The sequence below is a fragment of the Pelobates fuscus genome, chromosome 2 (assembly GCF_036172605.1).
Source record: "Pelobates fuscus isolate aPelFus1 chromosome 2, aPelFus1.pri, whole genome shotgun sequence".
NCBI classification, from domain to species: Eukaryota; Metazoa; Chordata; class Amphibia; order Anura; family Pelobatidae; genus Pelobates; species Pelobates fuscus.
In genome coordinates, this window is record NC_086318.1 from 317,886,072 (window position 1) to 317,958,160 (window position 72,089).

Sequence of the window (72,089 nt, forward strand, 5' to 3'; positions counted from 1 at the left end):
ATTCGACACCTGAGGGTCAATTTTCATTAAAATAGACCTGCAGCATTCGCTGGTCCAGAGCTACGTTAGCATTCCCCAAAAAGCATACAATGCGTTGGGTCCAACCTCTCAAAATATCAATGCTGGGAGGAATTCCAGAAGCTGCAGCTTGTTCTAAAGTCTCAAACATTTTTGACACAGGACCAGATATGTCCATTAATTTATCTCCACAAGATTTTAGCGATCTGTCAAGTCCTTTACTTGGGTTCTTCCCTGATTTTTGTAAAAAAATTGCACAATAGTGGGATCTAGATCAGGGGTCTGTGCAACTTTCTTAGATAGTCAGTCTATGGCATTCAGCTCTTGGTCAAGGGGTTTCCTCAACCAGCATTCAAGATTTTTGGCTTTATGAGCCATAGGGACCCATTCGGCTGACCTAGGGTGCTTAATATGGTCTGGGTCAAATAATGGTTTCCCATTAACATCCATTATAATATTCTCTTCATCAGACTTGGAGAGAAGCTCAGGTGTCTCTGAAACAGATGAATAATTTGAGGCAGAATCAGATTTAGGTTTTTCATCTTCTGAGTTTGAAGAGGAGTCATCATCAAGGAGGTTTTATAGGAGTCAGGTTTGCTCCTGTGAATGGCCTTCCTAGCTAGTCTGTCTACCTCACGAGCTAGACATTGATTGCACTCTTCAGTTTTGCGTGAGACACCCATTTTGTTCTGCTCTTGGTCCTTCCCCATCTTATTTGACTTAGAACATCCAGGGGATTCTAAAGGACCGTCAAAGCAGTGTTTGCGTTTCTGGGTGGCCTTCCCAGCCCTCCTGAATCCTTGAGTAAAATTCCACAGGTGACCAGAACTGGTCTGAAGGAGTATTAATTAAGTGAGTCTTATCGCTAGGTTTTGAATGGCCTGAGCCACAGACTTTGCAATAGTTTCTTGCATGGAAGACATTGCAGTATAAATTGCAGATGAAATTGATTTGTGAACGCATAAGTCTACAATATTTTGTGAAGAATCCTCAGTGAGGATTTCACATTCTTAAGTAGCACCAGGTTTTGGTGACTGAGAAGGAGTTTGTCTTATTTCTTTAGAATTCATTGTTCAATATTGCAACAAATTGTAATTTGTAATTATTATTAGAACATAGTAAAATAATGTTGCAAATGATTAGGTAATATCCTGACAGTAAAGTCAAGTAATTTCAAACTTATAATAATAAATTACCAACAAAGAGCAACAAAGTTGCGGAGAAACGCTGCGCTGAGGTAAAGTGGGCGCGAAAGTTAGCTGAGAACCAACTAACTGGAATTCCCGCCCATAATAATGTCATCAATCTATGAGGGACTAACTGAAATCGTGCATGCAGCAATTCGCATGAAAAACTGTTGAAATAAACTGAACCGTGAAATACATGTTCGTGCACAACACCCTTGATCGCGAGTATAATAAACTAATACAAAAAAACGATTCAAGAGAAAACTACCAAACGTGAGTTATTTGAAATAACTGAAAAGTAACAATTCGTATGAAAAATACCGAATGCGGATGAACCGCAAACTCACTTTGGATGAAAATGCTAGTGTGTATGTACCAAATATATATATTAAACAAAACATTATGAGAAAAATATATAAAATTACTTCAGAAAACTTACAACATAAAGGAATAAATATATATATACAAATATGTTTAACCAAACCAGAAGGTATTCATATAGAAAACAGTAGCATAAGTGAATATATGATACTTATCTCTACTGGAGCAGCAAAGAAAGAGGAAGAATATTGGGGATCATTCACTTTATAGACTATGCCGGATGCTGATTTGCTAACGAGTGTTCCATTTCAGTTACTCTGTTTTTTTGTCTTTTATTCAGTAAACTTTATTGAAAAAATGTCTTTGCTGCTGTAGTTAAGACCTCCTGTCTTGCTATAAAATTTATGATTTCTTTACGGTTAGAGTTCTAGCTAGTAAAAATTACACAATATACATTTGCATTAACATTTCCAGACCAATTACAATAAACTTGCTTTTTGGGCCAGTTTATTTTATTTATTTTTTTCTAACGCAATCGTGTAACACATTCCTAAGCAGTATTGTAACACCACATTGCTTACTGTTAAATGATTAAAACATACAGCTGTCAACCTAGTTATGTCTTAGCTGATGATGCTGTAAATCTGTCAAGTGGATCTTTTGCATTAGTATTACCAGCTTCTAGCTGTTTAAAGAGACTCTCCAATCACTTAAAGTGTTCTACAAAACCCTGGTTAATGCATTAATCAAAAAATTAAACCCCCTTTGTACCATATTGTCTTCCAATAGTTGATCTTAACAAAAGTCCAGAATTGAGTTGCCAATAACTATATGTACTCGGATTCACTGCACTAGAGCTTTCCTGTTTTTCTGTACATTTAAAAGAAAACGGATAATTTTCCTTTAAATGCCCATCCATGTTTTGCCTTACTGGGCATTAGGCTCTTAGATGATTCATTTCTTGCTAACTATCTCGAGACAGACAACATAAAAAGTAAATAACTAGAAACTGCTGGTAGCATGTCTCATTCTTTCTTTTTTTTTTTTTTTTAATCCCTAATTCCAATAAAAAATTATTCCAGTACTGCGAGATTATAGAGAGTTTTTTTTAATTGACCCAATAAAATAAATAAATAAATTATAACTTTAATAAATATAACCCAAGAAGGCAACTGAGGAGGCCTGGTCCATGGAAAAAAATGGCTCACCCAGGATCCCTTCAGGGCCGGCGCTAGCCTTAGGCGAATAAGGCATTCGCCTGGGGCGCCGGCCTCTGGGGGCACCCACCGGGAGGTTTCCTGGTGGGCTGCCTTGGGATGCTGTGCTGGGCGAGCGGCCCCTTAGCCACCTCCCAGCTAAGCCATTCAGCTGCTGGGCTCCCTCTGCTGTAAATTACCTGCTCGGGCTTGGGGAGCGGGGTTTACTGTAACCCCAGCACCCACGCAGAGCGCTGTTCTTCCTGCAGGCAGGGGGAAGCCGGGGTGTGACCTGGTATCCTGGCTGCCCCCTGGCTGTGAACACAGGAAGCACTCAGAGAGGACCAGGGAGCAGCCTGTGCTCACAGTGCACGGCTCTCCTGCTCCCCCAGCAGAGAGAAGAGCAACATCCTGCAGCCTGGACCTCTTCTCATCTTCAAGGCACCCAAGTGGGGGGGGGTATGTGTGTGTATTAGTGAGAGTGTGCACGTGTTAGGGAGAGTGTGCAAGTGACTCTAGGGGTGTGTGTGTGATAGGGAGAGTGCGCAAGTGACACTGTGTTAGTATGTGTAAGTGACACGGTGTGTGAGAGTGTGCAAGTGACACTGTGTGTGGTGTTAGTAAGAGTGTGTAACTGACAATGTGTATGTTGGTGAGGGTGTGTGTGTCACTGTGTATGTCAGTGAGAGAGTGTGTTTATTGTATGAGTGTGTAGGTGACACTGTGTATGTCAGTGAGAGTGTGCAAGTGACAATGTGTAGGTCAGTGAGAATGTGTATGTGTTAGAATGTGTACGTGTGTATGCCAGTGAGAGAGCGTGTGTATTAGTGAGATTGTGTAAGTGACACTGCAATGGTAATTATTGCAATTTTTAGGAAACTGCAATAATTACAGTTTAGGGTAAACTCCTTTAGTGGCTATGCATGGAGATATCCTAGCGTCATGGAAATACCACTACGAGCGCGGCCATTGAGGCGCGAAGGTAATACACTTAAAAAAACAAGAAATACAAGTGTGAGGTCCTTAAAGGGGGCACAATAGGCACACAGACTACTCATTGAAGTGGCCAGGGTGCAGAGCACCTCTCAATTTACCCCTGCAATGGTAACTCCACCTCTACCAGACATCCACTGACAGCTCAGCTCGCGTTCTTTGCCCGCCCCCTCTCCTCTGCTGACAGGCAGGAGAGAGAAGGCACGCACACAGTGCCTTCTCTCTCCTGCACACGTCAGACGTATTTTAATACGTCTGACGTGTACATGGCCTTTTTAGAAGAATATGATTTTTTCATTTAAGCTAGTCTCTTAATAAAGCTTTATTTCAGTATCTTATATCATATCCTCTTATTCACTTGGAAGTGACCTCTACCTGCTTCTACCTTGGATGCATAGTTGCATTAGTTACACTTGTATATACTTTATTTTTCACTTATTTCATGGTCTCAATTTTGTTTTGGGTTAGTCTAGCCAATTATTAATACTTATTTCCTACGTGGCTATGTTTATATCCAGGTGATGCACATGTTCTCATGTCTTTACCTTCAGTGAGACTATTGGCCTTTATCCTTTTTCGTTCATTACCTATACTGGGGTTAAGCCCCTGGAGTCTCCCTGCGGTACATAAGACCGCAAGTTTAGACCGGCACTATTATCTTAGGATCTAGTGCATGGGTCTGCTCTCGTTGTCTTGTATCTGTTTTTGTTATAAATCATTTTATGACTGGGGATACTAAAATATCTTCAAGTAAAAATTTTTGTAGTGACATCAGTTCAATTTATTTTAGAACATAATTATTTTTTCTTTAATGATAAATATTATTTACAGATCACGGGGACTACCATGGGCACCAGGTTCGCCCCCAGCTTTGCCAACACATACACATACTTTTCGTGTGGTCTGGTCATGGCTGGAGGGAGAACCGGGTGCTCTGGCAGAGATACATCAATGACATTATTATTATTTGGATGGGGTCTTCTTTTTGTTTTCAGGAATTTGTGGGATATCTCAATGATACCAATACCACTTAAAGTTTACACCAGTTTGGAACAAAACCACTATAAATTTTTTAGATGTGAGATTGATGTGTAAGGATGATCATATCAACTCAAAATGCTTTTTTAAACTCACTGCCAACAATGGGTATGTTCATAACAAAAGTTGCCATCGTAGGACATGGCTAGAAGGCATAGCCAAAAGCCAAGTTATGCGTGTGAAACGCAATTGTTCGCACCCCCAGGATTTTGATTCTCAATCAATACATATTAAGAATAAATTGATAAATAGGGGATATAACAAAAATAGTCTGGAAAAAAGATTAGGGTTATAAAGAAGATGAAAAGGAGTGAGTTGCTAATGGATAAACCAAAAACAAAGGATTCCAGTGAATCTTTCAAATATGCATTTACTACACAATATAATGTAAACCATCAACTTATTAAAAATAGTCTACAAAAATATTGGCCTGTGTTACTTGAAGATCCAATATTAGGAAGTTCCCTACCAAAACGTCCTACTCTAATATGTAGAAAAAAAATCGGAATTTAAAAAATCTACTAGCCCCCAGTTATGCTTTAAAATGTAAAGCTAGTAGGGAGATAAAGACATCAAAATGATTTAGGAAATGTAACAGTTGCAAGGCCTGCTCATCGGTTAATTTTGTTAGAACTAAAACTTTTTGTAGTTCTGTTACTGGAGAGTCTTTTTGTATCAAGATGGAGATTGGATGTGGCACTGACTTTGTGGTTTATTTACTGCAGTGTCCGTGTGGCAAACAATATGATTAAAAAAATTGTGTTTTAGAGCATATAAACAATATTTTAAAAAGTCTTTTGTCACATTCGGTCCCTGTACATTGCAATTCATGTCCCCTTTTCTCCTTTAAAAACTTTAAAATTATTGGAATTGAGAGGGTCTTACCCTATTGGAGAGGAGGGAATGGGGTCCAGAGATTGTCCCAAAGAGAGACCTTTTGTATCCATAAGTGGTGTACTTTAGAACCACGAGTACTGAATGTTGACATCGACTTAGTTTGCTTCTTATAAACGATAGGTATAAATGTTGGTTGATATAACCGTCTGTTATTTTATGTATTTTTTGTTTTTATTTAATGTGAATATTTTTTTTGGGTGTTCTGCCTTTTTATTTTTATTTCTATTTTTTTAATTTATCAAAAAAAAATTCACATTTTAATTTTATTATTTACCTATGTTATTTTGAAATTGCAATAAAAGAGAAAGATTCACTGATATAGGGAATATATATATATATATATATATATATATATATTTTGATGGGCATGAAATCTTATCAAGTTAATGATATAATTATACTGGTCCAAAGGGTCTTAGAAATAGATTCAAATTATGGAGAGATGGAAAAAAATGGATATGTGTGGCTATATATGTATTATACATATTTTACATCTAATTTTATGTTTGTATAAAAATTGAATTAGTTTGTAGCATAATCTAAACATTTATACTCAAACATATTGTTTGTAAGATAGGTTGGAAAGAAATAACAAGAATGCATTATAGAATCAATAATATAAAGTCAGATTGCCTATATGATAAGTTCAGTCATGCACCACAGAGATATCAATGTGCATATTATAACATAAGTAATGTAATCTTTATAGAAATTGTACATTCAATTGTGCTTTATTTATACGATCTAAAGTTGTCCTTTATTGAAACATTATATTCCAGCTAATTTATTGTTATTTCCTCGAGTGTTTTTAAAGCTAATTCCCCTAGAGTAAAGTAGGGGGAGAATGATTCATTTGAGATATCAAATGGAACGCAAGTTGGAACGCAATTGGAACGCACGGAAGTGGTTGCAATACGTCACTTCCGGTTTTGCCATACTCAAAATACCGATCAGCTGGAATTATAACCTCAATTATGTTCGAATGAACAACAAATGAATGGGATCCAGGAATCACCAATGAGGAGATGAACAAGGAAAACACCCACTGGAACTACCAATGAACTAAAGGGATTAGCCCTATTTAAGGGGACTGACGGGAGGGGGGAATTAGGCTGCTTTTTTGGGGAGCATTATTGATAATATCATTGTCTTTTATTGTATACTGGTCTCTGAGGAAGTCCCCTTGTGGACGAAACGTGTAAGACCATTCCTCTTTTATTATTTTTGTCAATCAATAAACCTTTTTTTCTACCTATCTACCTTTTGGAGTCCTGCATGGTTCCTGATACTGAGTGATACCTGATCCTAAGAGGGAGATACTAGCCCCCCAAAACATCGGGGGAGGCACCAATAGAGCGCATATAATTTCAACATCCTGTGAGTGCAACCTATAGCAGGGAATATTATATTTCTGAAAACTGTATTATGCTGTTTTATTTTATTTTAGATCCATCAGCTGAATCCCACGTATATTGTATTTCTTGGCTTGTTTAGACGTAACACTACTTGGGAGGTGTTCAGTGCGAAGCTGTTTTTTCTGTTTGATCTGATAAGTATTTAAATTATTTTTTCTGTTATATATATATATATATATATATATATATATATATATATATATATATACGTCCCAGCATTCAATGCTCCCGGTCTTTTTAATGCTCCGGTGCTTTCTCCAGCCAAATTGTATACAATACCAGTAGAGAGCACTCAGGAGTCTTTCAAGGTAAATTTCATCTGTTGCTTTATTGAGCAATTACAAATTCACACAACGTTCCAGTCGACGTTTCAGTCTGTAAAATACTTTTTTCAAGACAATTGTGTATGTGAGATGGATACCTTATATACAAAAAATGCAGTGATCCTATTTGGAGGTGAACAGGTAATATGTAACAACGGATCAGAGTGATGTCATTAATGACATAAACATGTTTGAATTACGTAATAAATTGAAGTTAACCCTATGTGTTACCGGTATGTGAAACATACTCTCGTGTAGATAAGTCAGAAAGTAATGAAAGATAAATAACTATAAAAATTAATTATATACAGATGTTTCAACCCTAACCAAGGGAACATAGATACATAGTACATATCGTCATTAGCTAAATATTAACTCCGTTATATAGCAAAATATTGTCAGTGTAATTTTGAAGCATTATACGATATGGACTACTAAAACATAGCTCAATCATATATTATCTTCTAGGTAAAAAACAATATAATGAGTTCTTCTCATTTAAACCAGATGGTGATAATGTTTCCAACGTGGATATCCAGAAAGCCTCACGTCTGAGTAACAGGTTATCACGATCTCCTCCTCTGGGTGAGATGGGTATGTGATCTATTCCCATAAAGCGAAGTGAGGACAGGCTATGTCCCATCTCAAGGAAATGCCGGGCAACTGGAGTGCTTGCAGTGCCGCTCATTAGTGCTGAACGTATAGTTGACCTGTGACCCCGCATGCGTTCCCTTAGGTCATTAGATGTCTTGCCCACATAAGTGAGACCACAGGGGCATATAATTATCTACACAACATGTGTGGTCCTGCACATAATCCGGTGTTTAATTGTGTACACCTTTCCAGATTTTGGGTGACAGAAGGTTTTACCCGGTATCATAGAATTGCACGCCAGACAGTTCAAACAGCGAAAACATCCTGCTGTTGTCACTTTCTGTAATGACTGTGTTGTGGACACTATATCTGTGTGCATCAAATAGTCTCTCAGATTTTTCCCTTTTCTGTAACTCATAATGGGATGTTTTTTAAATACAGGAGGCAGGGATGAGTCATTGTATAGAACGTGCCAATTTGTTTGAATGGTATCTCTGAGTTTCCCATGTTTTCCCTATTAAGGGTTAATAATATATAGGGGTGTATATAAAAAATACCCCTTTCTGTCCCATTAGAGATTTTTGCCAGAAGCTCAAGGAAGCAAGGTGAATGCTTAGAGTTAGGACCCACCTGGGTGGGGGGTCTGCCTTGACGTTGGCAGGTGGGCTTATCCTCTTATGGCCATTGGAGGTAACTAAAAAACCTCCATTTGCTTAAAAATACATAGTGATTAAGGAGAGAGCGCAGGTAAGTTGTTTTTTTTGTTTTTTGCTAGATATCAGTGTTACAATGTAACTTGCGTTAATTATGAAAAAAAAAATGGTTTGGAAATAGCAAAGTGTTGTACTTATAGCCCTATAACGTTAGAACATGTTAACATTTCTAAACTCAGGACAAAATTTAGAAACTATTTAGCACGGGTGTTTTTTTCGCGATTGTAGATGCGTAACAGATTTTGTGGGTCAAAGTTTGAAAAAGTTTTTTTTTTTTTTTTTCAATTTGAATTTTGGTTTTATTTGTGCATCACAATATTCAGTGTTTGGCTCCTGCGCCCCGGGGTACAGAATAGAAGATGGGGTTGTGCAGGACATTTGTTTACAACATTGGGGTCACATACAATTACAGTGTTTCATACCATGCTTCAATACATTCTCGTCTTATATTCTGTGTATTATCTCTCCTTTAGTTTTACTTTTGCTCGGACTCCCATGGTCCCCTTGTTGGCTAGGCATGTATGGCCGCCTAGGTCTTGAGTGTTTACCCGGTGTTTTGTAACCTCCGAATGTTTCCCTGTCTACCCGCCTTTCCCCCTTTCAGTTTTGTGTCTGTCTCTCCCCCTCCTGTCACCCTGTGAGTTCGTCGAGATATGCTCTCCATTTTTCTCCGGCCTGGTTAGTGTGCTTCCTGCGCCCTATATATTTGTCTGCCATTAATTCGTATTTCCAGTTGAGAGATGTCTGTGATATCAGTGCTTCTCTAGTGGGTGTCTGTGTTGTTTTCCATGCTCTTGCTATTATGGTCACTGCTGCTACAAGTAGGTGGACTACTAATTTCTCTTCTACTTTGCTCAGTGTCTTAGGTATCATGAATAGTATGCCTTGTTCTATGTTTATAGGCCATGGTTTACCTAACAGCTCCGTCGCCACCTTTTCCACATCATTCCAAAATGGGCTTATGCCGTCACAGGACCACCATATGTGGCTCATTGAGCCCTCCCTCCCTCTGCATCTCCAGCATTCAATGGTCATACCCTTGTACATCGTCGCTAGTTTTTCTGGCACCAAGTACCACCGGTATTGCAATTTTCGTATCATCTCTATGTGGGTCGTGCATAGCGTGTTTCCCTTGTGTATGGTGAATGCCCTTTGCCATGTCTCCGCCCTAATGTTGTGTCCCAATTCTGTGTGCCACGCTGTTTGGAAGTTCATGGCCTCCTCTGTGACTGGCGTTAGTAAGAGGCTATACATCATAGCCAATGCTTTCCTGGGCGGTCTGCCTGATAGGCATAGTTTTTCAATGCTGTTCGTGTGTATCGTTTCTTGTCGCTCTATTGTCATGTCTGCTAGTAGCGACTTCATTTGTAGGTATGTAAATAGTGCTCTGCTGGGTATGCCATATAGTGTTTGTAGTTCAGGGAAGGGCATCAGTTTGTTTTCCTTATATAGATCTTTAACCTTGGTGCACCCCCGTTCTTCCCACTGCTTCGTATCTAGATTTGGGATTCCTACTTTGAGGCATGCAAGTGGTGTTCCCTGCCTTAGTACTCTTTGGTCTGTCTCTCTGCCCCTGGTTTCGTCCCAGTGTTTAAGTGTCAGACTAGTGGTCGGTAAGGGGTTAAGGTGTTGTGGGCGCATGGCCTTTGGGAGCCAAAATAGGTTCCTCAGGTCCTGTCTATTTATCCAATGGGCCTCTATTTTGGTCCACTGTGGAGTTTCCCCCTCTGCTGTAGCGGCTTTGACTGTCGCTAGCTGTGCTGCTTTGTAGTAGTCTTTAATGCTCGGGAGACTTAGCCCCCCTCTTTGAATTGGTTGTTGTAGTATGCTGGTTGCCACTCTTGGTTGTTTGTTGGCCCACACGAATCGGGTTATTAATCTTTGTAGGGCTGCTAAGTATGTGTTTGGCAATGCTATAGGTAGGGTTCGTAAAAGGTACTGGAATTTTGGTAGCAGCATAATTTTCACCGCTGCCATTCTTCCCACCCACGATAGGTATTTCCCTTCCCATGACCTGAGTGTGTTGGCTATGCTCTTCGTGAGTGCGGTGTAGTTTTTGTCCAGTAAGTTGTTGAGGTTTGGTGGTATTTTGATGCCTAGGAACGTTAAATGGTCTGTCCTCCAGTCTAATGGAAAGGATGTTTTGAGCCTCTCTAGTGTGGCTGTTGGTATCCCTATGCCCATGGCCTGTGTCTTGGTGACATTCAGTTTATAATAGGATTGTTTCCCGTATTCTGCGATAGTTGCCATTAAATTTGGAAGCGATATGTGCGGCTGCGTCAGGGTTAGTAGTACATCATCCGCGAATAGGTTCGCTTTATATTCCCTGTCTCCTATCTTTACTCCATGGATTGATTTGTTTTGTCTTATGCCGCTGCCAGCGGTTCTAGAGCCAACACATACAGTAGCGGTGATAAGGGGCACCCCTGCCTCGATCCATTGGTAATCTTAAGCGGGTCTGAGGCGAATCCTGCGTTTAATACCCTCGCCGTGGGTGAGTTGTACAGTGCTTTGACCGCCGAGAGGAAGCCCTCTGGCACTCCAAATTTGAGGAGGACCTTTTCTAAGAATTCCCAGCTCAGGCGGTCAAAAGCTTTTTCTGCGTCCAACGATACCAGTAAGCCTCCCCTATTCTTACCTTGGGCACTTTGTATGATATCTAGTACTTTCCTGGTGTTGTCCCCTGCTTGCCTGTTCTTTATAAATCCTACCTGGTCGGTGTGTATTATGTGCGGTAATATCTTGCTGAGGCGTGTTGCGTATATTTTAGCGTATAGCTTGGCGTCCGTGTTCAACAGGGATATAGGGCGGAAATTCTGTGGGCAAGTAGGGGATTTCCCTGGTTTTGGGAGGGTGATTATGTGGGCTAGTAGGGTTTCAGTGGGTAGTTTTTGACCAAATATGGCGTTAAGTGCTTAAAATGCTTTGACCAAAGTGCATTAAATGCTTTGACCAAATATGGCGTTAAGGTTTCTTGGAACTTTTTGTAGTAACCGTTTGCGAAGCCGTCCGGCCCCGGGGATTTCCCTAGCGGTAGGTTAAGGATAGCTTCTTTTACCTCACTGTGTGTGATGGGGGCGGTGAGTTCCTGTTTTTGCATTTGCGTAAGAGTTGGTAAGTTAACTGTATCTAAGTAAGCCTGTATAGTTTGGGGGTTGGGTTGGTGCGTTTGTTTATCCTTGGCTAAATTGTATAGGGACTTGTAGTACGTTGCGAAGACGTTGCTGATATCTTTGGGTGCTGTGACTTTATGGCCTGCCTCCGTGTAGAGGTGCGCTATTTTTTGATTGGTTTGTCTGGCCTTGAGTTGTTGGGCCACCAGTTTACCTGCCCTATTGCCCTGTGAGTATTGAGTTGCTTTGAGTCTATGTAGTTGGTGACCCGTTTTTTCTAGTGCCTGTTTGTGTATATCTTGGGTAATTTTAATTATTTGTGTTTTGATCCCCTGTGTGGGCGTTCTTTGATTTTGGGTCGTTAGGCTCTGCAGTTCCGTTAGCCAGTCCCTCATTTGTGTTTGTGCTTGCCTCTTTAGTTGTGCTGCTCTCTGTATCATCATTCCCCTAACTACTGATTTGTGTGCTTGCCATATTGTATTGTACGGCATGTGTTCTGTGTCATTCTCAGCAAAGTAATGCTCAAGTTCCTGTTGTACTTTGTTTGTGAATGTAGGGTCTGTGAGCAGGGAGACGTTTAGCCTCCACGGGCTCCTATGTTTGGATTCATATATGTCGGCTAGGGTTGCCACGACTGGGGCATGATCTGACCAGGTGATTTGTTCTATGTTGCAGCTCTTAACCTGTTCTAGGTGTTGTCCTGTTATTAGTATGCCATCAATTCTAGAATATGAATTATGTGCGGTGGAGAAGAACGTTTATCCTCTCTCCCCGACATGTGTTGCTCTCCATATGTCATAGTAGTGGTGCTCATGCAACAGTTTGCCTATGGCCTTGCATTGTCTCTTTAGTGGTCTTAGTCGCGCTATCGCGTGTACTGAGGAGGTATCCATTGTTGCATCTAGCACATGATTGAAATCCCCGCATACTATTCCTATTCCTTTCTGTATTGTCTCTAATTTCTTAAATACACGGTGGAGGAAGTTTCTCTGGTTTGTATTGGGGGCATATACGTTCGTAATGGTATATTCAACGTCATTGAAGGTCCCTCCCACTATGACATATCTCCCTTCTTTATCTATGTCAAGATATGAGAGGGTAAACGCTATGTCTTTACTGATAAGAATGGATGCTCCCTTGGATTTGCTGGTATTAGTGGCATGATATTGATGTGGGTAGTCACGTGTCAGCAGGGGTGCGTGTGCATTGGTCTTAAAATGCGTTTCTTGGAGACATAAAACGTCAGGCTTGTGTTTAGTCAGGTCTCGGCGCAGTAGGCCCCGTTTGGATGGGTGATTGAGTCCCTTGGTGTTATGGGTATATATTTTCATGGGGGGTCGTCTCTCTTGGGTTTGGGTGGTAGTGTCGCTAGTGCTATTTTGATTTGGAGCGCCTCCCTTCCCAGCTGCATCGATCTAGGTGGCGTCTCCCTGTTATGAGCACGTTGTGTGTGTGTGTTTTCCCAAGCATGCAGTACGCTTCAATTACTCCGACTTGCGGAGATGGTATAACCTTATTGTGTGTACATTGTGATTCACATAAAAACAACATAAGAAAATAAACATTCCAACAATTAATTAAACAAAAAGCCAAACGTGTGGCTTGGCGCCAACGATAGGCGCTACAGGGTAGGAAGCTTCTCGCTTCCATGCCTGTACAGCTCGGTCTTGGCCGTGTCTTGCAATTACTTATTGTATCTCTCCCCATGTCTACTTCTTTCTAGGCTGATGTCCTCCCCCCCCCCCCTTTTTTTTTTTGTATATATATATATATATATATATATATATAATTTTTTTTTTTTTTGTGTATATTTATTTATTGATTTATTTATTTTTTCTCTCTTTCTTTTCCTTCTCCTTCTCTCCCCCTTTCCCGCTTCGTCTATCCTCCCTAATACTTTGGTAAGTATCTCTTTCGGTTATATTATCTGCCCCAGAGTCTTATATGTTAGTACTTGCGGATTATGTGTGCTTCTTTGATCCGTTTGCGGGGATCCTCTTCCACTCTGGGTTGGATCTGTCTCGGTTAACGGCAGCGGGTCGCGGCTTGGCCGTGGTAGGCCCCATTCTGCGAGGATCTTTGCTCCAGCCTCAGGTGTAGCGATGGGCACCGTCTTGCCTTCATGCATGATGAGCAGCTTTACCGGGAAGCCCCATCTGTAAGGCTTTTTGTGGATCCTGAGCTGTTCAGTAACACCTGAGAAGGTTTTTCTTTTTTGCAGCGTTGCGGCTGATATGTCAGCGTATATCGTTGTTCCCTGGTATGGAGGTGGCAGAGTGGAGCGCAGTCTGCTTGCCCTCATGATATCTTCTTTCACATGAAAGTAATGTAGTCTCACTAGTACATCTCTAGGAGTCTCCTGTGTAAGGAATATGGGTTTTGGTACTCTATGGTACCTGTCTAGCAGCAGCATGTCCTGGTGTATATCTGGGATCAGCATTTTAAATAGTCCTTGCAGGTGTGCATGCAGCTCTGCCACCCCGACCGATTCTGCTATTCCCCTCAACCGCAGGTTATTTCGGCGGGAGCGATCTTCCATATCTGCCATTTTTGTTTCAAACCTTGCTATGGTATCTTCCATGTCAGTTATGGCTCTCTTGATATCATTTGTGTCCTCAGCCTGGTCGTCCATTTTATCTTCCAGTGAGGAGGTTCTCATTTCTACATCCTGAATTTCTGACCTGATTTCTTTTATTGAGGCTTGGATGGTGTTTTGTATGTTTGCCTGCATGTCTTCTAGCATTCTCTGCAGAACGCTCTGTGTAACTGGGCCGTCGTCCGCGGCATCCCTGGACATGTGACGGGCGCCATCTTGGGCCTCCTCCGCCGTTTCCGCGGCTTTTACTTGGGCGTTGCGGGCATTGAAGAAGCTTGCCTTGTCATTCCTTTCCGTTTGGCATCTGCCCTTCTGTTGGGACATCTCTTGGGGTATGTGTGTCGCGTTTCGGGAGAACGTTGCGCTTAGAATTACGGCCCGTGCAGCGGAGCTACCCTCTCATGCGACCGTCTCGGTTGCGCTCCAGGCCACGCCCCCCTGAAAAAGTTTTTTTAAAACATTTATTCAGCATATTTTATAATTTGTTTTATAGTAAATTTATATGATATGAAAATAATGGTATCTTTAGAAAGACCATTTAATGGCGAGAAAAATGGTATATAATATGTGTGGGTACAGTAAATGAGTAAGAGGAAAATTACAGCTAAACACAAACACCACAGAAATGTAAAAAGAGCCCTGGTCCTAAACGGTAAGAACATTTAAAAACCGTCTGGTCACTAAGGGTAAAACATGAAAAAAAATTTTGACACATCTATTAATAGTAAAGAAAAAAAAAATGAAATTTCCAACAAATGAATTTATGTTTCTGAGCCATATGGACAGGAGAAGGTTAGTTCAGGTGAGCATGTGGCAATGTGATCAATGTTCTATTGTTTTCTCCCTCTAGATTGAAGTGCAGCACATTTATTGGCTGCTAATTATTCTGTACCATGGATTTCTTTGGGTGATAGTGGGTGAGTGTTTTGTGTAGACACTAATGTATGCCGGGTAAAATTAAATATTAAAACTTATGAAAGCATTAAATCCAGCCTCAGGACATTTTATTAACCGTTTATTCTGTCTGGAAATAATAAGAACCTTCAAGTTCAAGACCAAACTATAAAAGGCTTTTACATACAATGTAAAAAAACACACAAACACATTCAAACATATATTGTATTGCAGACAAAGACAATGATAGGAGAAATGCAAGTGGCCAGGCTATTTCTTTCATGATGACGCAGGAGGCTGTGTGATTATTTTTTTAAGTTGTGTATGGAAGATTTGTAGTGTTGTTTAAAAAATAAAGTACCAATCCCTCCCCCCCCCCCATTCTTTATTTAGGCTTAGACAGTAGGTGTTAAAGATGAATGGGCAATCGACAATGGTGCAATTACCATCAAATTACACATATCATAACACAAGAGATAACAATAATTTCCCACATTAATGCATATCTAGAGATGGCCTACTTATGATATTGAGATACACCGTAGAAATGTGCATGCCAGCCAGCCAGCCAGCCATCATCTGGTCCTGACATAATGTTACGTTTCTAGCTACATTCCGTAAAAGGGACAAAGCGCAGCATATTGGTTGTCATTTTGTTTAAAACGAGCACAACAGCAACTGTCATGTGATTACAAATGAGCAGTAACTTATCCCACTCTACACCATGTTCAAAATTATTATGCAAATTCTATTTGTCACAAAGATAAAAGATATTTAGTTTTTCAGTTTAACTCATGGATGGCATTGTGTCTCAGGGCTCTTTTGATCACTGAAAACAATCTCAGACAACTGTGATAATTAGATTGCCAGGTGAGCCCAATTTAAGGAAAAACTACTAAAGGAGGGTGTTCCACATTATTAAGCAGAGCACCATTTTAATGCAATATGGGGAAGAAAAAGGATCTCTGCTGCTGAAAAGAGTGAAATAGTTCAATGCCTTGGACGAGGTATGAAAAGAGATATTTCACGAAAACGTAAGCGTGATCATCACACTATTAAGAGATTTGTGGCTGATTCAGAGCACAGATGGGTTTGTGCAGATAAGGGCACATTGAGGAAGATTTCTGCCAGATCCATGCATCCGATCAAGAGAGCAGCTGCTAAAATACTATTACATAGCAGCAAACATATATTTGAAGCTGCTGGCGCCTCTGGAGTCCCACAGACATCAAGGTGTAGAGTCCCCCAGACTCTTGCAACTGTGCATAAACCTTCTTTTCGGCCACCACTAACCAATGCTCACAAGCAGAAACAGCTGCATTTGGCAGAAAAATACATGAAGAGTAATTTTCAAACAGTCCTGTTCACTGATGAGTGCCGTGCAACCCTGGATGGTCCAGATGGATGGTTGGTGGACGGCCACCCTGTTCCAACAAGGCTGCGACGTCAGCAAGGCGGTGGTGGAGTCATGTTTTGGTCCGGAATCATGGGAAGAGAGCTGGTTGGCCCCTTTAGGGTTCCCGAAGGTGTAAAGATGACCTCTGCAAAGTATGTGGAGTTTCTGACTGACCACTTTCTTCCCTGGTACAGAAGGAAGAACTATACAATCCGTAATAAAATAATCTTCATGCATGACAATGCACCATCTCATGCTGCAAAGAATACCCTTGCATCAATGGCTGCTATGGGGATAAAAGGAGAGAAAGTCATGTGTGGCCTCCATCCTCCCCTGACCTCAATCCTATTGAGAACCTTTGGAGCATCTTTAATCAAAAGATCTATGAGGGTGGGAGGCTGTTTACATCTAAACAGCAGCTCTGGGAGGCTATTCTGACATCTTGCAAACAAATTAAAGCAGAAACTGTCCAAAAACTCACAAGTTCAATTGATGCAAGACTTGTGAAGCTGCTATCAAATAAGGGGTCCTATGTTAAAATGTAACGTGACCTGTTAAAATGTTTAAAACGTTAAAATGTAGTTACAAGTTTCATTGAAATAGCTTTTGATTTCAGTAAATATGCTGCAAACACAACAAATGACAATTTTCAGTTCTTTACAACCTATAAAGTGTTTTGAAACTTACTGTGCGCAATAATTTGGAACAGTGCATTGTAAGTTTTTTATATATAAAAAAAATACTGTTATCATTAGGAGGTTTGTTCAATAAAATTTGAATTGTACTCTTAATAGTTGATATTATGCTGACTGTTATTTACATCAATTATTTAGGTAAATGAGAAAAATATCATTTGCATAATAATTTGGAACAGGGTGTATAAGAATTTGCACCAATTTTTAGGAAGATCTAACAAGAAAGAAGAGACGTATAGAAAGAAAGAGGAATAGGAAAAGGAAAGACAAGAGAATTTTGGGCGTCCCAAGGAAGAAGTATGGGTTGTCACAAGGAGGTACCAGGACCTTGCACATGATTAGTTGAGACCCCTACCAATTCAGAAAAGTAGGTTGGCAGTCTAGGGTGGGGACCTGGCCCATCCGCCTCCAATTTCTACTCCCATCTCAACCGTCTTCATGGACCCTTTACCTGGGCAGTTAGTTTGTCCATTAAATAGTTGTCTTTAAGTTTTAAAAGTACCGTTTCTATGGCTTGTGTGTTAGGCTGAAGCCAAGTCTGAGCCCGAGCCCTTCTGGCCACCAGTGTGATTTTGTGAAGGAGTGGCTGCTCTGCCCTTGCCCATTCTTCCAGAGGTTTAGATAATAAGACTCACAATATGTCTACTTGTTTCTGAAAGATATGGGATAAAAGATAATCTACTTTCTTCCAGAATATGGTCGCCTGTGGGGTGACCATATCACCAGATCTGTGGGGGTTTGTGCATATGGTACAGTTTGACAGTTTTGATCACCTAAACATTGTCTTATTTGAGTGCTCATGCATGGTCACACAGATGGATGTTTTACTATTTGCCTCCCAAATAGCTTTCCAGTCCGTACCCTCAAGTATTTCTTATAATGGCACATGATGAGCTAGGTGACCTACCGAAGGGCAGTCTATTTGAGCTATGGTCCATTCTCAGAGCACCACTTGCTCTTTCTGCTCTCCCTATGTATATAAGTGCATCATGCATTAACGGCAGTGACATTGCGAGGGCAAGATTATGGTCAACTCGTAGAGGTAAGTGAATGTGGGTTTAATAAAATTAACATCTGGCAACACCAGCTGATAATCTGATCCCGTTAGTACCAGGGTATTGGATTATACAGAGGTTCTGATATAGTGTTCATATAAATCAATGTGTGATAAACAATTGACAATTAATATTAAGAACAGAGGCCAAATTGTACTGCTAAGGCGCCAAGGTTTTGGCCTAACAAACTGCTAATATAGGTGATCGTATACTGGAAAGAACCTTAGCCCGGTGATGAACAGCCACTGTCCATTGAGACCACTTGTCTTTGCATTGCAGATGCCAGGAGCAAATGATCTGGTATCTTGTATCAGGACCCCTGTGTGCTCATCATCATAAAGAGTGTGGATTACTAAATCCCTGTGGGAAGGAAGTGTTTGGTGTAGGAAGGTGGCTCCCTGGAGGAGCAGACCTCATTGCTTATGTCCCCCTCACTGGACCTCCCCAGTACCTCTATGGCAGAAATGGTTTCAGTAGGAGGTGTGCCTATGGACAATTACCGTATTTATCGGCGTATAACACGCACCGGCGTATAACACGCACCTCATTTTTAGAAGGAAATTCCAGGAAATTTCCCCCCCTCCCATAGTATTCCCCCCCTCATCCCATAGTGTCGTTCCCCCCTTTCCATAGTATTCTCCCCCCCACCATAGTATTCTCCACCCCCTCCCATAGTGTTCCCCCCCCTCATCCCATAGTGTCCCCCCTTTCCACAGTATTCTCCCCCCCTTTCCATAGTATTCTCCCCCCCTCCCATAGTATTCTCCCCCCTTCCCTCCCATAGTATTCTCCCCCCTTCCCCTCCCATAGTATTGTCCCCCCTTCCCCTCCCATAGTATTGTCCCCCCTTCCCCTCCCATAGTATTGTCCCCCCTTCCCCTCCCATGCACTTTCCCTTGTCCCATCATTACTTACCTGTCTTGAAGCGTGGGCCGGCTTCACAGCGCGCACCGCGGTACAGGAACTTCAATTTCAGGTTCCGGTTTTCGGCGGGACTGAAAGGAAGTGTGCACACTTCCTTTCAGTCCCGCCGGAAACCGGAACCTGAAATTGAAGTTCCAGTTCCGCGGTGCGCGCTGTGAAGCCGGCCAGCGCTTCAAGACAGGTAAGTAATTATGGGATATCGGCGTATAACACGCACCCACGATTTTCCCCCTATTTTCAGTTGTTGTTTAGTGTCTGCTCTTCTCATGCGAAGTGCCCTGTGAGCTCTGTCTATGAGCCATTGTTCCTCTGGTATTTCTGGCAGCAGCGGTTTTAGGATGGAGAGCACAGTTACCATCTGCAGGCCCTCTCCCACCTTCTTCTCTGGGCTGCAAATGCTAAGGTTGTTTTGGCTGAAGCGGTTTGCCAAGTCTTCTAGGGCCACTTCCGCAGACTCCAGCCATGAGGCTAGGTGAGCGATATGTTCTGCAATTGTGTTGTGTGAAACCGAAGCAGACTCCACGCGTTGCTCTAAAATGGCAGTTCATGCTCGTGTATTTCCACTTCCTCCTGGGAGCTCCTGTCGATCTCACAGACCAAGTAGGTCTTGTCCTCTGAGAGTTTTGCCAGGATCTGGTAAACCTGTGTCTGCTGGCTTCCTGGTCGCTGTAAAGCCTCCAAACCTGCTGGGGAAGATGGAGCTCGTCCCGCTGTCTTTTTATGTTGCGTGGCGTGGGAGGCTGCAAACATGTCTAGCACCATAGACCTGGGTTCCTCGTGTTTCTTGGAGGGTTTACATGGGGTACGCTTGTGTATGGTGAGGGTCAGGCAAGAAATCCTTCGGTAATTTGTAGTAGTACTACTTTTATTATATTAGTTGTTGGCAGTAAAACCGGTGAGGAGTTCTAAACCCATGCGTCCAGCTTGCTCATCGGTCAAACCACGCCCAACTAAAAGTACATCTTTTAAGGGAGTGATGACCGTTACATGTTATAATTTATCAACAAAAATATTTTTGTAATAATTATGAGGCTTAGTGTTCTCAAACAGCTCTGGCATTCCTGGCACCATGACCACTTCATCACTCTATAGTGGTTATAGTGCTTGGAGTGTTCTTTTAACCTGTATTTTAAATGTTACTAAACCTTTAGAAAATGCCATTGCTATTAGTCCTTTCTAATTCCTTGAGATTTAGCCCCTCACCTTTGCTTTGAAAGAACCTGTCAGACGAGAATTATAATGTGACTAGTGTCATTGTGCAAGTGGGTGTATCATTGATGTGGTGAATTGGGAGTTATAACGAATAAGAATATGTTAAGCAGCATACCTTTAAGAGTTTTCTGAGTTCAAATAACTTGTTCTGTGTTTAACCTTTTGTATGCTAGACCTAAAGTCCCACAGAGAAGTGTTAAAGTGCATTGTATAATTGTATCAAATGTTTATGCTTACTGTTTTTAAAATCACTGTGGGCTTGGAAAATATTGTTAAGATATTTGAACCCATATAGACATCTGGTTTGTAAACTGATAAACCATGTTTAGTGAGCCCTAGGTATCCATTTGTGTTTCTCTGTTGTTTTAAAGAGGCACCATAACCACTACAGCTCATTGTAAAGAGTTTGTGGTAGTTGTTTATGGCAGACCTGTTTGTGTTGCAAAATGGTTATAGGAAATGCCAGCCTCCTAACTTACAACTCGCTCCTTCTTTGGCAGTGGTAAGCCCAGGATGAGAAAATAGGGGGCAGGTTATGCCAGCACCCTTAGCTACCATTGTCACCCAAGATTGGACATCCTGTTTTTTTCTCAACCAATCACTCAAAAACAGCTTAGCACATAGCAGGAGAATAGCGTCCCCATGCTCTTTGAACCATAGCCACTATAGCTCTTTGTAGTGGCTGTGGTTCCAGAGTAGTTTTTTTAAACATTTCTTATTGAGGCATAAAGTAAAATGACATCACAATGAGAGATGGTATACATTAGCTCAACAGTTCACAGGCAAAAATTAACAATATAATGCATAATGCACACTGCTTAATAGCTTCACTTTTCTTTTTGCAAAGAGTATAAACATGAAATTCAGACATCAGCAAATAGCCATAACAACTTATAAAACAGACTCATGGGTCTAGACTAAGCTTCCCAAAGCTGCGAGAAAACACTGACTGGTTATCATATAAGCTAGTATTCTCACAGGTGTAATAGAAAAATTATAACAGAGCAATATGATAACAAAAAATATAAGCAAAGGTCATCAACACCATAGTTTTTGATCAATGAGAGTGTTTCAAGGAACTATCCTACTCCTTGCTGATGTCATTTTATAGCAGAGCTTGAAAGAGCTGGTAAGAACCTCCTGACCCCCCATCAACCGGCACAATGCTTCCAATTGCTTCAAGAAAGTGCTCCAGACTTGTTCGCAGGCATTGGCACTTGTCTAATAGTCAGAGTGCACCTGGCATCAAGAACTGTTCAGGTCTTAAGCCACATGTAGGCTGTAATTTGCCCCCTGTCATTTGCCCCCTGAAATATCAGTTTGTTTCTCCTGGATTTTATGGGCCCTCTGAGAGTGGGAACTGTGTAGGGGAGATATTCCTTAAGTGCCTGCTTTCTGAACAAAATCAGCCTCTCTCAGCTAACGCCTCCATTCGCCAGCAATTGATGGGAGCCATGGGGTCCTCCTCCGTATCCGGCTAGGTAAGCTAGTTTGGATAGATGATGCGTGCTGCGTTAAAGGACCACTATAGGCACCCAGACCACTTCAGCTTAATGAAGTGGTCTGGGTGCCTGGTCCATCTAGGGTAAACCCTTTTTTTTTTATTAACATAGCAGTTTATAAATTGGTTAATCCAGCCTCTAGTGGCTGTCTCATTGACAGCCGCTAGAGGGCTTGCGTGTTTCTCACTGTGAAAATCACAGTGAGAAGACGCCAGCGTCCATAGGAAAGCATTGATAATGCTTTCCTATGAGACTGGCTGAATGCGCGCGCGGCTCTTGCCGCGCATGCGCATTCAGCCGAAGAGGCGGAGAGGAGAGCTCCCCGCCCGGCGCTGGAGAAAGAGGTAAGTTTAACCCCTTCCTCTGCATCCAGCCCGGCGGGTGGGGGCACCCTCAGGGTACTATAGTGCCAGGAAAACGAGTATGTTTTCCTGGCACTATAGTGGTCCTTTAAAGTAAACTTGAAAGCCGATAGGCTCGATCTTGTTGTCAATCTCTGCCAAAATGATGAGCAGACCTGATTGAACTCCTCGAGAAAATCTTATATAGCAGAAGCTGGAACGACAGCCATTTTGGACCTCTCGGGTAAGTATGGGTCAGATTAGAGGCAGTGGATGCAAATAAATCATAGCTCAATCCATGAGGTGCTGTATTAGGCAGTGTAGACTGGGATAACCCCCTCCGGTCCAGGGGGAGGTGGAGCCCAGGAAATGAAAAAAGAGGGGAATTGGCTGCCTCAGGTTGAGCAGCAGGCCGCAGATAGTGAACACACATCCATGATAAAAGTGATCAGTCCAAAAAAGTTGTAAGGTACCCTTCTGGTGAATAATGGTCATAAGCTGCGTAAAATAGCGGAATACCGTGCTAATCAGGCGTGAATTCTCATAGAATCAGAGGAACTCCTCCAGCATGCGACCTGCTCGGGCAGCAGTCTTCCTCTGCCCCGTAGAGTACCTTTTTAAACCTTTCTTATATATTCTAAATTTGTAATAAGATTTGTTGTCAATACAGAATTTATAGTTATAATAATGCTAATGATTTTTATTTATGTATTTTTTTTGTCAATTGTTTTTGTGTGGAATTTTAGTTGGGAGCTTTTATAAATCCATTGAACTATTAACAGCTGAATAAAACTCCGTAAAGAGAACAGAAAGTGAACATGGAGTAATACTGTAAAAATAAACTTTTATATTCAATAATACACTGAATACACTGAAATACACTTACACATTCTAATGCACTTATACGACGAATAACTGCAATTTAGCTACAGTTACAATAAAAAACAAGTGCTTCAGCAGTGTTTTGGTCATCACACAGGAATCCAAATATCTTTTCACTTTGACTGTTTGAAGCCACTACCGGTGCCAAACTTCTGAAACGCGTTTCACCAAAGTCTTACTTTCATACGGGGATAAGTGGTTATGAAGTCCCCCCCAAAAAATAACTATGCTAATATACCCCAAAAAACTATACTAATTTATCCTCTTATTACAATATTTTTAAGTAGCACCTAAAAACAAATCATTATGTATAATTTCACTCTAAACTATAAACAGTGAGGAATTGAAAATCAAACTTAAAAAAATGTAGGCCCTAATAGCTTGGGAAAATGTTTCAATTTATATTTATTCTTTAATTGTCAATTCTAGTCTAAATTTAACAAGTTTGTTTAATAAAAACAACTTTAGGATAGAAATGTCACAAAGTAAGCATTCATGCTTTAACTGGTTATGATCAAATAGCAATGTGGCTACCATAATTAGGAAACAATGAGCATTTTATATAAAAGGAAGCAATTTTTTGGCATTTAGCCTCCCTCTAATTATGCCTTTATCGAACAGAGTGTAAATGAAGACGATATGAGTGATGCAGTTACTAATTATAGGGTGTGACACATACTTGCCTTGGAATGTTGGAAGAGCCACATTCTTATCAAATAACAATCGTTACAAAATGTTAATTCACCTGGTAGTGTAAATGTAAGGGGGCTGCTCCCAGAATAATGTCCCTGACTCATTAGTTGCACGTGTAGGACACTGATTGCAAATAACCTCCTCATTAATGATATTGAGCCACATTAACCACTAGTGCAATTAAAGTCCAATGGGATAACAAAGCAGACTGAGGCCATGTCTACTGACTGATTTCACACCTCAGTTTGAACGGACCGTATTCCCATAATTTTGTAAGCTTGCCCAAGCCATGCCTCGTAATATTCGGTTTTCCCCATGAATTTATAGGTTTAACAAAAAATTGCTAAGAAAGGAATGTATATACAATGTAGGTAACTATAACACCATACCAAAGTGAAATGAACAAGTATCCTGTCTAAATTAAACTCTCACTAGCTAAAGTGTTACCACTTATATTAATGAAAAGAAAATGCCTACAGTGTTCCCTACCCAGGCTTTATTAGATCAGTGCTCACTGGGTAAAAAATAATAATAAAAAGATAAAAAAAAAAAAAAAAAAGATGGGAAAATCCTCATCAAAGACAGTCTCTTGAAAAACAATAAAGCCAGTGGGTTTCAAATTATATGGTCTGCTATTTTGGAAAACGGATGGTGATCAATGAACTATTAGAATTAAAGGAACATGAAGGGCACCATAACAACTTCATTGAATTAGGTTTTTATGGTTCCAGAAGGACCATGGCACTGCCTTACATTTAGGGGTTAAACTTCCACAAGCACTGGTGCCACTAATTGGCTTAGAGCAGTCAGGAAAATTTACGCGGTTTTATCATCATTCTGATATTATGGTGCCCGGAGTGTTCCTTTTAAGAATAGATTAGTTTAGTTACAAGTGTCATCCCCCATCCCACGGTAAAACAAAGGCACATCAAAGGTAAGAAACAGAGATGTATCAATAGTGAATAGTTAATAAATAACTCTAATAGCCTCAATGTCAGATGATGAGCATACAAAGATGTGATAGCCAAACTGAATAATGAGGCGATCTATTACCCTACATAACTATAGTAAACATATTCACTCTGACTCTTATCTATGCTTAGCAGCTAATGTCACCCTACCTATAATTCATGGTCAATGATAAACCATATTGATTAAATTGGGTTGAGGTGTCCCTGATAGAACCTCTTTAACTGTCAGGGTACCTGTGGTCTCTACCTCTGAAAGAGGTAGAGACTTAGCTGTTCCTCCATCCAGACGGCCTGATGGCTCCCTTCTCCACGGTCTATCCGGTCATGCAAGGCCGGCCGCGAGGGAGTGACTGCCTTTTACAGCATCTAGGCAGGAAGTTGTCATCAGGACACTCCTCCGGAACGACCTGTCACTCAATTGCTGCAGGACCAATCAGGACGCCTCGGAGGCGTGGTTACTGCTCTGAACAGGGTATTTAACAGAGCTTCTTTCATTAGCTCATTGCCCTGTCGTGGTTCTAGCTTGTTCTAGTCACTCAGTGCTTGTGTATTCTATTATCCCTTTTGGTTTTGACCCGGCTTGTTTACCTTACTCTGCTTATCTCTGTTACCCTTGATTCGGCTTGTCTCTCGCTTACCTGTCTTCTGTTACCCTCGACCTCGGCTTGTCTTTGACCATTCTATACTGTACTACTTACGTTAGTCCGGCCATTCTAAGGTCCGGTATACGTATCTGGCTACTGTTTGTACTCTGCGTGTTGGATCCCTGTCCCGATCCTGACATTACGACAGGGCCAATGGATCCTGCAAGTACAAACAGTCAGCTGGCTTCTCCTGATCCTAGGTTTGAAGCCATGGATCACAGAATGGATCAGATGGCGCTTGCGCTACAGGCTCTATTATCTCGTGCCAATAACCCACCAGAGGAGATACGTAATACCCCTGTTTCTCCTGTCGGTTCAGGTCTAGAGGTAGCCACAGTGGGTGCTTCTTCTCGCATTACCCCCCCAGTACGCTATGGTGGGGCTCCTGAGAAGTGTCGTGGTTTCTTAAACCAAATTAGTATCCACTTTGAATTGCAACCTCGCTCTTATCCTACAGATAGGGCAAATGTAGGATTTATTATCACCCTACTTATTGAGAAAGCTCTGAGATGGGCCAACCCATTATGGGAGAACGATAACCCATTAGTTTATAACTATAACGCCTTTGTAGCTGCTTTTAGAAGAACATTTGACCCTCCAGGGGTCATTTGACCCTCACTTCATTCCCTTACCTAAACTCCCATCTTCGCCCGAGTTAGCGGAGATATTCGCCAGGGAGATTTTCCGTTTGCATGGGATACCTTCCCAAATTGTCTCTGACAGAGGCTCCCAATTTGTTTCCCGTTTTTGGAGATCATTCTGCTTCCAACTAGGCATCAAATTGAATTTCTCCTCTGCCTATCATCCTCAGTCCAATGGAGCGGCTGAACGCACTAACCAAAAAGTTGAACAATATTTACGTTGTTTCGTTTCAGAACACCAGGACGATTGGGTAGGTTTGATTCCTTGGGCGGAGTTTGCACATAACAATCTCATTTGTGATTCTACGCATTCTAGCCCTTTTTTCTTGAATTATGGCTTTCATCCTTCCATCCTTCCTTCGGAGTCTTCTTCTCAAGGGATACCGTCGGTGGATGTTCATGTTGCCAATTTAAGAAAGTTGTGGGATCGAACTCGACAAATCCTTCTGCACAATTCTACGCTGGTTAAAAAACACGCTGACAAACGTAGAAGGGCAGCACCGGTGTTTGTTCCAGGCGATAGAGTATGGTTAAGTACTAGAAACATTCGGTTAAAAGTGCCGTCCATGAAATTTGCTCCTCGATATATTGGACCGTACAGGGTACTGTCTCAAATTAACCCAGTTGCGTATCGTTTAGCGTTGCCTAATGCCTTACGCATTCCTAATTCATTTCATGTTTCCTTGCTAAAACCATTAATATGTAACAGGTTCTCCTCCACGATCGCCCCTCCCCGCTCAGTTCAGGTGGAGGGTCAGGAGGAGTATGAGGTCAATTCCATCGTTGATTCTCGAATCTCCCGGGGGAAACTGCAATATCTGGTCGATTGGAAGGGTTATGGTCCTGAGGAGAGAAGTTGGGTACCTCAGGAGGAGGTGCATGCTCCCCGTCTCCGCAGGGCGTTTCACTCTCGATTCCCTTCTCGCCCTGGTGTATTCCGCCCGGTGGGCGTATCTGAGAGGGGGGGTACTGTCAGGGTACCTGTGGTCTCTACCTCTGAAAGAGGTAGAGACTTAGCTGTTCCTCCATCCAGACGGCCTGATGGCTCCCTTCTCCACGGTCTATCCGGTCATGCAAGGCCGGCCGCGAGGGAGTGACTGCCTTTTACAGCATCTAGGCAGGAAGTTGTCATCAGGACACTCCTCCGGAACGACCTGTCACTCAATTGCTGCAGGACCAATCAGGACGCCTCGGAGGCGTGGTTACTGCTCTGAACAGGGTATTTAACAGAGCTTCTTTCATTAGCTCATTGCCCTGTCGTGGTTCTAGCTTGTTCTAGTCACTCAGTGCTTGTGTATTCTATTATCCCTTTTGGTTTTGACCCGGCTTGTTTACCTTACTCTGCTTATCTCTGTTACCCTTGATTCGGCTTGTCTCTCGCTTACCTGTCTTCTGTTACCCTCGACCTCGGCTTGTCTTTGACCATTCTATACTGTACTACTTACGTTAGTCCGGCCATTCTAAGGTCCGGTATACGTATCTGGCTACTGTTTGTACTCTGCGTGTTGGATCCCTGTCCCGATCCTGACATTACGACAGGGCCAATGGATCCTGCAAGTACAAACAGTCAGCTGGCTTCTCCTGATCCTAGGTTTGAAGCCATGGATCACAGAATGGATCAGATGGCGCTTGCGCTACAGGCTCTATTATCTCGTGCCAATAACCCACCAGAGGAGATACGTAATACCCCTGTTTCTCCTGTCGGTTCAGGTCTAGAGGTAGCCACAGTGGGTGCTTCTTCTCGCATTACCCCCCCAGTACGCTATGGTGGGGCTCCTGAGAAGTGTCGTGGTTTCTTAAACCAAATTAGTATCCACTTTGAATTGCAACCTCGCTCTTATCCTACAGATAGGGCAAATGTAGGATTTATTATCACCCTACTTATTGAGAAAGCTCTGAGATGGGCCAACCCATTATGGGAGAACGATAACCCATTAGTTTATAACTATAACGCCTTTGTAGCTGCTTTTAGAAGAACATTTGACCCTCCAGGGGTCATTTGACCCTCACTTCATTCCCTTACCTAAACTCCCATCTTCGCCCGAGTTAGCGGAGATATTCGCCAGGGAGATTTTCCGTTTGCATGGGATACCTTCCCAAATTGTCTCTGACAGAGGCTCCCAATTTGTTTCCCGTTTTTGGAGATCATTCTGCTTCCAACTAGGCATCAAATTGAATTTCTCCTCTGCCTATCATCCTCAGTCCAATGGAGCGGCTGAACGCACTAACCAAAAAGTTGAACAATATTTACGTTGTTTCGTTTCAGAACACCAGGACGATTGGGTCGGTTTGATTCCTTGGGCGGAGTTTGCACATAACAATCTCATTTGTGATTCTACGCATTCTAGCCCTTTTTTCTTGAATTATGGCTTTCATCCTTCCATCCTTCCTTCGGAGTCTTCTTCTCAAGGGATACCGTCGGTGGATGTTCATGTTGCCAATTTAAGAAAGTTGTGGGATCGAACTCGACAAATCCTTCTGCACAATTCTACGCTGGTTAAAAAACACGCTGACAAACGTAGAAGGGCAGCACCGGTGTTTGTTCCAGGCGATAGAGTATGGTTAAGTACTAGAAACATTCGGTTAAAAGTGCCGTCCATGAAATTTGCTCCTCGATATATTGGACCGTACAGGGTACTGTCTCAAATTAACCCAGTTGCGTATCGTTTAGCGTTGCCTAATGCCTTACGCATTCCTAATTCATTTCATGTTTCCTTGCTAAAACCATTAATATGTAACAGGTTCTCCTCCACGATCGCCCCTCCCCGCTCAGTTCAGGTGGAGGGTCAGGAGGAGTATGAGGTCAATTCCATCGTTGATTCTCGAATCTCCCGGGGGAAACTGCAATATCTGGTCGATTGGAAGGGTTATGGTCCTGAGGAGAGAAGTTGGGTACCTCAGGAGGAGGTGCATGCTCCCCGTCTCCGCAGGGCGTTTCACTCTCGATTCCCTTCTCGCCCTGGTGTATTCCGCCCGGTGGGCGTATCTGAGAGGGGGGGTACTGTCAGGGTACCTGTGGTCTCTACCTCTGAAAGAGGTAGAGACTTAGCTGTTCCTCCATCCAGACGGCCTGATGGCTCCCTTCTCCACGGTCTATCCGGTCATGCAAGGCCGGCCGCGAGGGAGTGACTGCCTTTTACAGCATCTAGGCAGGAAGTTGTCATCAGGACACTCCTCCGGAACGACCTGTCACTCAATTGCTGCAGGACCAATCAGGACGCCTCGGAGGCGTGGTTACTGCTCTGAACAGGGTATTTAACAGAGCTTCTTTCATTAGCTCATTGCCCTGTCGTGGTTCTAGCTTGTTCTAGTCACTCAGTGCTTGTGTATTCTATTATCCCTTTTGGTTTTGACCCGGCTTGTTTACCTTACTCTGCTTATCTCTGTTACCCTTGATTCGGCTTGTCTCTCGCTTACCTGTCTTCTGTTACCCTCGACCTCGGCTTGTCTTTGACCATTCTATACTGTACTACTTACGTTAGTCCGGCCATTCTAAGGTCCGGTATACGTATCTGGCTACTGTTTGTACTCTGCGTGTTGGATCCCTGTCCCGATCCTGACATTAACAAAGGTATCAGTCTTAACTAGTAAGTATGTTCCAGGGAAAAGGAAGAGTATAGTATACCTCAGCTGTCAGAAACAAAATCTGACATCTTTACATCCCATCATGTAAAGATACATGTCCTTGCTTTATGACACTCACACGGTGCCCTTATCTCACCAAGTAGGCACCATGTTAGGTTTCCAACCTCAGACACCTCTCAATGTTTCTGATGCCAGATGCTGTAGCTCTGCCCATTTTATGTCACACCAATCTCATGATGAAAAATGGTCTCATTAGACATATCCACTCACATATTGGGGGTGTGGCTATCAATAACGCTCCAGGCCCATTAAACACTACAGTTTTGCATGTGTTCATTGCCCTGTTGGGGTTTCTTTATGATCCCAATAGCACATTCCTTATTTTGAGATTTCCTGATTTCCTGATTTGGCTTGTCTGACTGCTCTGTTTATGGTACTCCTTCATCTGGCTTGGCTTCTCATTATTGTTATCCTTTTCTCTTGGATACTATAGGTCTAAGCACTGCGTAGGGTTGTTATACTTACCTTGACACATCACAACTAAAGACAGGATACAGATAATGCTGATGGAGTTGGTTTATGTTATTATGTGAAGGGTTAAGACAGTACTGTCCTACTGTCAAAAGGCAATTGACTTCATTTTAAGTTAATTTTAAGTACCTTTTCATGTAGTGTCTTATGACGCAATATTATTGATCTACTTTTTTAGTAGGTTGGCGTGCAATGGGTATTGTTTTCACCAGGCTTGTCCTGTTGGGTTCAATGGACCCAGGCAGTAAATGGAGAGGGCAGTATAGTACCACTTTAGTGATATTCCTTACCACTGCCACATCACTTGCTGTATACAATAAACAAGGTACTGGCACTAAGCTTGGTTTTAGCACCAATCTATGCTTCCCCTATACATCACTATACACAATATTTAGCTTCACCAAAAGGTGAGGCCATTATCTTTGAATTTCACAGTGCATAGGTGGGCCTACAAACAAAATTAAATGGACAACACAATTGAACAAACACAGTTTAGCTTCCTACATTATTGTCAACAGTGACATAAACTGCTGGAAGCCAAACGTTTTAGAAGAGGAGGATATCCAGCGAGAAACATAGTAAGTATATCGCTACATGTCTGTCTAGTGTCTATTTAATGTTTTGTCTGTATGTCCATCTTTGTCTTTATTCCACTCCCTCACTCGGATGGAATTTAAGAAAGCTTATGTCTGCACAAACAAAAAGCAATCATCAACTGCATATTTTTAAGTAAAATTACTATATACATTAAAAATAAAAATGTGATCATTTTCCAGCTGTGGTGCCTTTTTAACACTGGGGAAAAAAAAGATAAACCTTATCGAGTCTCTCTTTAGCAAAGACTCATGGCTTTCAATAAAAATTCAATTTAAAAAGGAAAGCCAGGGATAGTCAGTATTTGCCATAAGTGGGTATATGAAGGAATATATAAAGTTTAATCCACTACCTCTTTTCCTCTTTGTTGTTATACAAAATGTGTCAATGCCAGCAAACTAGGCATACAGATATGGCTTTCTAGTCTGTCCTAGATGCAATAGTATGCATCACCTCTGCTTAGCACTCCCATTATCCGAGTCTCAATTTCTACATCTTTTATTTCATTGTGGCTGTTTAGCAACTCACAGAACATGCAGCAGGCAGCATTAGTCACATTAACATTAATGAACTCCGAGGCCTCATCAAATGAGACTTTTAATTTCATATAGCATTTCCTGTCACTGGATCTAGAAAGAGCATTATGATTTACATATCAGCTGTACTATGGTTCAGGTACAAATGTTATTCATTAAGGGAGCATGTTGATGAGTATATATTTGTTAATTTTCACAGAACCCTCAATGTATTCATTCTATAATGGATTCATTCATGTATTAAATAATTGGAACATATTGCGAAAGGAACTAATGGTCACGCAGAGAAAGTGACCACTATATATAGTAAAAGCAAAGTAATATTTATTATTGGCTATAATGCAAATTACTATATATTTCGTATTTTATAGTACTCAGCCATAATCACTGGTTGTGCACCATCTTCGAAGCATTGCTAACAATGAAAAGATGGCAGTGGCCAACATGTGTTGTCCTCCCAGCAAAGAGTCTGCAATCCTATTCTGGACACTGTAACCTACTTAGCCTCTAGTGGGCTAACTGTTTTATGGGCAAACTGTATATAAGTCATTACCTTTAAACTAGTTTGGTAGAACAACCTGGCTGAGTTAAATAAAAGTCATCTCAAATATCAATGGACATCAAAGCTTATTTTGCAAAAGTAAAGAGGTCTTCGGAAGTCTGGCATCTGTCCATAGGACACTTTATGGGCAGTATCCACTGCAGATTTGTACCTTTACAAAAACATTTTTTATTACTGAAAGTGAATACGTGTGGTGACAGTCTGGGCACTGGGAGCCCTATAGATGTGGTTGTGGTGGCAGTCCTAGCACTGGGAGCCCCCTGTCCAGAGTAATGGGCAGGGGGCTCCCAGTGCCCAGACTGCCACCACAACCACTTACACATCTATAGGGCTCCCAGTGCCTGGACTGCCACCACAACCACTTGCACATCTATAGGGCTCCCGGTGCCCGTTCTGCCACCACAACCACTTACATATCTATAGGGCTCCCGCCTCCCAGTGCCAGAACTGCCACCACAACCACTTACACATCCGTAGGGCTTTCAGTGCCAGGATTGCCACCACATCCACTTACACATCTATAGTGTTCCCAGTGCCCGGACTGCCACCACAACCACTGACTAGACGAATTGCAATTTGTTTCATGCAATTCGGATGCTAATGAAGTTCCGAATTGCCAAAGTTCGATAGTTCAGAAGTGAAGTGCCAAACCGAACCAAATGCCATTGGTCCGAATTTCCGAAGAAGACTAATTTTTTACTTACCAGAATTTCCAAACTGAACCAAATTTTTTGCCCATGCACATCCCTATTGCTTGTGCATTCTTAACACCGAAGTGCATAACTTTGCATTTTTCTACATTAAATGTCATCTGCCATTTAAGTGCCCAGTCCCCCAGTACATTAAAATCCCTCTGCAGCAACCTAAAATCTTGCTCACATTGTATTACTTTACAGAGTTTTGTGTAATCTGCAAACACTGAAACATGACTTTCAATGCTTTTTTCAAGATCATTTATACACATGTTAAATAGAAAAGGTCCCAGAACAGAACCCTGTCCAGTTTGAAAATTTACCATTAATGACAACTCTCTGTACTCTCTTTTTAACCCCATAAAACACTATAGGGTCAGGAACACAAACATGTTTCCCTGACCCTATAGTGTTTAACCGACCATTAAGATGGCTTTCCACCCCTTAAGAAGAATGAAAAACTCGCCTTATTTCCAGCGCTGTGTGGGTCTGCCGGCACTGGCCCTGCCCCCTTGGTGACATAATCAGAATTGCCAATTTTTAGCCAATCCAATGCTTTCCCACAGGGAAAGCATTGGATTGACTAAAATTGGCAAGGGGACGGGCCAAACGCTGTTTTGGCCAATCAGCACCTCCTCATAGAGATGCATTTAATCAATGAATCTCTATGAGGAAAATTCAGCATCCCCATGCAGAGTGTGGAGACGCTGAATGGCACTGAGCCAGGAAGCACCTCCAGTGGCCATCTGAGGAGTGGCCACTTGGAGCTGTCCCTAGGGGTGATTTAAACATTGCCTTTTCTCTGAAAATGCCTGCATATAATGATTATACTCACCAGAACTACATTAAGCATTAAGACTATAGTGTCCCTTTTAAGCCAATGTTCTACCCAAGAACAAGAATTTTTATCTAGATCGATTTCTTTGAATTTGAACACTAATCATTTGTGTGGAACTGTATCAAACACCTTGGTAAAAATCCAAATAGATCACATCCTCTGCAACACCCTGATCTATACTTCTATTAACTATGTCTGTTTAACCTAATGTGTTTTACACCCCACCTCCTGTAGAATGTAAGCTCGATTGAGCAGGGTCCTCTTCAACCTATTGTTCCTGTAAGTTTATTTCTAATTGTCCTATTTATAGTTAAATCCCCTCTCATAATATTGTAAAGCGCTATGGAATCTGTTGGCGCTATATAAATGGCAATAATAATAATAATAATAATAATAACCATCATTTACCATAATATTTATCTTTCATATTTAGTGTACCCATACTTATTATATATCATTTTGTTCAAGAGAAACAGGACTTTCATTTTCACAACAACAGTTATAAAGGTGGTCCTCATTTAGTGACCTACCTGTTTTACAACAGTCGTAAGTGCGAGCTGTGGTGGGGATTCCCTGCTCTGGTGCGCGCATGTCTATGTTCGGGGAAATTTCCCCAGGCATAGATTAGAGGGGTTGCCTGCTCTGGTGCTTTTGTGTATGTTCGGGGAAGTTTCCCTGAACATAGACGAACGCACCAGAGCAGGGAATCCCTTAACTCCTCACTGACCGACCAATTCGTTCTACGACCAGGTCGTAGAAATTAAACCCGGTCGGTAAATGAGGACTGTCTGTATGTGAAGCATAATTTTGTATGACTAAAATATAAAAAATAAAATAAAAATTAAGATTAAAAAAAAAATAATTCTTTGTTTTGCATGACATTTCAACTATGAATGTCATAATACTGTTAGCTTTTACTGCAATAAAACACATATATTTGTATTCTGCAATGTCTCACGAGTACAACAGTACCCCGGGTACTGGGGTCTTAGAAAGTTACAGGTTCAAATCTAGGCCTGTCCCCTTTTCAGTTTTTACACATTGAAGTTTGCCAGATTTGTTTGCAGGACATATGTTGCCTATGAGTCCGTATGGCACCCCAGGAATGAAAATGACCCCAATCATGGCACACCATTTGCAAAAATGGACAACTGAGGGTATTCAAAATTGGATATGTCCAGTCTTTTTTAGTAGCTACTTAATCACAAACTCTGGCCATAGTTAGTGTTAATATTTGTGAGTTTTATGCATTTTTCACACACAAATGACCCTTTTACTGATTATATCATTGTTGTGATATGTTTTAATGTTTTGAAACACTTATATTTGTGTTCAGCAAATTGTTTTGGAAAGTTGAAGGGTTAAATATAGGGCTTGCAAATTAAATGCACTGGACTTTCTGCCTGAGTTTATATATATATATATATATATATATATATATATATATATTCTCCATACGTCAGAGGCATGATCCTCCTATGGAGGTGGACCATACCTCTGATGTATGAAGAATCACCCAGGTGGTTCTGAGGTGCGCCCGAGCTCCGGAGCAGTGAGTTCAACCCACTTGACGAACAGCTGGGGGTGGTAAGTAAGTAATGTACCGGATTATTCAGTATAAAAGCCATTTCATCTGTATGATCATTCTTTGTGTCCTGATGAAAGTTCCAAGCTAGGAACTAAAACGTTGACTCATGACAATAAAAACAATTGTAATTAATCCAGGAGTGCCAGCAATGTTCTATTATATATTTAATATATATATAATATACATTTGTGTAGTGGATCAACTGCTGAGGCATACAAAAAAAAAAAAAAAAAGACTGAGTTATACCAGTAGTAGCAAGTCGGTTGTGGTAGCCTGAAAGAGAGAGCAAACATATTAAAACTACCTAATCTCGTAACTACATAATAATAAAGCCCTGTAATGTTTAAGCGTACTTGTACCTATATTAATACTGTAACTGAACATATCACCAAAACTTTCAGGTTGTTAGGAAAAAAACATTGAGGAATTGAACTTGTCAGTAATGATAAATTATTAAAATGATATTGTAACCCAGTGCTAAATGTAGCAGACATGAAGCTATGCTATATGGTACATGTTCCGAATTTGGACCTGAAACTGATTATCAGAAAGCTTGTAGACCTCTAAAATCCTTTTTCTTTGTCTCCTTCCCTTTGCCATTCCTAGTGTTGCAGCAGCATTTATAACCATACCTGAATGAGAAAAGAAAATCTTAGTGGGAGTAATTGTATAACATTCTAGGAACTGGCTGACCTAAATTGGTGACTTGGGAACCTAACTAGTTGGCAAGTGGCGATGAGAGGCTCTACCAATGATTTGGCCCATTGGGTAGGATTGCCACCAAGCGTTGTGGTGGGGTGTTAACCTCTCAGTGATGCTTAAAGAGATTCAAGAAAAGTTGGCTGTGACACGTGATGCCCTAACTACTTTGCCAAGAGGGCGGAGATTTGGCCCGAGGGGCAAGGTGCCGCCGTAGTTGAGGATGGGAGTTGGCATGGTGGGACAGCTATGTAACGGCACCAGAAGACGAAAATGTACCTTGACATAGACAGAATGTTAGGTGGGAGTAGATAAAGGCTGACAACAAATCCCTCCCACAATTCCAGGCCTTAAAATCCTGCCTTACAATATATATAATGTCATTCTAAATATATTTTAATATATATAAAAATTTGTGACGTAATCGTAATGACGTGATGACGCTGTAGTCTATGCTATGGCAGAGTGGCTTGTAATCACTATGGAAACTTATAAACGCAACCGTGAATGCCCAATCTCGGGCTAGAGAGCATAGAGGGGTCTTGTATTGATACTTGTACTGTGCAATTTTAGTTGTTTAGCACATCGTCCCCTGGCATCCGTATACTTGAGCTCTGACATTTGCATTCACATGAATTAGTAGTTTTGTTTCTCGTTTGGTTATTTCTATTTCATTATTTCTCCTTAACTTAAGAGTTTTTTGAGCTCTGGTCAAGGGGAGCTTGATACTGTTCATGTGTAGTTTGCCATTCAGTATTTTAATTTGTTAAAGTTCCTCCCGAACGCTCGAGCATTGCTCAGTTCGGGAGGAACTTCCAAGTTAATTTAGATAATGGTGGGTATGTTACTTTGGCACTTTGTGCTATATGTACTGAATTGGTACTTTATTGTTGAGTAAATTCCTTTTTAAGGTTATTGTGGTATTCATTTTGCATAGTTCACTATTCTTGTTTGATTGATTACGGGATTTAGGTTCCTATTCTCTGATTGTACAATTCACTCTCTTGAGGGGTTTATCTACTAAAATGAGTTTCCTGGTTGGTTAAAATTTGTACTTTAATCACTTTGCCTACATGACAGTTTTGTTACGGTAATTTTTTTTTTATTAAACACTGTATTATATTCGCTGGTGGGTAAACTATAGCTTGTCACTGATATGACATATCTCCACAGTATTCCTTTTTACAAACTGTTTCGCTGGGTTATATTTTTGTCCACATGTTAGTCCGGTTGGGACATACATTTATTCTTATTAAGTCCACTTATACATGCATGTCTGGTAGTTATATAATTATGCATTATATGTACAGTTGTATTTATTTGCAATACTTTCTCATAGACATCATAGGCCAGGCTCTTCGTGGCCTTCCCAACATTGGTCACAAGCTCTTCACCATTGCTATACTGTTTATCTTAAGGCTTTTATTTTTACGTTATTCAATATAAGCTTGTTTACATACTGGACGCATCACTACGCCTTATTTCTCATGTTAGGTCATCGTTTATCCTAGCATTTACACAATTTATACACCCATCATTCCTTGGGGCTTTCCTCTTTTAGCTTGACCCTCATTTGGTCCACGATAAGCATATGTTAACTGTCAGACATTACTAGTTACAACTTTGGATATATACACTCTTTTCGTGGTTTTTCAATGTGAGATTAAAATGTCTGTTCCCCTATGTCAGGATTACTAGTTGATCCAGCACGTAGAATTGTGTCACACAGATGACTAATAGGTAACGTATTACCGGGCCTTAGAGTGGCCGGACTTAACGTACCAAATAATAGTCAGGATACTTGTCGAGGTCAGGGGATACAGAAAGAGACACAACGATAAGAGAAAGCCAGAAGTCAGGGATACAGAATACAGGGAAGTCAAAATCAAACTCAAAAACCAGAAGAAACTTGAATCAGGAACGCGTTCTCGGACAACCACAAGGGAAACCAAGACAGGGCACTGAGCAGGATGAGAACTGGGCCTAAATACCCCTCCTCTAGATCTGATCGGCCAGAAGAGTCATGGGTGGCATTGTTCCTAGCAAACTTGGCCCAGGGTAGTAATTCAGACCAATTATCTTGAGTGCTATTTACAAAACAACGCAGATATAACTCTAATGACTGGTTAGCCCTCTCAGCTGTGCCATTAGTTTGGGGATGGTTAGCGGAAGAAAAAGACAATTCAATGCCCAACTGTTTACTGAACGCCCTCCAAAACCGAGACACAAACTGAGAGCCCCTATCAGACACAATATTGTGAGGAATGCCATGCATAATCTCACGTATAAAGATAAAAACCAAGTCTTGAGAGGATGTCAATTTTTTAAGTGGAATAAAATGAGCCATCTTGGAGAAACAGTCAACCACCATAAGAATGGTGGTATAGCCATTGGACCTTGGAAGTTCAACGATGAAGTCCATTGACAAGTGGGACCATTGAACACTAGGTACAGGAAGTGGTTGCAACAAACCACAAGGAAGCTTATGAGGGTCCTTAGAAACAGCACAAACTGAACAAGCCTGCACATAGTCCTTCACATCGTTTTTAAGGGAATCCCACCAAAATGATCTCGTGATGTCCAGTGGTTTATTGCATGGTGCCTGAGACTGAGCCTCCATTATAGCACCAAGCAAGGGAGAAGACCGTGAAAGAACAGTAGAAGCGATGATACATTCAGGAGGCACGATAGGGGATGTCTCGTGTTCCTGTAAAGACTCGGTATCAAACTGTCTAGACAAGGCACCAGCCTTCACATTTTTGGGACCAGGTCTGTAAGTTATAAGGAAGTTAAAGTGAGACAGAAACAAAGACCATCTAGCCTGTCGAGAAGATAGACGTTTAGCATCCCCTATATAAGTCAAATTTTTATGGTCTGTAATGATCAAAAGGGGATCCTTGGACCCTTCCAAAATATGTTGCCACTCTTTAAGCGCTAGGACAATGGCCAACAATTCTCTGTTGCCAATATCATAATCGCGCTCAGCGGGAGACAACTTTCTGGAAAAGTAACCACAAGGATGCAAAGGGGTGTCCTGACTCTCCCTTTGAGAAAGAACCGCCCCTACCCCAGTTTTGGAGGCATCGACTTCCAATATGAAGGGTTTGCTGGTGTCAGGGTGTCTCAGTATGTCGGTAGAAGCAAACCTTTGTTTAAGAAGTTCAAAAGCCTCTCTAGCTTTCTTAGACCATACCGTACTACTACTAGCCCCCTTACGTGTCATATTTGTGGGGATATTTATGGGATGATAATAGTAAACAGTTGAGAATTGCCCACTATTTCAATTCTCAGATCCCAAAGATCGTTATCGTGTAAGTGAAATGTATTCCATATAAATAAAATCACAATTTGTTATAAAAATAGATACAATTTATTGTGACAAATTAAATAATATGTAACATGCGTGATAATAATCAATGAATATTCAGTATAACATGAGTATGTAATACAAATGGCAATACACATTATCCAATGGTTAACATAGCAATTGCCAAGAAGATTTATGATAGTACTTCACAGAGAAACGAAAGTGAAACTTAGACACACAGAAAAGCTTTCTTGCAGCGTAAGGCCATAAAACTTAGCTAACAGTTAGAATAACCCTTTCAATGCTGGCTAGATCTCCTAGGTAATTAAGATCTATTCTCATGTAATTTTTTAAATAAAATAACATTTAAACCAGCTCATTAGTCATTTTCTGAAACAAAATAAGAGTAATCTACCATGTTCTATAAGCAGAATTTTAACTTGCCTAAACAGATATTTTATCTTATTTTAGAGCAAATCAATACACCTGGATAAATATCACGATATGCTAACATGTGATATGTCACATTAAATACATAATTAATCTTTTCCCATCTGCAGATTGGGATGTCATAACCATATATTCTTTAGTAACTAAGATTTCGAAATATCGAAATCTAATCGTGATTTATCCATTCATATATCATGCTATTAGAAAATTTTAATTAATTTAGATTAATTAAATGAAACCAGTATGGCTATATAATTATTCCCATATTCCAATACCCTCATCATGTGTGAACACTACAGTAATTCAGAAGGCTGTACACATAACACTAAATATATCTACACCTGATGTACGATTATGTAACCCACTACCTAATAGAGAGAAGAGGGAATGGTATGATACCCTATTAGGAGGTACGGGAACAGCTATGGGAATATTAAATGGTGTAGACATGGGAATACAAAAGAATAAGTTATCCACGGCAGGGAAAGAATTAGGGATAGGATTCCATGTAATGGCTAAATGGGCCCCTACCGTGGTACAAGCACAATTTAAGGAATTACAACTAGAACAGTCTATGTACACCTATCTAGGCAATCTAACATATGCTATTACTAACCTAACAAAAGGAAGCACTGACTGGACCTTATGTGCCACTAGAGTTTTATGGATGCATCAACAGAGGTTAAGACTAGAGAATACTCTTATGGAAATGGGGTATATATCTTACTAACGTTTAAATAAACTTTGAATTGGTTATAGAACACATCTCTTGTCTTCTTGGCTGATTCCCGGGATCCTGTCTGTCTATCCAAGAGGGTGCGGCTCCAGCAAAATATCCATCTCAGAGAGTTTCGTATATAGCTGATATATCCCCAACAAGTATAATTACCAGTTGAGTAGACATTCTCATCAGATGTTCTCAGGTAGCTAAGTGTCAAGGAATGTTTCTTTCTCGCTCTGGCTCTGCTTTTCTTTCTTAGCCTGCTTCCGACTATCTTGCTTACCCCTTTGCTTTCTCTGCCCTTTCTTCTCTCTTCCCTTTGTCTTGACTTTTTTTTTTTTTTTTTAATTCTTTATTTTTGTTGTGCGAGCTTTACATCTTGCTTGGTTAGCCACAACAGCTAGGTCAAGCGCATACGTAACATATACAACAACAGTATGGCAATTGTAATTACTGCACATTTTTTAGTGGTAATATTTAAACATAAAAGATAACTACCGCTTGCAAATATACGAAACCTCGACAGCTATGGCAACTGCAACAGGTATTAGTAGAGCGTCAGTATGGCAATTATAAATATTGCATTTTGTTAAGTGAAAATAGACAAATCTAGGGTAAGGCAGTAGCTTGTAAATTTGTAAAAAGAGATTAGTTTCTATGTGGTCGGTGGCATTAATGAGGGTAGTGGCACCGCTGGGGGTGCTGTAGGTGCCTAGGAGGAGGCCTGGCGCATGCCTCTACTACGCTATTCTTTACTGCGTTAACAAGGTCCACTCCATTGGAGTAGGGCAGGTGTGCGTATGTCGTTGGGGTCTTGGGGAAACAACTTGGATTGACCGTCAGAGGGGCCAGTAGGTAAATTATGTTGAGAGATACATAGTATTTTAAATGGCGTGCGATACAACTCCTGGTCGTTAAACTAAGAGGCTGGGAGCCAATTGGAGTTTGGGGGGGTTGGGTGGTATACAGGAGCCAGCGTCCCGGGTCTGACCCGGTGTCTATAATAGAAGCCCATGGGCCCTACGAACAAAAAATTGAAACATGTGAGAAAATAAAAACATATGTGACTTATTGTCCATGTTAGACTGGAGGTGGTGGTTCATGAGGTTGTCTTCTCCGAGGCGCCCCCTGATCCGGGATAAACGGAACGACATTGGCTGGGTCCCAAGCAGTTGTATTTGGAGAGGGGTTAGTGAGGCCCAGTTTTGCCAGTACAGTGTCCATCTCTGTGATATCAGTCACTCGGTGTTCAGTGTTCTGGTGTTGTATCATGAGCACGTGGGCCGGTCCCCAGCGGTATGTCACCCCTCTGGCCGCCAGTAGAGTCGTCAGTGGACGAAGGGATTTCCGCCATTGTAGGGTAGTGCGGGATAGGTCTGAATAAAATGATATGTCCATGTCCTCAAATCTGTAGGGGTTCTTCCCTTTGATGGCACTCATGAGTGCTGCTTTGTCTTGCCCATTTTGTAGCTTGACCAGGAGGTCCCCGGTAGTGGTGCCAGTGAGCTGCGGTGGTTTGGGTAGGCGAAACATGCCATCTAGCTGTACCCCTTTTGCTTGTCTAGGTGACAGCAAGGTTGCAAAAAGCCTGCGGAGGAGATGGGGCAACTCTGCAGGGGTCACCGTGTCAGGGATACCTCGGATCTTTATATGCTTCCATCTGCGCTTATCCTCCATGGCAGCCAGTTGGTGGGACAGTGCAGTGTGGGCTGTGGTGAGTTCCCTCACCTGTGTCTGGAGGTCTGTCACCTGGGTTGCCTGTGCTTGAGTAAGTTGCGCCACGGTGGTTAAGCGGGCGGTAAACTCCCTGACATCATCCCTCACTTGGGAGATCTCCGTCGAGAGTGACTGGCGCAGGCCCGTTAGGAGGGAGGTGAGTATCTCTGTGGTCACCGGGTGGCCCGCTGTCGGCTGTACTTGCCTTGCCGGTGCTTGAGAACCAAGAGTCTCCGGGCAGTGCAGGTGGAAGTCATCCGAGCTGTCCGAGTATTCCTCTGTGTCGGCCGCCATCTTGGGCCCTGTTGCGCCATGCGTTCTCCTCAATAGATCGCCGATATCGGCGGATTGCCGCGGCCGATCCGGGCGCAGTTTTTTGTTTTTTTTCCCCATTGGTGTTGGGGTGCCTTGGTGTTGTTCTGATGCTGTAGGTAGCCGGTTTCGATCGGTAGTCGCTGTAATAACGCTGCCGATCGTCGGAGCAATGCGGGCATGCGACCTCTCGGGTTGAGTGCTGGCTCCGCCCCCCCTGTCTTGACTTTTTAAAGGGAAGATTCACTGGGTGATAGACCAATAGAAAAACTGGAGGTGTGGTTACCTTCCAGATAACAATTTAAGTATTTGGTCTATAGAGGGCAGTCTCGTCCCACTAAACATACCTATCCAGGAAAGAGTTAACTTTTCCTGGTGGCTATTTTGACGTCATTTAGCTTATCTTTATGGTTGTCTATAATTTAAGTTTTCTGTCATTTCAAACAGTTTTTTGGGGCTTTCTTCAGACTATGTGTCTCCAATTCCTGCTGTAATTTCTAATATGACAGTTCGTAAACTTAGTCTCACCTTTCACTACAATGGGACGTTATACAATATCGAAAGTAAAATTTAATTATTTAATCTTCTCTGTCACAAATGTCTGGGTTTAGAATTGATTATATTCCATTAGCATTTAGACAGTCTGTCCATCCCCCGTTCTCATCTCTTATCAACAGGTTTGTATATACTAAGCATTCCTTAGCTTCTGGCAAAGTGGTTAGTTTTACAGAAGGGATAGAAATCTTGTGTCTTTTGTTAGCTTGAAGATAACAAAATGGAGTCTGCTCTGTTCAGAATGATTCAGGCAGTATACACTTTAATTTCTATCATAGCACAATATGTCTGCCGATATAAATACCCTGACATATTGGTGATGGGGGCTATTACAGAAGAAAACCCCTTGATAAATCTTCTGTAATAGTTCACAAACCCAATAAATCTTTGGATAGCTTTTAGTCCGCTAGGTACTGGCCACTGTATAACAGCCTCTAGTTTCTTAAGGTCCATCTGAAAACCAGAGGCAGAAATGTTATACCCCAAAAACTGTACTTCAGTCTGATCAAACAAGCATTTTTCAAATTTACAATAAATAAAGTCTGCAATACTTGTTTGACCTGTTTGTGGTGGGTTTGAAGGTCAGGGGAATAAATAAGGAGATCATCCAAATAAACCAGGACAAAAGAATAGATCTTAATCCCTGAGTACATCATTAATAAAATCCTGGAATGTGGCCGGTACATTGCATAGCCCAAAAGGCATAACAAGGTACTCATAGGGCCTGCATCTAGTGTTAAATGCCATTTTCCACTCATGATATACCCTTGATTCTTAACAAATTGTATGCACTCCTGAGATCCAGTTTGGTAAAGCTCTTAGCACCCTGGAGTCTATCAAACAATTCGGAAATGAGAGGAATAGGATAGGCATTCTTAACAGTAATCTTATTTAATGCTCCGTAGTCAATGCATGGACGTAATTCTACATCTTTCTTTTCTACAAAAAAGAAGCCTGCACCAGCAGGTGAAGATGATTTCCACACATGGCCCTTGTTTATTGAGTCTTTGATATATTCTTCCATTATTTTACTCTCCTGTGGCGATAAGGCATATACTGCCCCTTTAGGTGGCATAGCGCCAGGTAACAGATTTATGGAGCAGTCATATGACCTGTGAGGAGGTAAGATATTGGACTGACTCTTACTAAATACTTCCTTAACCTCCCCGTATTGTATGGGAACTTCGGGGTTTGAGGTATAGTAGTGGGTAATTTAATGGTACCCACTCTCTTGGTGAGGTGTAACATACACTTCCCATTACAATCCTTGCCCCATTCCAATATTTCCCCATTAGCCCAGTCAATATGAGGGTTGTGCTTACTAAGCCAAGGAAAGACTAATATGATAGGGCAAGAAGGAGATGCAATAACTTGGAATATTATATCTTCCTTATGTAAGGCACCAATAGACATGTTAATGGGCAAGGTTTCATGGGTAATTAAGGGTTGAGAGAGTGGTCTCCCATCAATAGCCTCAACGGCCAGAGGTGATATTCTCTCCTTGATAGGTATAGCATTCTTTTTAACAAAATTAACATCAATTAAAATTTTTTGCTGCACCTGAGTCCATCAGGGCCTTGCATGAAAAGTTATTTTTGTCAACTATGATCGCAATATCAAGGAGAAATCTATTATTGTTATTCCCAGAGGACGTATCCATTACACCTAAGACCTGTCCCCTTAAGGTTCTTAGGTGCGGTCGTTTTCCAGACTTATGGGACAAGTACTCCTCATATGTCCTTTTTCACCACAGTATATGCATAGACCCTTTCTTCTCCGATGTTGTCTTTCTGCCTCTGACAGTCTAGTGACCCCCAACTACAAGAGGTACATTAGGCGGAGGTGACACATATGGAGAAGCCGCAGGTTGCAGATGTGCTGTTCGAGTAAGGAGCGTACTGAAAGCCTGGGCAAAATGATCCATACGGTGATCGTTCTCCACTAGCTTTCTCTCGCAAGCAGCTATGTGCTGACACAATTCTATAGGATCTATGGCCATGTTGTAATGTCAGGATTACTAGTTGATCCAGCACGTAGAATTGTGTCACACAGATGACTAATAGGTAACGTATTACCGGGCCTTAGAATGGCCGGACTTAACGTACCAAAGAATAGTCAGGATACTTGCCGAGGTGATACAGAAAGAGACACAATGATAAGAGAAAGCCAGAAGTTAGGGATACGGGATACATAATACAGGGGAGTCAAAATCAAAGCCAAAGACAGGGCACTGAGCAGGATGAGAACTGGGCCTAAATACTCCTCCTCTAGATCTGATAAGCTGTAACCGGCCTTTTACCCCAAAGGCAGTTACCAGGTTTCCATTTGCATAATTGCTGCTCAGCATTAACCCTTCTGTGGATTTGGTTGCAGCTCGGCACAACTTTTCCTGTGTGGACAGTAAATGCCATTAACCACATTTTTATAAGAGGATGAATACGTGACACCCTATCTATTGCTTCTATTTAGAACCGATTCTATACTTTCCAGCTAGTTTGAGGACACGGTGAATATCATCTATTCCCTCAGTAGGTAAAGAACAGGTGTGCCTGTTGATTGATGCACATCTGTTCAATATGCTAAATCTATGTGCCTCTCCAAGCTTTTTCCCAAGAAATTACTTATGGAGGTTAATCTGGACAATCTCTCATATCACTTGCATTCACACCCCTCACCCCACCTGGTGGAATTCTTGGTGTCAGGTTTTTCGAGGGATTTCACACAGGTCTCGTTGCACTCCCCTTCGGCACACTGGAATGCCCCAAACCATTTGTCAGCCTACTCCGATCCCACAGCAGTGGATACTCTACTAGGCAAGGAAGTCCATTTTGGTTTTATGTCAGGCCCCTTCACCCATCCACCTTTTCAGTCATGGCACACAAACCCAATCGCTGTTGTTTCAAACAAGTTCTCAAATAAAAAATGGCTTATTATTGATCTTTCGGCTCCTCATTCTTCACATACACCAAGCATAAATTCACTCATCCCTGCTGAGGAGTTTTCACTCCATTATGCCACGGTGTATAACTCCGAACAGGTCATTTTGCACGCGGCACACTTGACTAAGCACGCTTGACTTAGCAAAACAGACATCTCTAATGCTTTAAAGCTGCTTCCAATCCACCTGTCCCTATGGCATATTCACGGTGTTAAGTGGAGGGATAATTATTACTTTTACACTACACTTACTTTTGGTTCCAGGAGCAGCCCGAAATTGTTTGATATTTTTGCAGAAACGCTCTGTTGGCTGTTCCTTAATGTCATTCGATTTTCCACTGTGATTCACTACCTTGACGATTTTCTATTGGTGGAAACAGGTACACAGACATCACAAAGTATTTTCAGCACCACAGCTTTTTTTTTCCACTTTAGGTATCCCTATTTCATCTGATAAGACTCTTGGCCCCTCTACCAGATTGGTGTTTCTGGGTATCACCTTGGACACAGTGGCATTTCAGGGAAGTCTCCTTGATGAGAAGCTGGTACGCATCAGGGAGGAAATGGACCAATTTCTGCGGGTTGGATCGTGTACTTTAGTCTTTACTGGGGTCACTTCATTTTGCTATGTGAATCAACCCGCAGTGTAGGGCGTTCATCTCTAGGCTTCTTTGTCGGCTTGTCTGATGGTGCAACCGTTCTCCTCGACCCCCCCTGCCAGAGCTATTTTACACATGTGGCGCCATTTTCTCATATCTTGGAATGGTATTTCTATGTTTATAACACCTCTTTCTCACTTATCACCCTTTATCATGACTGACACAACAGCCCATACAGGGTTTGTCAAAGTATTTGGGAATCTTTGGTTCAGAGACTCTTGGCCTGCTGAGATCCTCTTCTTGACGGTCTTCAAGGAGACCTCCGCCCTGTTTGAAATGTACCCCATAGTGGCAGCTGCTCACACATGGGGTCATCTTTGGACAGGGAAGGCCATTAGATGTCTCTGTGATAATGTGGCGACATTCAAAATCATCATCCTTGACCATTATGAGGTTGGTCCGAAGATTGACATGGCTTGCCGTCTCGTTACAATTTTACTTGTTTTGTGAACATATTCCAGGTGTTGTTAACAAATTGGCTGACGCCCTGTCACGATCTCAATTTCAGGTGTTCTTCCAGCTTCACCCAATAGCAGACAGGCTCCTGTCCAGAATGCTGCTATTCCAAGAGCTAGTGATGGACTAGCCAGTCTTCTGTTTCACGCCCGGTCACTATCCCGTTCTGCACTATATGACAACACCAAGACGGTTTATGATAGGGCTTTACCAGTTTATCAAAGGTTTGTCATGGAATTCCACATCCGGGAGCATTTCTCCATAGAACCCATGATAGTCTTTTCTTTGTTTTGCCACTTTCACCTTAAATTAGCACACAACACTATCAAACTTTATCTCACAAGAAATTAAAAATCACAAACTTACCACTTATCCCAATCACGCATTTTTCCTCACGTCCTATCCCATTAAAAGTATACTAAGGGGCATTAATAAAACAGACCCCCTACTTCATCCAGATTACTAATCAATGGTCCTATATTCCGAGCCCTCTCTGATTTACTGGTCACACAAACGTTTGACATTCATACAAATTAAGTCATTGAAACCGCCATTTATATAGCAGTCTACGGTTTTCTCAGACCCTTACAGTAGCAAGACAGACAGAATTTCAAGCTTGAAAATATCCAATATCAATAAACATCACGATCACTATATACTTTATCTACAAACCTCTAAGACTAACCATATTAATCATCCATCCGCTATCCCGCTTTATCCCATCGAGAACAAGTGGTGCCCGGTTAAAATACTCGACTCCTACCTATCCACACTCAATCATGTCACACACAATTCACCACTACTCTCACTTCAAGTAATTCCACTTACTATTGCTAAATTCAACTTCCACATTAGAACTCTAGTCCTGAGATTGGGTTTCAATCCGGCATCATTTTCAGGTCATTCATTTAGAATTGGGGCAGCTTCTGCCTCTTGCAGCACTGACACCCCAGTGCATATTATAAAGAAATTAGGGAGATGGAAATCCTCAGTCTACAATCGATATATACCTCATCCAGAGAAAGAAATGAGGAAAGCTTTTAAAAGGTTGGCTCTGTGAATTTGCTGCAATAAAGTGTGTTCTCCTTTGATTCATTTTTTTCCCTCTTTTTATTACAGGCCTACCCAAACGTTGGTTACGGCACACCCCAACCAACTTTGCATTAACACGAATCGTGCATATATATATATTATGTTTCCGACCACGAATATATATATATATATATATATATATATATATATATATATATATATATATATATACTTTAAAACCCACAAAATTAGAGCCTGGACTTTGGCTATATGTAAGATTTGTGAGTATCCTTCTTTGTACTGATACAATAAAGTGGTTAGTGCAATGCTACTCTATGCATATATCTTTTCAAGTCACTTCGTAGAATACGTTATGAAGAGTGGCTCCATCAAGAAGGGAAGGGCCGCATACATGGACCCTGCTGCTATTACCACTAGAGTTAGGTTTCTTAGCTCTAAATCATGTGGGTGTTCCTTTGTCATATATAAATCATATTGCTACTTGTATGATTTTACACTATTAGGGGTGTATTTTTAATTTTTAATGATATAATCATCTTAGTTGAAGAAAATGATGCTGCATTGTTAATAAGGTATTGTTTGTGATTCACTGATTATTTACACTTTGTTTACTTAAAAATCGCTCCACTGTGCTTTATTGGTTTAGCTGATCTTTTTTGTGTGTTAAGAAAGAAAACACACTACAGTGAAGTAGCAACTGATATTCTATTGAAAAACACATTCACGCATTTTGTTTGACGGATACATGATATTGTTTAATATAGCTCTGGTACTTTTCATTATTTTTGATGGCAAAAAAGATTTTTGCCTAGACTTGAAACAATCCTTGCACTGACCTTAAATGCAGCAATTTTAACCACGTATTATTGTTTTATTTGCTCTAACTGTCAGGGTACCTGAGGCCTCTACCTCTAAGGGAGGTAGAGACTTGGTGGTTTGCCCGTCCAGGCGAGTTGTTTCTTTCGTTCCTCGCGGTTCATCCAGTCACTTAAACACCGGCCGCGAGGAATCCACGTCCTTTTCTAGCAGGACGCTCAATACGTGACGTCATGACGCTATCACGAGCGACCTGTCACTCAAGTGTCCGATATCCAATCGGTACTTGTCAGAGGCGTGCTTACCATCCGGAGCCAGGGTATTTAAGCTTACTTCTCTCTTCAGCTCATTGCCCTGTCGTGGTTCTAGCTTGTCTAGTCACTCAGTGCTCTGGTATTCTAGTTTGCTCTATTTGGTTTTGACTCGGCTTGTTGTACTACCCTGCTTCTCTGTTATCCCTTGACCCGGCTTGTCTCTCGCTTATCTGTCTTCTCGTTCCCTCGACCTCGGCTTGTCTCTGACTATTCTCTATTACTCTCGGTACGTTAGTCCGGCCATTCTAAGGCCCGGTATACGTACCTTTCCACTCTTTGTACTCTGCGTGTTGGATCCCTGTCCCGATCCTGACACTAAATGACTAACATCCTATAATTTGCATTGCAAAATGTCTAATTTTATATTTCATTTTTATAGCATGTACGTGAGGTACTTATAGTATACATTACATTATATAATGTGTATACTTAGGGTTACCAGATCCACCATGTTTTCTTTACAAGTATATCATATCTCTGAAAATGCATGAAAAGGGTTGCCCTGCAGATTGTAAAATGCATATTCTGCAGGATTCTTCATTGCCTAATACTTAATCTTATACACTTCTTCTAAATTCTATATACTACATTGCCTAATACTTAATCTTATACACTTCTTCTAAATTCTATATACTACATTGCCTAATACCTAATCTTATACACTTCTTCTAAATTCTATATACTACATTGCCTAATACTTAATCTTATACACTTCTTCTAAATTCTATATACTACATTGCCTAATACTTAATCTTATACACTTCTTCTAAATTCTATATACTACATTGCCTAATACCTAATCTTATACACTTCTTCTAAATTCTATATACTACATTGCCTAATACCTAATCTTATACACTTCTTCTAAATTCTATATACTACATTGACTAATACTTAATCTTATACACTTCTTCTAAATTCTATATACTACATTGACTAATACTTAATCTTATACACTTCTTCTAAATTCCACGTACTACAGGGCTACCGTTTTCATGTGCTGTTCATCAATATGTATACATGACATGTGTCCCTGAAAACATGGTGGATATCCCTATAACGGTATAGCTATAATATACAGGCATTACTCGTTTTCCAAACTCCTGCTATACGTTATGCCACCTTTATGAACGCTTCCAGAGGCACCGCCATTTTATTTTTCCGCTTTTTTATGTCAGTGTTAGTGCTCCCTAGAATATGCTTTAGAGCACAGAAAAGAAGAATCTGTGGTGAAGACGAGAAGAGAGAAGAGGAGAGAAAGGTAAGTGTAAAACACAGGGTTGTGTGTGTGTGTGTGTCTTACATTGTGCCATGTTTTGGCAGGCAGCATAGTGAGGAGCAAGGGGGGAGCTGAAGAGCCTGAAGAATGGGGAGATGGAGCAGAGTTTAAAAGCTGTAAAAATAAAAGGAGGGGGAAAATGTGATGAAGGAAAGGTGCAAGCCTGAAAGTAAGAGAGGAGACGGAGGACAGCTTGAAAGGTGTAAAAATAAAAGGAGGGAAAAAAGTGATGAAGGAGAGGTGCAAGCCTGAAAGTAAGAGAGGAGACAGAGGACAGCTTGAAAGCTGTAAAAATAAAAGGAGGGAAAAAAGTGATGAAGGAGAGGTGCAAGCCTGAAAGTAAGAGAGGAGACGGAGGACAGCTGTAAGGTGTAAAAATAAAAGAAGGAAAAGGAAAGTGATCCAGGAGAGGGGAAGTTGAAAAAGAAGAAAGTAGGTGGAGGGCTTAAAAGGAAATTTACAATGAAAAGAAAAGATTGTGTTGGAAGCAAACCACTATCACAGCTTGTCTATGGAAAGGTGATGTGACTAGTTCTGTCTCAAACGAATCAGAAACAAGTGAGGCACAGCCTTTAACAAGTGCCAGACCATTGAGGCTGGACTGTGCAATGCCCCATTCAACAAGTGCAACATGCCTCTTCATTGAGGAGGGTGATGATTGATGAGGATTTGATCAAGATCTCAATATGGTATGTATTCCTTTAACTTTGTGTTTCATGGTCAGGAACGGAACCCGTGTTTATAACATTGTGTCTATGGGAAATTAGTTCTCACTTTATGAACTCTCACTTTCTGAAGTAGGCTTCTGGAACCAATTAGTTCGTAAAGTCAGGAACTACCTGTAATATAATGTGTGTGTGTGTTTTATACATTTGCGTTCTCATTGTTCATTACATTCTTCAAAATATTTGCTCTCATTCTAAAAAAGAAAATCCCTACTTTTGTTGTGCAACAAGGCCCCCTAGTGGCCAACAATACAAATGCAGTGTCCTTGGTCAAGAATTTGAAAATTTTGATATGTGTAGTAAAGCCATTTTTCAATTACGATAAATCACTTCAGAATATATATATATACATGTTGATTCAAATCAGGGCCACCCTTAATGTTTGCCTGGGCCTGCGGAAGAGAGGTCTGAGGGGTTCTGCATCTATCCCAACTGCTATTTACACAAACATATACACTAATCAGCCACAACATTAAAACTATTGACAGGTGAAGTGAATAACATTGATTATATCATTACAATGGCACATGTCAAGGGGTGGGATATATTATGCAGTAAGTGAACAGTCAGTTCTTCAAGTTTGTGTGTTGGAAGCAGATAAAATGGGTAAGCAAAAAGATCTGAGTGACTTTGACAAGGGTAGTTGGTGATGGCTAGATAACTGGGTCAGAGCAACTGCAAAACAGCAAGTTGTGTGGAGTGTTCCTGGTATGCAGTGGTTAGAACCTACCAAAAGTGGTTCAAGGAAGGACAGTGTCAGGGTCATGAGCGCCCAACGCTCATTGAGGCACATGGGGAGTGCATTTTAGCCCATCTAGTCTGATTACAAAGAGAGCAACTGTAGCTCAAACTGCTAAAAATCGTAATGCTGATCATAGAATGTGACGGCAGATAAGAACCATTCGGCCAATCTAGTCTGCCCAATTTTCTCATTAGTCCATGGCCTTATCTTATAGTTAGGATAGCCTTATGCCTACCCCATGCATGCTTAAATTCCTTCACAGGGTTAACCCCTACCAATTCAGCTGGAAGGCTATTCCATGCATCCATTACCCTCTCAGTAAAGTAATACTTCCTGATATTATTTTTAAACCTTAGCCCTTCTAATTTCAGACTTTGTCCTCTTGTTGTGGGTGTTTTTCTTCTTTTAAATATAGTCTCCTCCTTTACTGTGTTGATTTCCTTTTATGTATTTAAATGTTTCTATCATATCCCCCCTGTCTCGTCTTTCCTCCAAGCTATACATGTTAAGTTCCTTTAACCTTTCCTGGTAAGTTGTATCCTGTAATCCATGAACCAGTTTAGTAGCCCTTCTCTGAACTTTCTCTAAAGTATCAATATCCTTCTGAAGATACGGTCTCCAGTACTTCGTACAATACTCCAAGTGAGGTCTCACCAGTGTTCTGTACAATGGCATGAGCACTTCCCTCTTTCTACTGCTAATACCTCTCCCTATACAACCAAGCATTCAGCTAGCATTTCCTGCTGCTCTATTACATTGTCTGCCTACCTTTAAGTCATCAGAAATAATCACCCCTAAATCCCTTTCCTCAGATGTTGAGGTTAGGACTCTATAAAATATTCTGTACTCTGTCCTTGGGTTTTTACATCCAAGATGCATTATCTTGCACTTATCCACATTAAATGTCAGCTGCCATTTTTCTAGTTTACCTAAATCATTTGCCATTAGGCTTATCCCTCCTGGAACATCAACCCTGTTACATATCTTAGTATCATCAGAAAAAAGACATACCTTACCGTCAAGACCTTCTGCAATATCACTAATAAAAATAATAAAGAGAATGGGTCCAAGTACAGATCCCAGAGGTACCCCACTGGTGACAAGACCATGCTTCGAATATACTCCATTGACTACAACCCGCTGTTGCCTGTCACTCAGCCACTGCCTTACCCATTCAACAATATTGGAATCCAAACTTAAAGATTGCAGTTTATTGATAAGCCTTCTATGTGCAAAAGTGTCAACCATGATATAAAGGTGTCAGAACACCTATTGCATCACTGTTTGCTGCGTAGTCGCAGACCAGTTAGAATGCCTATGATGGTTCCTGTCTAAAAGTGCCTTTATTGAGGACGTGAGCATCAGAACTGGACCATAGAGCAAAGGAAGAAGGTTGCCTGGTCTGATGCATTACATTTTTTTTTACATCACTTGGATGGCCAGGTGCAGGTGTGCTGTTTACCTAAAGAAGAGATGGCAGCATGATACACTATGACATGAAAGCAGACTGTTGGAGGCAGTGTTATCCTCTGCTGGTAAACCTTGGGTCCTGGCATTTATGTGGCTGTTACTTTGACATTTACCACCTACCTAGAGATTATTGCAGACCATGAACACCCCTTTATGGCAATGGTGTTCCCTGTTGGCAGTGTCCTCTTTCAGCAGGATAATGCGCCCTGCCACCCTGCAAAAATTGTTCAGGAATGGTTTAGGCAACATGATTAAGAATTCAAGGTTTGCCTTGGCCTCCAAATTCCCCAGATCTTAATCCGATTGGGCATCTGTGGGGTGTGCTGGAACAACAGATCCAATCCACGGAGGTTCCACCTCGCAACTCGCAGGACTTACAGGATCTGCTGCTAATGTCTTGGTGCCAGATAACACTGGACACGTTTAGAAGTCTTGTGGAGTCCATTCCTAAACGCATCAGAGAGTTATGGCTCTGTGAAGTGCAATTTGAAGTGTAATTTGTGAAGTGCATGTTTTCTACAAGAAGCTATAGAAAATAATAATATTAACTAATAAGCATTAGCAGGAACTCAGAGTGAATTTCAAATATTGGTCCAAAATGGCTAAACTGGAAAAAATTATCTGCTGTGTCTTCAGTTTGGCTATTTTGACCTTTTTTTTTTTTTTTATGTTTCAATTTTTTTTTTTATTTATTAAACAGAAATATATGTATACGTGAACACAGTCACACTATGCATTACACAGTTGGAATTTATACATTTGGTATTTATATTTATACACAGCCTAAAACCAGACTACTTATCATAAACATAGTAATGAAACTACATTAAAAAGAAAAAAAGAGAGCGAAAAAAAAAAGAGGACAATTACATAGCTTAGTCTATAATGTTTATCACCTTATTTTCATTCGCATAGTCCAGTTAACTTTAAAATTAATAATAATTTTACCCTCCCTGGAGACATAATACTCTAGAGGAGTCTGTTTAGCTTTGAGGTAATGAATTCACTAGTAACCCAGACCCCTTAATATAGCTAAATCTGCAAGCTAGTAAATTTTATTTTACGCTGTGTCTTATGTTTATTGCTTATTATTTAAAATTAACAATAGTACTTAATTATTTAATCTTAAAATAATTTCACTCATTCTATTTAGTAATGACACAGTTGACTCCAAGACAAAAAAAAAGAAAGAGAAAAGTGCAATATCACCATACATACCAATAACAATACTTATGGTGACATAACATAAAATAGACAAAAAGGGTAGTAGCCACTTGATAACGTCTTGATAATCTGGTTGCTGACTGCAAATGACTTATGTCATATTTCATGACCAAAGGCCTGACCTAATTTAACCCCTTAAGGACCAAACTTCTGGAATAAAAGGGAATCATGACATGTCACACATGTCATGTGTCCTTAAGGGGTTAAGCTGGGGCATATTATACAGAATTAATTCCGCTTACTATCATGCTATTAATATAAGCTACTAAACTTAAGGCTCTTAAGCAATTTTAATTTCTGATCTATTTTGTATCTGTCATATGCACATCTCTAATCATTTGCCATTGGTGCCATCGTTTTATATATTTTTCTTCAGACCCTTGTAAACAGTTCGCCATTCGTTCGTAGTTACTCGAAATGTCAAGATGGGTTAAAACCTCTGACAGAGTAGGAACTAATGTTTGTTTCCATTTATGTGCAATGGCTATTTTTGCTGCTATCAAGCACTGTATAGTTGTTATTATTAATACATCTTCAGAAATCAAGATGTGAAACATATGCAAAAGATAGCTTTCCGGAGATTTTGGCATGTTTACTTTCAAGGAAACCTTAAGGAATTTTTCCACATCATTCCATAATGGAATAATTTTTGGGCATTCCAAGGCGGCCTAAGCATACCGAATATACACCTATATTATAAGGCTTCGATATTGCAGAAGGTATATCAATATTAGAAAGAACTTCACCCCATTATGGCTAGCATTAGAAAATGCGTGCATGACACAGGGTACAGTGGAACAGGCCCTTTGGCCCAGTTTCTGTAGTCTAGCACAGCATAGTAAAATATTGCCACCTACAAAATTATTGCTATACACATAGGGATATCTGATATCAAAACTGAAATTAGACAAAGCTTTACTGCATGAGGCTCCTTTACAAATTATTGCTTCTTTCCCAAAAGATATGCGTCTAGAGGTATGGGTAAAGCTGGGGTTATATCAGTTGGATCCTTATATAACAAGACAGGCATTAAAACATTTCCTGAACTTCAAAGGACATACTCTATACCCTCTCGAGAATTATTTACTTATTAAGAATATTATCAGCAAAATAACACTTACAACACAAGATAAGGCACATATACCACCATTTGTGCATAAATGCAATAGGAAGCTCCAGAATTTAAACGCTTTATCTTTGAGCTATAATACCCTTATGGCACTGGGAGACAAGGATAAAACATCCTATATGCAACACTGGGATAGAGACTTGAGTAAACAACTTTTACCTACAGCCTGGTACCAAGCACTAAGGATCATTAAACAGTCTTCTAGTAGCCCAACTGATTGGGAGGCGTATTGTAAATTAATTATGAGATGGTATATGGTACCTGGGAGATTAGCCCATATGTATCCGGGCACGCAGGCATTTTTCTGGAGATGCCAGGGACAAGAAGGAACCCTTTTTCATATTTTTTTTGTCCTTCACCCCTTGAGGACCGATGATGGTTCAGGACCGGCATCAGAAACATCTCCTTGAGGACTGATGATGGTCCTGAACCGTCATGACTTAAAACAAGCAGAAATACTGCTGTTACTATCTGCCACCAGGGGCGGACTGAGAGCCTTTGGGGCCCCCGGGCAAAATTAGATCCCAGGCCCTTTGAATGCACAAATATATGTGCATTAAATAAATGTTAAAGGATCACTATAGTGTCAGGAAAACCGCTTTGTTTTCCTGACACTATAGTGCCCTAAGGGTGCTCCCACGCTCAGGGTCCCCCTCCCATTGCGCTGAAGGGGTTAAAACCCCTTTAGCAGCTTACCTTTATCCAGCACCGGGCCCCCTCGGCGCTGGTGACCTCTCCTCCCCTGCCGACGTCAGCTCACGAGTGGAGCGAAATGCGCATGCGCGGCAAGCGCGCTTTCAAACAGTCCATAGGAAAGCATTTCTCAATGCTTTCCTATAGACGTTCTGCACGTCAGGATGACACCCACTAGAGGTTTGATTAACCCTGCTAAGTAAACATAGCAGTTTCTATGAAACTGCAATGTTTACATCTGAAGGGTTAAAACCTGAAGGACCTCGCACCCAGACCACTTCATTGAGCTGAAGTGGTCTGGGTGACTATAGTGTCCCTTTAAATATAACTCTCATATAATACAGCATTCCTTTGGATGTGTATATTGTGAAGACCTGTGTATCAATGCATGTTTTTATTTGAGTCCGTGTAAATGCACTTGTGCATGTCTGGATGACTACATGTGCTTTTTTGTATATAGTGTCAGTGTGAATGCATATGTGACAGGTGACAGAGTGTGTGAGGGAGAGGTTGACAGGTGGAAGAGTGTGGGAGGTGGTGACAGGTGGCAGAGTGAGGGGGTACCTGGAGGCAGAGTCAGGGAGTGACTGTCCCCCTTACTCTGTCACTAGTCACCACCTCCCTCCCTCACTCTGTCACCAGTCATTCCCTCACTCACTCTGTCACTAGAGTGAGGGGGTGACTACTGACAGAGTGAGGGAGGGGGTGACTAGTGACACAGTAAGGGAGGGAAGGGGTGACTAGAGTGAGGGGGTGACTAGTGACACAGTGAGGGGGTGACTAGTGACAGAGTGAGTGAGGGGGTGACTAGTGACAGAGTAATGGAGGGAAGGGTTGACTAGTGACAGTGAGGGAGGGAGAGGGTGACTGTCACTAGTCACACCCTCCCTCTGTCCCTAGTCACACCCTCCCTCCCTCTGTCACTAGTCACCCCTCCCTCACTCTGTCACCCCCTCCCTTCCTTACTCTGTCACTAGTCACCCCCTCCCTTACTCTGTCACTAGTCACCCCCTCCCTCTAGTGACAGTGAGGGAGGGGGAGGGTGTGACTAGTGATGGAGGGAGGAGATGACTAGTGACAGAGTGAGGGAGGCATGGGGTGACTAGTGACAGAGGGAGGGGGTGACTAGTGACAAAGTGAGGGAGGGGTGACTAGTGACACAGTAAGGGAGGGAAGGGGTGACTAGAGTGAGGGGGTGACTAGTGACAGAGTGAGGGGGTGACTAGTGACAGAGTGAGTGAGGGGGTGACTAGTGACAGAGTAATGGAGGGAAGGGTTGACTAGTGACAGAGTGAGGGAGGGAGAGGGTGACTGTCACTAGTCACACCCTCCCTCTGTCCCTAGTCACACCCTCCCTCCCTCTGTCACTAGTCACCCCTCCCTCACTCTGTCACTAGTCACCCCCTCCCTCTGTCACTATTCACCCCATGCCTCCCTCACTCTGTCACTAGTCATCTCCTCCCTCCATCACTAGTCACACCCTCCCCCTCCCTCACTGTCACTAGAGGGAGGGGGTGACTAGTGACAGAGTAAGGGAGGGGGTGACTAGTGACAGAGTAAGGAAGGGAGGGGGTGACACAGTGACAGAGGGAGGGGTGGAGTGACTAGTGACAGAGGGAGGGATGGGGTGACTAGTGACGGAGGGAGGGGGTGACTAAGGACAGAGCGAGGGAGGGAGGGGGTGACTAATGACAGAGAGAGGGGGTGACTAGTGACAGAGGGAGGGGGTGACACAATGACAGAGGGAGGGGTGACTAATGACACACAGAGGGAGGGTGGGGGTGACACAGTGACACAGGGAGGGAGTGATTAGTGACACAGTGACGGAGGGAGGGGTTGACTAGTAACAGAGGTAGGGGTGACTCGTGGCAGTGAGGGAGGGGGTGACTAGTGACAGAGGGAGGGGGTGACTAGTGACAGAGGGAGGGAGGAGTGACTAGTGACAGAGGGAGGGAGGAGTGACTAGTGACAGAGGTAGGGGTGACTAGTGACAGAAGGAGGGGGTGACTAGTGACAGAGTGAGGGAGGGAAGGGGTGACTAGTGACAGAGTAAGGGAAGGAGCGGGTGACACAGTGACAGAGGGAGGGGATGACTAGTAAGGATGGGGTGACTAGTGACAGAGGGAGGAATGGGGTGACTAGTGACGGAGGGAGGGGGTGACTAGTGACAGAGGGAGGGAGAGGTGACTAATGACAGAGGGAGGGGGTGACACAGGGAAGAGTGACTAGTGACACAGTGACGGAGGGTGGGGGTGACACAGTGACACAGGGAGGGAGGGATTAGTGACAGTGACGTAGGGAGGGGTTGACTAGTGACAGATGGAGGGTGACCAGTTGCAGAGGGAGGGGGTGACTAGTGACAGAGGGAGGGGGTGACTAATGACAGAGGGAGGGGGTGACCAGTGGCAGAGGGAGGGGGTGACTAGTGACAGAGTGAGGGGGTGACCAGTGACAGAGGGGGGGGGTGACTAGTGACAGAGGGAGGGTGACCAGTGACAGAGGGAGGGGGTGACCAGTGACAGAGGGAGGGGGGGACCAGTGACAGAGGGAGGGGGTGACCAGTGACAGAGGGAGGGGGTGACCAGTGACAGAGGGGGGTGACCAGTGAGAGAGGGGGGTGACTAGTGGCAGAGGGAGGGTGACCAGTGACAGAGGGAGGGGGTGACTAGTGACAGAGGGAGGGGGTGACTAGTGACAGAGGGAGGGGATGACTAGTGACAGAGGGAAGGTGACCCGTGACAGAGGGAGGGTGACCAGTGACAGAGGGAGGGTGACCAGTGACAGAGGGGGGGGGGGTGACTAGTGACAGAGGGGGGGGGGGGTGACTAGTGACAGAGGGAGGGGTGACTAGTGACAGAGGGAGGGGTGACTAGTGACAGAGGGAGGGGTGACTAGTGACAGAGTGGGGGTGACTAGTGACAGAGGGAGGGGGTGACTAGACTAGTGACAGAGGGAGGGTGACCAGTGACAGAGGGGGGTGACCAGTGACAGAGGGGGGGTAACTAGTGACAGGGGGGGGGTAACTAGTGACAGAGGGGGGGTGACTAGTGACAGAGGGAGGGGTGACTAGTGACAGAGTGGGGGTGACTAGTGACAGAGTGGGGGTGACTAGTGACAGAGGGAGGGGGTGACTAGACTAGTGACAGAGGGAGGGTGACCAGTGACAGAGAGGGGGTGACTAGTGACAGGGGGGGATGACTAGTGACAGAGGGAGGGGGTGACTAGACTAGTGGCAGAGGGAGGGTGACCAGTGACAGAGTGGGGGTGACTAGTGACAGAGTGGGGGTGACTAGTGACAGAGTGGGGGTGACGTGACACAGTGGGGGGGGGGGTGATTAGTACCTACCTTTCTCTGCTCCCTCTTCTCTCCAAGCTGCTGCTCCTTCCTCTCTCGCTGATCGGGCTCTGTGTGAGAGGAGAGTACAGGAAGTGATGTCACTTCCTGGCCCCGCCTCTCCCCATCACACAGAGCCGCGTGGGACAGGAAGCAGGAGACCTGGCAGGGAGGAGATGAAGCGGGTGATTTACAGAGCGGTAGGTTGCTGGGGCCCCGCTCCATCAGGGGCCCCAGCAACCTTATAAAGGAAAATACATTTTTTTTTTTTTTTTTGCTGTTCCAGTTGGAGAGATCTCTGATCTCTCCAGCTGGAGCATGGCTGTGCTGCCGGGCCCCTGGCTGTCTCGGGCCCTCGGTCCATGACCGATATGCCCGAGTGGTCAGTCCGCCCCTGTCTGCCACGCATGTGAGGAAAATAGTAACAGCCAATTATTATGTTGGAGCGACACGCAATAGATCATTATTGGCTTCTGTCAAACTGGCAGTTACAAACACTCACTTTGACAGTGATCTCTAACCCTCTCTCCTCTGTAGCGTTTTGAGAGGGAGGAGAGGGAGAGAGGGAGAGATCAGTGATAGTTGTTGCCAGAAGTGTTCCAGAACCTGTGAAAAAGTGTCCAAAATTAATACACTTCCATTTTAACCCCTCCCCTGCCAAATCATGTTACAGCAGTGCATTTGTACTGTCTGAATTCATTTATTTTTTTGCCCTTAAGTGTTATTTTTTGTTAAAAAGCTGTGTATTAGGTATTTTTAGTCTGTTTTAGCATTAGGTTAGGTAGATTGTAAAAAAAAAAAAAAATAAACAAAAAAAAACCCTTGTTCGTTAGTAATGTGCTAGTTTTTAGTCCATTAGATCGGTAGTTAGGTAGTGTGTTGGTGAAATAGGCAGCGCATATACAGTTTGGAGGAGGCATATGCCTTCTTGGCATCAGACTCTGATGCCACTGACACTGCGTCCAATTTTGACCCAGGTCAGTTTTCTGACACGTCATCTGTGTGTGAGTTGGCTGCAAAAAGATGCTGTGCTTCCCCTGTTACGCCAAATGTGGAGGAGGAGTCGGTACCTCCACAGTTAGCTGAGCCCCACATCCCCCCTTTTTAGTGCCAACGCAGCCATTAATGTCAATGTGCCTGACTTCTCCCCTATGCAATATATGGAGTTATTTTTAGGGGATACCATCTGGGAGGAGATTGCTTTCCAGACTAATCTATATGCTACCCGATTTATTAATACCAATCCGGGTAGCTATGCAGTCAGGGAACATGCTTGGCATCCCACAGATGTGCCTGAACTGAAAAAATTCTGGGCTCTTACTATGCTTATGGGGATTATAAAGAAGCCATCAATTTGTTCTTACTGGAGCACCAACCCTATCTGTTCTAATCCAGTGTACTCCCAAACCATATCAAGAGCAAGATCTGAATTGCTGCTCTGCTTTTTACACTTCAATTACAATACCCTCTGTCATCCCAGAGATCATCCCCAATATGATAGGCTTAATAAAATACGCCCACTGGCAGACCATCTTCAAAACTAATTTTCTGACGTTTATACCTCCCAACAAAATACATCAATTGATATATCGTTAATGAAACATAAAGGGAGATTAGGATTAAAACAGTACATCCCCTCAAAGCGCTCTAGATATGGCGTAAACTTCTACAAACTTTGCGAAAGCGGCTATACATTTGTCTTTCTACTATGTGAGGGGAAAGATTGTCAACTGGACCCTCCTGGCTGTCCTGACTCTATGGGGACAAGTGGGAAAATTGTTTGGGACCTACTGATCCCCTTGTTTAATAAAGGTTACCACCTTTACGTGGACAATTTTTATAGCAGTGTCCGTTTGTTTAAAACACTTTATGGTTTGCAGACACTGGCCTGTGGCACTGTGCGAAAGAATTCCAAAGATTTCCCCAGACCTCTCATACAGGCCAAATTAAAAAAAGGAGAATGCAAAACTCTGCGCAAAGCTGGAGTGTTAGCAATACAATTTAAGAACAGAAAGAATGTTAACATGATAAACACCATCCACGAAAAAACAATCTCAGACGTCACTGTCCGAGGCAGAGTACAGATCAAACCTGTTTGCATCAGGGCTTATAACAGGCACATGGTTGATTTGTCTGATCAGCTGATGCAGCCATATCTGATCTTAAGGAAGAATAAATCCAGGAAGAACCACCTTACCAACTTCCACCACCCTTAACCTGGTAAGTGTAATTTTTATAAACTCCAATAATTACCTTGCAGACCTTGCAGGGTTAAGTCCTCTAGTGGCTGTCTATCAGACAGCCACTAGAGGGACTTCTGTGTTCTTAGAACACAAAAAGTGTTTTAACCCCTTAAGGACCAAACTTCTGGAATAAAAGGGAATCATGACATGTTGAACGACGTTGGACGTCCTCACGCTACGCATGAGGACCTCCAGCGTCGCCGGAATCCCCATAGGAAAGCATTGTATAATGCTTTCATATGGGGAGGTCTAATACCCACGTGTGCTCATTGCCGCGCATGCGCATTAGGTCTCCCCCCCCCCCCTTGGCTGACGGCGGGGGAGGAGCGGGGGCGGAGCCTGACCCAGTGCCGAGGGACATCAGAGCTGGATTCAGGTAAGTCACTGAAGGGGTTTTAACCCCTTCAGCAACATGGGATGGGGGGTTGTAGGGAGAGGGGCACTGTAGAGTCCTGCAGTGCCAGGAAACTGATGTTTTCCTGGCACTAGAGAGTCCCTTAAAGTGCAATGTGTGTGAAAAAAAAAAAAAATTACTACCCAAAAGTTTGACAGACAAAGGCTGGTGGTAAATTCAGTACATGAAAAGTGTTAAAATACTACCATTTGAAATACCCTGGGTTGTCTACATTTCAAAAATATGTGGTTTGATGTGGGTAAAATACAATGTCCGGCTTAATAAATGTCCCAAATAGGACATGGGCGCAGGTTGACTACGTGTCAAAATTCCAAGTTTGAAAACCGATATGAACACCTGCCAAATGTGGCCTTTTAGCCTCCAAACAACCCGACAAACCTATGCATGGGTGGTATCCCTGTACTCATGAGATATTGCTGAACACATATTAGTGTGTTTTTTGGCAGCAACACATAACAGGATCTGTGAATTTATACCTGAATTGCAATGTATGTAAAAAAATCTAAAAGAAATTACCTATGCGAAGTTTGACAAAGATTGGTGGTAAAATGGCTGCATAGAAAGTGTCAAAATATCCTTAGATGAACACCCTGGGTTGTCTACTTGTGTGATTCATGACAGATAATAGTGTTGCAATGTCACTATTGATGAATTTTAAAAATATATATTTTGAAACAGCAATTTCCTACTTGTACTTATAGCCCTATAACTTGCAAAAATGCATGTAAACACTGGGTGTTTTTAAATTCAGGACAAAACTTTGAATATTTTTAGCAGTTTTTTCAGCAGATGAGTAAAAGATTTTTGAAGTAAAAGTCAAAATAATTTTTTTTTCAACTTGTCACCACCATATTTTTTTTTTAAGTAAATTATATGACATGATACAAATAATGCTATGTAAAGAAAGCCCTTCTTTTCCTGAAAAAAAAAATATATATATAATTTGTATAGGAACAGTAAATGAGAGAGAGGATAATTACAGCTATACACAAACACCACAAAAGTGTTAAAACAACCCTGGTCCTAAACGTACAACATGGCCAAAGCAGTCCGGTCCTTAACACCTTAAGGACGGTGGGCGTGCTATGCCGTCTTTGAAAGGGTGGCTCTAAACGCCAGAGGGCGGCATAACATGCCCAGACGTCCTTGCGCCGTCCTGACCCCTACACTTACACGGGTTCTTGGAGGGGCCTGCTGGCCAGCCTCTTGCCTCAGGACTATGGGCCCTGCAACATACATTGCCCAATGCACTTTAAAAGGCTCTGTTCATGTGAAGTATGTACTTTTGTACTCCAGACAGAGAGACTGATTGTTGGCCCTAATTCTCTGGAACTGTTTTGGGCATGGGTCCATGTGCACGGTCGGTCAAAAATAAGACTTCCAGGAAATTCCTGAACTGATGTGGGTGATTTTCTGGATATGTTGGTAACCCAGATTATATATATATATACATTAATATCAAATTACACGTAGACTGATACTGATTAAATATATATATAATTATTGTTATATATATATTTATAATATTAAAAAAATGTAAATATGTTAAAAAAATTAAATTAAAAAATAATTAAAAATAAATAATCAAAAAATATATAGATGTGTGTTATTTCGTTCTAACTGTATTGTGATATTAATATATATATATATATATATATATATATTTTCTTAGACCTCAATGACAACGTCTATCTCTATCCTTATCATCTTTTGACCTATTAGCACTTATTTAGTAGGGGAATTTAGGTACCCTCGAAGGCACAGGGGTATACTTTTACGCTATCCTAGAGTTCTTATGACAGCGTCTTTATCTAGCAGGGGATATTTAGGTGCCCTTGAAGGCACGGTGGAGTCACAGTTAACATCCAGTTTTCATTATATTCAGGATTACTATTTTGATACTATCTAGTACGGCTGCTTGTATGCTGACTAGTATATTTCTAAGTCTAGCAGCGATAGATCTCAGCATTCTTTTTCTTTATAATAGCAACTTTATATTGTAACTACCTATATACGGCACCTACTAGGATACAATTTACTCTTATGTTATCCAGTTGTATACAAATTATTTATATATATATATATATATATATATATATATATATATATATATATTCACTTTCTAGCTTACTGGATATATCAGACTTCACTATCGTTTTACTAGAAATCTGGGTATATCAAAACTACACACCAACCCTAGTTGTGCAGGTGCTACTCTTATGCTGTGATTACACTGATATATGCTGACTAGTTCATATCTCCTTTTTTAGGTGCTTTTGAAGGCTCGGTGGTGCTATTATAATTTTTCTAGAGGCATCAATTAATATGCCCAGTTCACCACTACGTGCGGCATTCATATATTATAAGTAGAATTTATCATACATCTCAGTCTATCTGAACTTATCAGATTAGGCTTTTTGTGTACTAAAAATCCGAGTACATTATAACTGCACACTGATTTCAGTTATAGAGGTGACATCCTTACTCCATTATAGCATTTATATACCGCACTATTTAGTGCGCTGCATTATAGCCTACTAATATCATCTTGGTACCTTTAGATCAGCAAGTATATATATTTAAAGTGATAAGTGCAAATGGTACAGTAAGTGAAAATATATAAATATAGGAAGGATTTTGTCACTGAATACTTTGGTAACATCCTTAAAAATATGAACATAGTGACTATAAAGTGCTAACATGCAAATGTGTAAATAAACTGCTAAGTGAAACTTAAAACATCCTCTATAACTTAAAATCATATCCATCCACAATATGCATCACATATTATATCTAATCATGTCAGACAAAATTAAAAACAATTTTGGTACTAAGCAAATATTATTAAAGAAATATTATTAAAGAAAAGCATGATACGTTATATTTTCATTGAGCCCCATAGGGGACACCGTATTATGTGATCTATGCCTACAAATTTCAAGGCTGACAACGGATGTTTTTTATCCAGAAAATGTTGGGCTAATGGCTTATCCGAACAGCCATCCCTGTACGCCAGCCTAATACTAGAGCGGTGTCCCCTAATCCGCTCACACAAAGGCGTCACAGTTTTCCCTACGTAGTAGAGTCCGCACGGGCACATCAATTTATATACCACAAAAGGGGTTTTACAGGTAATAGTAAACCTTATGTTATAGGTTTTATTAGTATGTGGGTGGTTAAACTGTTTTGCTGGTATCATGTGACCACACGTCACACAACCTAAACAACGTATGCAGCCCCTGATATTGTGTTTGTCATGCTTTGAATAACTCTCAACTGGGTCAGTATGCACCAAAATGTCCCTCAAGCTTCTGTTTCTCTTGAAACACATAATCGGTGGTTCTTTAAACACTTTCGGTAATGTGCCGTCTGTGGCGACCATCTTCCAGTTTTCCTTTATCACCGTTGTTACCGAATTAGAAGAATTATGGAAAGTCATGGGAAAAATCATCCTATGTGCGGGATCAATTTTTGGCTGCACTGGTGCTATTTTACCCTTCAACCGTGCTTCCTCCAAAATGTGGGAATTGTATCCCCTCTCCGCAAATTTCTGTGTCATGATATCCAATTGTATTTCCGCTTTAGCTGGATCGGAGTTGTTACGTATAACCCTCTGGAACTGAGCCTTAGGGATAGATCTCTTCAAAGCACTAGGGTGTTCACTATGCGCATGTAATAAAGTGTTGCGGTCTGTCGGCTTCGAAAACAACGTATATTGGATTTGCCCCAATGCAAAAGACAACTCTAAATTCAAATATTGGACAGCCTTATCACTGATGTTTGCTGTAAGTCTAATCGGTGTAGGAAGCAAAATCAGGTTGTGTACCATACATTGTGCCTCAATCTGTGTGCCACGCCATATAATTAGGAGGTCGTCGATGTAGCGATAATACCCAACGATGTTATGTTGATATGAAGAAAATATATGCTGGATCTCATATATATACATGTACGCGTTAGCATACATCGGGGCCATAGAAGACCCCATCGAGGTCCCTGCCACCTGGAGATACCACTTCTCCTCGAACCTGAAATTGTTGTTATGGAGGATAAGGGCTAAAAGTTCCAATACGAACTCCACTGGGGGACCTTGATATACCGAAGATCCACAAAGTACTTGGCGCATCGCCTCAATGCCTTCCATATGCGGGATGACCGTGTACAAACTTCTGACATCCATTGTAATAAAAATTGGAGCTGTGTCATGGAGCTCTAAATTATTAATTCTGTGCAATAGGGTTTGAGTGTCCTTAACGCATGTATGAAGTGCCTCAACTGGCTTCTTAAATATGTGGTCAAGCCATTGGGCTATGGGCTCTAACATTCCGTCTATGGCTGAAACTATGGGACGTCCTGGCGGTTTGTGTATGTCCTTGTGAATCTTAGGGATACTGTATATTACAGGAATACGTGGATGTTGTTTATTCAAAAAATTATATAAATCCAAATCAATGTAGCCAGCTCTTAGGCCCATTTCCAAGGTATCTGAGATTTTCCTCTGTATCCCCACTGTGGGATCCCCCTGTAGTGGGCAATACGTATCCGTATCACTAAGTTGTTGTTTCAGCTCTTCTGAGTAATCCGTATAGTTCATCAAGACTATACCGCCTCCCTTATCAGCTGGACGGACTACTACCGTGTGATCTTTAGCCAAGCTCTCAATCAGCTGTCGTTCTTTTTTTGAAATATTATGAACCACTCGCTTGTGATGAAAACATATTCTGTGTAATTTTAGATGTCGTATTAAGGAATGTCTTGATTGATGCTTTAGTCATCTGAGGGTCAAAGGTAGATTTGAGTTTAAATCTATCTTGTCGGGGGCGTGGCCTGACCAGGGAACGAGCTGGACGTGCCTGAGTAGAGCTCCGGCCCCAACGCGCTGAATTTAGCCTACTTTAGCAGTTTTCTGGAAGTCGATCGACATAAACTCCACTTCACCATTGCAAATGGAGAAGAAGAATCTTAAAAAGCAATCCAAGAGAGGGTCGGAGGGGGGATCGTCAGTCCTCGACCTGCTGACGGCCCATAAGACCGGGTCTGCGGATCCCCAAGATGGCGCCGGACGAGGCCCCTCATCGCATCCACCCTCGCCTCAAGAGGGAGGCGGCCACAAGACAGAGACGGCACGCATACTAGAGAGACTGGCGGAGGTACAGACCTACTTGGCAGGTGAAATTGAGAACTCTACCTCGGTCCTCCGGAGCGAAATTGCCGCGCTGGGAACGCGGACGGCCCGCCTCGAGGAGCGCATGGAGGCCACGTCCGAGGCCCACAACGCTGCAGCGGCCCAAATCAACGGGCTGACGGCCCGCATATCTGAGGCCGAGCTTGTCATCGAAGATTTAGCCAACCGGTCTAGGAGAAACAATCTCCGCATACGCGGCCTGCCGGAAGGGGAGAGAGAGGGCACACTACCCGCGGTGCTTATGGCCGTCTTTAAGCCCTTGCTGCCAGACCTCCCGGAAGAAAGATGGCACATGGAAAGGGCACACAGAGCCCTACGTGCCAAAAGAACCGATGCCGCTTCTCCCAGGGACGTTATCATCCGATTCCTGTTCTTCCAGACTAAGGAAGCCTTGCTGAGGAGGAGCAGGGAAGCCAGGCTGATGCACGAGGGCACGGAACTCCAGGTATACCAGGATCTGGCCCCCAGCACCCTTCAGCGACGACGGGAGTGGAGACCCATCACGGAGGCCCTACGTAAAGAAAACATACAGTACGCCTGGGGCTTCCCTTTTCGGCTGATGGCGTTTCGAGGGGGGAAGACCCACACTTTGACCCCCAGCGGTGCGCCGAAGTGGTTCCTGGAAGGCCTGGGTATCCCTCCTAGCAGCGGGTTGCCGGAGCTGCGGCCTACCACGCAAGTGTTGGAGCCTCTCCCGACCGAGTGGCAGGAGGTGGGAGCTCGACGGCGCTGATCTCCGAGCCGGCTGAAGTAAGTGACATTGGGGCCTTTCCAGGAGAGGTGCCGGGACCGTTTTGGGGGGCATGGCATGCTGCGCTCCAGGCTCGGTCCCGGAGGAGGGCGAGGGGCCTTGTTTAATGTTTAATGGTTTGGGAGGGGGTCATGGGGGCCCTGATGGGGGTACACAGCGTTTTTCTGGGAAGGGGTGCCGGGACAAGTTTGGGAGGCATGACATGCTCCGCGCAAGAAGCTGGGCCCAGAGGTGGGGAAGGGGGCTCTCTTTATTTGATTGGGAGGGGGTCGAGGGAGCCTGTCAGGGGTATGCAGCGGGGAGAAGCCGGGGTCTGGGCATGGCCTCCCGGCTGTTGTCCCATCACCACGGAGAGGGAAGCCATTTGGCCGCATAGCCACACTGCCGTGGGCGGGAAGATGCGAGGCATCATGAACACCGGACCCTGACCTCCTAAGTGCTCTGCTTATACCACACGATCCGAACACTCTCCTTGCAGCGCACCCGTCCTCCACCCTATTGCTTTGTTGGGAGGCTTGATGCCTGTTTTGAGACTCTATGTTATGTTTGTTATATGTACTGGGGAACGGGCACGGAAACGGCTTTTTTTTTTTCATTTTTGCAGCTGTGGGGATCCGGGGGGCCCCAACCTGGATCAGCCCCACCACCTGACTTAGGTAATTACATCAAACCACAGGGGAGGGACTCCCACATGACCTGCAGAGGGTGGGAACATACACGCAATAACGTCACGGGCAGGGGGAGGGCGGACAGCGGGGGGGGACTGGAGGGGATTTAACACACGAAAATCACAAAAAAAAAAATTATATGAAAAAAACATGGAAAACTTGGAAAATACTTTAAACAATTAAAAAAAACACAAAAAACTTGGAAAATACTTTAAACAATTAAAAAAAAACACAAAAAAAAAGAGAAAAAAAAAAAAAAAGGAATGCATAAGACAAAATAGTAACAGGGGAGAGGGGGGGGAAATACACATCACACTGTAAATACGTCACGCATATCTAGATATAGAAGGCATATACTTCCCCTTGGTCCGCACCACACAGGCTATGCGAACGCTCAAATAACAAAAGGGGCGGAATTGGTATGGGAGGTTGGCGCACTGCACTGCAACCGGTCAGGCAGGAGCGCCGGGCCACACGTATCAAACAGATGTTGCTCCCAGCACAATAGATGCTAGTACATATACATGCACCTTGATGGGTGGCGGGCCACTAGCAAACTCATGCGTAAGACCAATCAGCTGACTAACAGCTTTCGCAGCAGGACAAACCCCCACCAGGCGTTGTGTACACTAACAAAAGGGCACACCCACATTCCCCAAAGCAATACGGGACTTAGAGCCCCCCCCGAGGCCAGGAGGGAGGTGAAGGGCACGATTTTGATGCGACAGGCGCAGAGAGCGCCGAACTGGCATCCCTACCATGCCCCCATACTTGCACGCCATGACCCTTACCACTGTTCTGATGCAATGTTAGCACACTTTGAAGTTACATTTTTAATTATTGTTTTTTGTTGACTGCCTCCAGAGCACACGGGCTGAGTACTTTCTGTACCCCAGACAAGTTCTTTTATCTATGTCTAGTGAAGTGTCCGAAGCTGGCACGGTCCAGAGGACATTACCTTTCGCGCAACAGCGCGTCATGGGGTGGGCTCACAAGCCTGACTCTCTTCCGTACGCTGGACGCGGATGGGAATCGGGATCCTGACCCCCGAGATAGTCTGGCGATGGGTAAGCCCAGACTTTGTTGGTGGCGCACAGGAAGTGCACCACATTCTTTCTCTTTCTTCGTTTTTTGTTTTATTTTTTTCACCTTCCTTCATCTCCTCACTTATCTCCTCACTTTTCTCCTCTCCGATTCTATATTCTCCCATGGGGGCGGCGGGGAGAGGTCCCGGAGGGGGGCACAGCACGAGCAGCGGCGGGCGCAAACTGTAGCACACACAGTAGGGGGAACCCATGGCTGTTAAACTTACTTCACTGAATGTAAAGGGGTTGAACTCCCCAAATAAACGGCGTCTCTTATTTAGAGATCTCAAACGGATGAGAACTGATATAGCATTCATACAGGAGACGCATTTACCGAGACAGGCAAAATTTAGACTTAAAGACCACACATACTGTACAACGTATGAGGCCAGGGCGCTGCGCAAACGCAACGGAGCGGCGATCCTTATACGGAACAGCTGCCCCATTAGAATCTTGTCCACTGAATCTGACCCAGAAGGGCGCTATGTCATAGTGTCAGGCACATTGTTGTCCCACCATATCCATTTAATCAATGTATACGCACCTAACCACCCGGAAGCAGCTTTCTGGGAGACGCTGCAGTCCAAGCTCCAAACCCTGCGCCACGGGCTGATAGTGGTGGGGGGTGACATGAATGCTACGCCAAGCCCAGCGGTGGACAGGAGGGCGGGCAGCAGCATACAGACATCCCAGGGGGGTGGGAGGCAGGACAAACTACTGCACCGATTTATGACGGAGTCGGGCTTGGTGGACGCTTGGAGGGCACATCATCCGGGTACGCGGGACTATACGTTCTTCTCGGCCCCTCACGGATCCTACTCCAGGATAGATATGTTCTTAGTAAACAGTAGATGCCTACCAAGGGTAACTAGCACCAGCATAGGGCCCATTACGTGGTCGGATCATGCCGACATCTCGCTGACGCTGGGGAGGCTGAGCGAAGCAACCCCGTGGACATGGAGACTTAACGCCTCCCTACTGAAAGACCAGACTATAACATCCCAGATTAGGACGGAGCTCAACAGTTTCTTCGAGACTAATACGACCCCGGACGTTTCTTTGGCGACGGTATGGGCGGCCTATAAGGCAGTCATTAGGGGTACGCTCATAAAACTGGCAACTACCAAAAAGAGACTGAAATTCCAGAAACTGGAAGGTCTCCTGACTGATCTGAAGAGAGTAGAACAACAACATCAGAGTAGACCGGACGACCGGACTGCGGGACGACTGTCTGAATTGAGGCTGGAAATTCGCCAGCTGCTCTTGGACGACACGGCCAAATCCCTTACGTGGTCCAAAAGGACCTTCTATGAACACGCAAATAAAATGGATACTCTCCTAGCTAGAGTTCTGAAACCCAGACATAGAGGGGGACATATTACGTCCATTAGACACACTAACGGCTCCATTAAAACTAGCCCCCGAGACATAGCTGAGGTCTTTACGGACTATTATACATCCCTTTACAACCACTCCCCGGGAGCGGAGGAGAGGACGGTGGAGGAAGAGGCCATAGCTCGACGATTTCTGGAAAACTTGGGGTTGCCCAAACTAGCACAGGACGGGGTAGACGTGTTAGCGTCGGAAATCACGGCTGAAGAAGTGGCTCAGGCCATTGCTTCCCTTAAGGGGAATAAAGCCCCGGGACCAGATGGGTTCGACGGGAGCTATTACAAGGAATTCAGAGATGAGCTAGCCCCTCATTTGGCCGCCCTTTTTAACGACTTTCGAGCGGGGGGCACTCCTGACTTGGACATGTCCCTAGCAACCATTGTCCTATTGCCCAAACCTGACAAAGACCTGAGCCTCCCGAGTAGCTACCGACCAATTTCGTTGATTAATCACGATATAAAAATCCTTGCGAAAATTCAGGCAACAAGGCTGAACCCCTTTCTAGCCACGTTGGTTGACCCGGATCAAGTGGGTTTCGTGCAGGGAAGGCAGCTGTTCGAGAATACCCGCAGGAATATT